This window comes from Pinus tabuliformis, chromosome 4_1, assembly GCF_031772625.1.
Source record: "Pinus tabuliformis cultivar Carrire ecotype Pingquan chromosome 4_1, CPIR1, whole genome shotgun sequence".
Classification (NCBI taxonomy): domain Eukaryota; kingdom Viridiplantae; phylum Streptophyta; class Pinopsida; order Pinales; family Pinaceae; genus Pinus; species Pinus tabuliformis.
The window spans coordinates 536,157,239-536,229,327 of NC_142303.1; the positions used below are offsets into that span (position 1 = coordinate 536,157,239).

The following is a 72,089-nucleotide window of genomic DNA, read 5'->3' on the forward strand; positions in this document are numbered from 1 at the left end:
TTGTTACAGACCATGGAAAACATTTTATGAACCACTTGATGTCTGAGCTTACTGCCAAGTTGGTCCTTCAACATGATAGCTTAACTCCCTATTACCCACAACCTAATTGGCAAGTAGAAGCTATTGACAAGGTTTTGAAAATAGTGCTACACGCATGATAGGGATTCACATAATGAATTGACATCTCATTGGGATTCACACCCTTTCAGTTGGTGTATGGTCTAAAAGCACTCCTTCCCATTGAATGCGAGATTCCATCTTTGAAGCTTGTCATCGAGCTTATCCCCGCCACTTCCGTAGAAGAAGAGAATTTTTCACATCTAGCACACTCAGATGAAACCTGACAAAATGCTGTAATGGCCAATGATGCCCTCAAAGCACAATTTGACAAGAATGTTAAACCTTGTACCTTCTCTAAAAGTTACCTAGTCCTTTTGTATGATCAAGAAGTCGATAAGTTAGGGCTTGGGAAGCTTGAGACGATGTGGCTAGGCCCATATATAGTCAAATGTGTACTTGTGAAAGGGGCTTATGAGCTCATTGATTTTGATGGAATCCCTTTGGAAAAACCCATAAATTTGTTGTACCTTAAAAAATACTATGCCTAGACTACCTTTGCATAATCACGATGTACATACTATATATTTTTGTTGTGTACTTGTAGTATGTTTCCCTCGAATTTTCCTACCATCTCTGTTAATATTGGATTATATTTGATTTGCATATGTTGGCATTCCTTTAGCCATATGTTGGTTATACTGATGGTGCTAGCCATAGTACTCAGAATCTTTCCTCTGCGGCATGGGCTATTTATGCTCCAAATGGTGAGTTAGTGAGTTTACAAGGGATTTGTATCGGTCGTTCAGCCAATAACATTGTTGAGTATAATGCAGTGATAAAATTTTTGTTTGATGTTATTTCACATGGCATTCACTATTTGATGGTTAGAATTGATTCACAACTCGTAGTATTACATCTGAACAACATCTATTTAGTAAGAAGTCCAACTATGGTTCACATGTTTTTGAGGGTTTGGATTCTAGAACGACATTTTGATTACATTCAATATCAACATATTCCTAGAAGTATAAACACATTAAATGATGCATTAACCAATTATGTTTGAGACAAAAATTTGCAACACATGTAAAAATTTCAATCAACATCATATATTGAAAAAGAAATAGAGCAAATAGGAAACATCGATAGATAACTATATATATAGAGTTTGGTTTTACAAAAGTTGTCTTCGAGACACATATGGACACACAACCTATACTATCAAAATACATGCAGAAAAAACATGGCTATAAGGCCTCCTAGTAGACAAGTCCTGATGATGATCATGATGATAGATAATCACGTGGACAACCTTGCACAATAGCCGACCGATGCACTCTAGTACTCCAATAATGTATCACTATAAGCGCATGGGGATCTCATTGACCCTGGTCTCTAGAACACTATGGGTCAAACCCTCAAGATGGCGCTCAAACTCGGCAAGATTCTCGGCTATGTTGAGATCCTACATCTCCTCCTATGCCCTTGGCACAACTACAACTCCTATTAGTGCAAGTTGTGTCTCTCCCTGTCGCTGAAGATATGAAGATCCTACGAGTCATATTTGTCCAATGTCTGCATGTGAAATAAATAGTTAGTCTCTAATACATTAAAAAACTTAAAAAATTGTAAAATCCCAAAATTCAAAACAATATTCAAAATGACATTGTTTTACCTATATCACCCAATTGTTTGCCTTTAGGTTGAATGTGCTCTAGGTCTCCTTGGAGATCAACTCTGGCATATGGATAGTCTGCAATAATTGATCCAGGTGGATATTGGTGGCCACACACCTATTCCACTTGGACCACCACCATTGTTTCTTTCAAGTTTTCAGTTTCCTTAATTGTAGCAAAGTTTATTATTTTTGTTAGTTTTTCGAATCCTGAACTTCTAGATCCGTTCTAAGGCCCGAAACAATGTTTTTTTAGAAAACCCACAAACATGAAAATTTGATAGACATTTGTAGTCAAAATTTGTAGTCCTTGGATATATATTTCTAATGAGGTATCGTGCACATAAAACAAATATCGTATGCCAAAGTTACAACCCTGGGAAGTTGATGTACCAACTTACACCAACGAGGCCCATAGTTTTGGCGCTTCATCTCCTAGGGTTAGGTTTTTGGATGTTTAGGGTTTTCCATTGTTTCTCAACAATAAATAGGCCTTTGAGCCTCATTGTAACACATTTTAGAGGCATGTAGCTCCGACATCTCTTGTCAGAGATAAGCTACCATCGTCCAAGCTAGTTTATTTCCATTATGTATGTAAGCATATTTTAGTTCTTTGCTATTAATGAAATTAAGTTTTATTTTCTACTGCATCTCTATGTTTATGTTTATGTTTGTATTTGTATTCTGTTGCATTCTTGTGTAAGTATAGATCAGTGGTATCAAAGCAATCTTCTATTTTTATTTTTTCTTTGCGTGCATGTTCCCAATGAGGTCAAGGCATAAGGAGTTAGGGCTCAAACTGGTTGAACCTTTGCAAGACCATACTCACAAACACCGCAAACCTCCCATGGCGGAAGAAAAGAAAGATGAGGGAGCAAGAGATCCTTTCAAAATATTACTCGAGGAAGCCCTCAAGTGGCAGAGGAATGCGATGATGGGTAACTTTTCCCATATCCTTCAGTGACTACTCACATGTGACACATCTTCATCCAGAAGCCTCTCTGGAGGTGCCACTCCCTTTAAGGTACAAGTCAAATTTGTCATTCCCATATTTGAAGGTGAGGTAGATGTAGACGTCGTAGATATATGGTTAAATCTATTGGAAAGATATTTTTAGGTTCACGAATTTTCCAATCGGGAAAATATTACTTTTTCACTCCTCAAAGCCACCCCTCATGTCAAGGACTGGTGGGAAACCTACTGTGAACAGAAGGACGAGAGGGAATCCTCACTATTTCCAACCACACACACATGGAATTATTTTGATACCCCATCAAGGAACAATATTACCCTATCGAGAGTTATGAAGATAAATACATAAAGTGGACCATGCTGCGGCAGGGAAGGGACCAAGATGTGTCAGAGTTCACAAATATTTTTCATACCCTTGGCACGAAGTTTGGTATCAAGGATTTTGAGCGGAATTTTGTACTCAAGTATCGCGATTGTATATACAAGTACATCTCGAATGAGATGGATTTCCTAGACATCTACTTGCTTGGCACCACTTATCAATACGTTGTCAAGATCGAGTGAAAATTTAAACAAAAGAAGTGAGACTTTAGATCTGTCAGTCCGAAGCAAGGGAAAGGTGCCCCCAAATTGTAGAACAAAGGACAAATCCATGGTGGGGCAGCCCAAGACAACTCGTAGAAGCTGCAATCAAATAACAACACCACAAAGAAGAAAAGGAAACAGGGAAATGGTGTGAGTTCCATAAGAGCCCCACTCATAACACAGGTGAGTGTCGAGCCAAGAAGTCACTCGTGGCTAAGACAAAAGGTTCCGAATCATATGTATGTTCCGACTCTAATTAAGAACTTAAAAATGGGAATGACAAAGGGAAGTAAATTATTGATGCAAAGCCTTGTGCCACTGTTGTCACCACCAAGATCCATAATATTGAGCCCGAAGATGTAGAGGAAGGGCAGTGACTCTTCCACTCACAGATGTGGGTGAAGGGTTCTCCACTAGAGTTCATTATTGACAACGAAAGCCAAAAGAACCTCATATCAGTAGAGGTCGTGAAGCAGTTGGGCCTACTGACCACACCACACCCGCAATCGTACAGCATTGGGTGGCTTCACCAAGGACAAGATCTTCGCTTCAACCACCAGTGTCACCTTCCCTACAACTCAAGCCCTTCATATATAGGTACCGTGTGATGTTTCTCCTCTTGAAGTTTGTGATGTATCATTAGGCCAACCATACTTGTGGAATTTTCATGCTATGTATGAGTCTAGGCCTCGCACTGTTATTATTTCTTTGGGAAATAAGTTATAGAAGATACCAGAGGTACCACCGCCTACTGCCATCTCTTTGATCTCTTTGAAGCAATGCAATAAGATCAATTCTCTGACTGAGAAATTCATCTTCCTTATGATTTTCCCTGAAGACAAGAAGAATATTGTGCCCACATCCGTTACCTCCAAACAGGGTTCTGCATGGAAACAACAAATGGATAAGGTTATGGAGGAGTACAGGCACATCTTCACCTCACCCACAAGGGTACCCCTACATTATTAGGTCAAGCACTCCAGTGATATGACCCCGGGTGTGCCTCTACCCAATGGGACTATCTATCAATGCTATGTTCTTCTGAACGATGAAATCAAGAGGCAGATTCAAGAGTTGTTGTAAAGAGTGCACATCAGGCCAACTTCATCACCTTGTGGGAGCCTGATCGTGTTGGTGCATGAGAAGGAAAAGACCTGGAGACTCTATATTGACCATCAAGTGTTGAATAAGATAATTTTCCAGAATAGGTATCCAATCCCACAGATTTTTGACCTTCTGGACCAGCTCAAGGGGACCAAATATTTCAGCAAGATTGACTTGAAGTCCGATTATCACCAAGTGCCAATCGAACCCTCCAATGTGTGGAAGACTGCCTTCAAATCTATGGAGAGCCTTTTCAAATGGCTCGTCACACCTTTTCGGTTAATGAATGCCCCCATAACCTTCATGAGGTTGATAGATGACATCTTGTGACCCTTAACTAACTCATTCATGGGAGTGTATTTGGATGAAATTCAATCTTCAGCTAAATTTGGGAAGAGCACCTCCACCACATTCACAGGTCCTCCAAACCCTGCGACAACACAAATTGTGTGTCAATTTGGAGAAATTCACTTTTGGTATGGCCTAGGTTCAATATTTTTGGTACATCATTGATGAGTGTGGTGTGCATGTGGACTCAGCCAAGATACAATTTATTCGAGATTGGCTAGCCACAACCACTCTAACAGAGCTCTGCAACTTTCTAGGTCTTGTCAATTTCTAGCGCAAACTCATATTGGGGTTCTCTCATATCACTTGGCCTTTGAGTCAAGTCACCAAGGGTGGAGTGATATAAAATTTATTTTGTTCTGAATCCCAACAGAAGGTGTTTTCTAAGTTGAAGCATTGCCTCTACTCCGCATTGACGCTCACATTACCAAACCTGCAACAACCCTTTGTGATTGAGACAGATGCCTCTGACTATGATATTGGTGCAGTTCTTACTTAGTAGGAGAATCTAGTGGCATATCATAGTGAGACACCTTCATACAGAATCTGGAAGTATCCCACCTATGACAAAGAGATGTATTCCACTGTGCAGGCCTAGCAAAAATGGAAGCATTACATTATGCGGATGGAAAAAACCATCCACACAGACCATTGACCCCTGCAGTTCATACAAATACAAGGAAAGCTGCATAACGATCACCATCATAAATGGTCCACATATATAAAAAAGTTCCATTTGAACATTGGGTACAAGAAGGGAAGCACCAATTATGTTGCAAACTGCCTTAGTCAACCGCTAGTCATGGCGCTGACCACTGTGCTCAACACTTGTGGACATGAGACTTTGAAAGAGCCACATATTTACACAAGTGATCCAAAATTCAACACCAAATATCTGATGATCTTGCAAGGTAAGAAAGTTCTAAACTTTCACCTCTAGGACGTGCTATTATGCCACCTAGGACACTTATGTGTTCCTTCAAGTGAGCGTTCCAAGATGATTTTGGATGTGCACTACAGTCGCGTCGCTAGAAATTTTTGGATAGAAAAGACAGTGGCAGTGTTGCAGAAGTATTTTCATTGGAAAAACCTTCAACAAGATGTAGGGAAGTACATCAGATCCTGCATTGCATGCGCCATTTCCAATCCTACAAACAAGAAGCAAGGCCTGTATACTCCTTTGCCTACTCCTAGCTGACCCTGGGAATCCATCTCCATGGATTACATGTCGAGCCTTCTTCTAACATGCATGACAATGACTATGTTTTTGTGTTTGTCGACAGATTCTCCAAGATGGCCATTATGCTGGCCTGCAAGAAGAGTATCACATCAGAAGACATTGCCAAAATCTTCTTTGAATGAGTGTGGGTACACTTTGGGATCCCAAAATCCATTATCTCAGATTGGGACAATAGATTCCTAAGTGTATTCTAGTGAATCCTTTGTTCATTGTTAGATACCAAGCTCACTAAGTCCACGACCTTCCACCCCCAAATTGATGGCCAAACATAGGTCATCCAAAGGATGATCGTGCATATCCCACGCATGTGTAACTTGAAGCATCCATGCACATGGGTTGAAATCCTCCCCTATGCACAATGCAGCTACAACATAGCTCTCCAAAACTCAACTGGCCACAACCGCTTTTAGGTGGGACTGGGATTCCAACCACTATGTCCCATTGAGGTTTCCATACCACTCGCATCTACTCAGGTAGTTTCAACTCATGTCATTCCGAAGCCAACAAAGCTAAATTATAGCTTCATTGAGCATATTCAACATGTCTTCCAACATTTCCATGACATATTAGATAGATAAAATTCTAAGTACAGACAACATCATGACCAACATTGTGTGCCACACAAGTTTTAGGTGGGTGACAAAGTTTGGTTACATTTGTCGAAGAAGCGCTTCTCTAGGGCCTACTGAAAGCTTCTCCCTCTTTGATATGGGCCTTACACCATCACTAAGGCTGTAGGGGACAATGTTTTCGATCTCAACATTCCACCATTCCTTGGCCTACACTCAGTATTCAACATGGAATAGTTACGGCCATACTTTCCCCCATTGCTCGACACATCAGACATCGTTGAGAATTTGACACCAACATAGATCAACCCAAGTTGCATTGAACAAGCCACAATTGATAGGATCATGCACACACAAATCAAGAACACTTGCCAGCCGAAGATCCAAATGTAGTGGGTTGTCAAAGCTAGCCAACTCTTGCACCAAGGCAAGTGGCTAACCAAGGACCAAGTTCAGCAGAAGTTTCCCCATCTCATGGAGGCACTCAACGCAATGGGGACCATTGCTTCCTAAAGGGGGAGGACGGATCTGTTGAAAAGTGTGCAACAAGAAATGCTTTTTGAGAATGAAACAAGATGATGGAACTTAGTGAAAAGAGTCGCCTTCACTAAGTGGGCCCGCAGGCAAATTATGGCGCAAGTTCTATTTTTGGATCCCAGCAGGGATGATCATAGCAGGAGTGACCACAACAGGGATGATCACAGCAGGAGTGACCACAACAGGGATGATCACAGTAGGAGTGACCATAGCAGGATTGATCACAGCAGGAGTGATCAAAGTCTATTTTTAGACTGGCTGTCCAAAATAGAAAAGTCAATATTATTGTCTCATAATAATATTTGGGCTATAAACTTGATCTTATTCTCTTGGAGCACTTCAGTTTGAGCTACATATGTGGAACATGCAGCTGTCAGAAGGAATTATGCTTTCTTTGTGGTTCAGTTGAGTTGTTGCATGCATGACTTTAGTTAGAACTCAATCAGTTGAGTTTGGTGGAGTTGATTGTAGAGTTAATGAAGTTGTGTTCAGTTTGACTTGGTTAAACTAGTTGTAATTAGTCTAATTGCAAATAGACTAATGATGAATTGTTAAACTAACTATTAAATCATAATGCAACTATGGAATACATTAGTTAACTCAGTTGCATGTCAGTGCATGTTCAGTTCAAGAGGGACAAGTGTTAGAGGATCAGATTGCTATCAGTTGTGACTATAGTTGTGCATGATGATTTGCACAATCAAAGGGATTGAGTATGCCAATGAATTGGCCAATACCAAGTATTATAGCCTCTGCTCACGTCTTTCCCAGTGTGAGTGATTCTTTGGAGGTTAAATACGAGTTTGGTAAACCATTCTCATTCATTCTCTTGCAGGTATTGTGCAGTGGAGGCAGGCAAGCAGCGGGGGAGATTTGGAGATCAGATCTGAGCTGTATTGTGTGTAACAGGTGGAGATAGTACTGAGTACTTGTGAGGAGTATTGTACTATGTATTGTTACATGATTCAATCAATATAATATACAGATAGTTGGGGTTTTTAGCGAGATTCTTTCCCTGAGAAAATACTGTGTTGATATGTGTGATTGATGCTTCTATGTACGCCTGTGAATGTTTCTGCTTCTGTAAATTGATGATCAACGTAGAGGAGGTTATGTATTATGCATGTTCCGCTTATAAGTGTATAATCAGGATAATCTCTGTGAATATGTGTCATATTATTCAAAATTTCTACATGGTATCGGAGCTGCTTGATTTGTAGAAGAGATTTTTACACGATATCAAATGAGGATTGATCATTGAATCTATTATTCAGAAAGTGTTTACATTTTATTTCTTTAGGCAGAGTTTGTAATCGGGCCAGGTAGCCTCTGGATTCATCCTTCTTTTGGAAGGTGAGATATCCGGTGAATGCCCAGATAGTCAATCTCTGTACAAGAAATACTTTGTTCTCACGAATTCTAGATCGAAAGTGGTTGAGTTTTTGAGCTGGTGGAATTCGAATTTAATTCCAAAGCAAGAAATAAAACTCAGAAACATTAAGTGTGAGAATGGAGACAATATGCCCAGGTATCTCACGAAGTTCACCCAATGCCGGGATGAGCTGGGAAGTGTGGGGGTGACTGTCGAATGAGGATGGTGAGTCTAGCACTCCTTGACCTTCCTAAGAGTTGGCATAGCTACCAGGACTCGGTGAATGGAAGGGAGAAATTGCCAGGATGGGAGAGATTTTGGTCGGATCTTGTGCAAGAGGAGATTAGACGGCGCACCAGAGACAATTCTTCATCTATGCATGATGAGGAGAATTGTGCCTTAGTGAGTAAGGCGAAGAAGGGGAAGGGGAAGGTTTATCTTTCCGATTCTAGTTCTTCCAATGATGGGAAGAAGGTTGACAAGTCAAAGGTGAGATGCTTTCGTTGTCATGAGTTGGGTCATTATGCTACTAATTGCCCAAAGAATAAGTCCAAGAAGGGATTCGGGGAAGGATCTGAAGGTGAGGCACTTGCTTCACAATTTGAGTTGGATTTCACACTCTTCGCATGCATGGTTTCATCCATGGTGGGAAGTGGTTGGTTTCTTGACAGTGGAGCTTCTTTCCACATGACCAGTGACAAAAGTCTGTTCAGTACTTTGGAGGAGAAATATCTCCAGATACTCATAGGGATTGGTAATGATGTGAAGTATAGTGTCTCAGGTGTAGGCACAGTTATTTTTCAGAGGGAGCATGGAGCTCACCTTACCTTGACCGATGTCAAGTATGTACCAGGACTGAAGAGAAACTTGGTGTCGATCGTAATGTTGGAAGACAGAGGCTATGATGTGGTCTTCAGTAAGGGAAAGGTTTTCCTTAGACACATCATCACTAGACAAGTGAAGCAGATTGGTTCACGGGTCAAGAACCTGTGTGCTCTTGAGGTTCAAGATGCATGCAAAGCCTTGAGCAGCGAGGCAACTAATGGAGACTTGGTGGTTGAGAGGGAGCGTATATTACCTCTCAACATGCAGAGCTAGAAGAAGTCTCAGATGATTGTGGAGGAGCCACGATTGGTGCAGCAGATTCAGGAGGTTGTGGAGTAGCCACAACAAGGGAAGCCGAGTGGAGATTAATTAGAGACATCTACTCATGCAGAGACCTCCAGTAGGGGGAAACTTCGAACCAGGTGGGCTGAGGGATCGCATGCAGCCATACCTCCAGGTAGGAGGTGCAGTGATGTGGATTGATCGTCCCAAGGAGGAGGGGTAGGATCCTTGAGGTACCTAACCTCTTGGATGAGACCTTGCTACGGGAGCCCTGATGTGGAGTAGCAGGAACTGATTGATTGGGTAGAGACAGATGCGGATGGAGCGGCAGAGAGAGCGACAGTGCTGGGGATCCCAGGACAACGCATAGCTAACAGGCTGCAGCAATGCGAGAGGCACAAGTGTTTTGCACAGTGCTAGGTGGCACAGAGAGGTGTACAATGGTGTGAGATGCATGGAGATGTTGCAGTAGCGCAGATGTCAGAGAGGGAGAACTTGTCAGCAACAGGTATAGCTTCAGCATCAGAGGGTGTTTCTATCCCAATAGGGAGGTTAGTTGGGAGGTGCAGAGCGGATGCAATGCTGGGAGATAGAACTAGCAGTAGCACAGATGCAGTCAGAGATCAAAGTGATAGAGGCTAGAGCAGTCAGATACTGAAGAGCACAAAGATGCAGAGTTTTCAGTTGACAGAGGCAATAGCAGTCAGAGACTTTGATGACAGAGCAAGTGGACCGGCCAGATGTGTTGCATGGAGAACATTCTAGAGTTACAGGATCGGGTTTGAGAGGAAGCCTTTCTTGTTGAGAGGGAGTGTTGAAAAGTGTGCAACAAGAAATGCTTGTTGAGAATGCAACAAGATGATGGAGCTTAGTGAAAAGAGTCGCCTTCACTAAGTGGGCCCGTAGGCAAATTATGGCACAAGTTCTATTTTTGGATCCCAGCAGGGATGATCATAACAGGAGTGACCACAACAGGGATGATCACAACAGGAGTGACCACAACAAGGATGATCACAGTAGGAGTGACGACAGCAGGAGTGATCACAGCAGGAGTGATCAAAGTCTATTTTTAGACTGGCTGTCCAAAATAGAAAAGTCAAATATTATTGTCTCATAATAATATTTGGACTATAAACTTGATCTTATTCTCTTGGAGCACTTCAGTTTGAGCTACAGATGTGGAAAATGCAGCTGTCAGAAGGAAGTATGCTTTCTTTGTGGGTCAATTGAGTTGTTGCATGCATGACTTCAGTTAGAACTCAATCAGTTGAGTTTGGTGGAGTTGAGTGTAGAGTTAATGAAGTTGTGTTCAGTTTGACTTGGTTAAACTAGTTGTAATTAGTCTAACTGAAAATAGACTAATGATGAGTTGTTAAACTAATTATTAACTCATAATGCAACTATGGAATACATTAGTTAACTCAGTTGCATGTCAGTGCATGTTTAGTTCAACAAGGACAGGTGTTAGAGGATCAGATTGCTATCAGTTGTGACTATAGTTGTGCATGATGATTTGCACAATCAAAGGGATTGAGTATGCCAATGAATTGGCCAATACCAAGTATTATAGCCTCTGCTCACGTCTTTCCCAGTGTGAGTGATTCTTTGGAGGTTAAATACGAGTTTGGTAAACCATTCTCATTCATTCTCTTGCAGGTATTATGCAGTGGAGGCAGGCAAGCAGCGGGGGAGATTTGGAGAGCAGATCTGAGCTGTATTGTGTGTAACAGGTGGAGATAGTACTGAGTCCTTGTGAGGAGTATTGTACTATGTATTGTTACATGATTCAATCAATATAATATATAGATAGTTGGGGTTTTTAGCGAGATTCTTTCCCCGGGAAAATATTGTGTTGATATGTGTGATTGATGCTTCTATGTACGCCTGTGAATGTTTCTGCTTCTGTAAATTGATGATCAACGTAGAGGAGGTTATGTATTATGCATGTTCCGCTTATAAGTGTATAATCAGGATAATCTCTGTGAATATGTGTCATATTATTCAAAATTTCTATAGGATCTAGATGGATATTGGTTGCCACCGCCTATTCCACTTGGACCCCCACCATTGTTTCTTTTAGTTTTTCAGTTTCTTTAATTGTAGCACAATTTACTATTTTTGGCAGTTTTTTAGGTCCTGAACTTCCATAACCATTTTGAGGCCCTAAATGACATCTTTTGGGAAAATGGTCAAATATTTTGCATTCGAAAGTTGTAGTTCTCAGATATATATTTTTAATGAGGTATCATGCGTGTCAAACAAAGATTGTATGCCAAACTTACGACCCTAGGAAGTTGATGTACCAACTTACCCCAACAGGGCCCACAATTTTGGCGCTTCATCTCCTAGGGTTAGGTTTTCGGATGTTTATGGTTTTCCATTGTTTCTTAATAATAAATAGGCCTTTGAGCCTCATTGTGACACAGTTCAAAGGCATGTATTCTCCACATCTCTTCTCAGAGATAAGGTACCTTCGCCTGAGATTGTTTATTTCCATTCTGTGTGTAAGCATATTTTAGTTATTTGATATTAATGAAATGAAGTTTTATTTCTGTTGCATATCTATGTTTATGTTTGTATATGTATTATTTTGTGTTCTTGTATAAGTCTATATCAATCATAATGAGCTACACCCACATCCTTCGAAATATAGTGGGATTGAAACTCATCGAAGACACACCTGCATGACATGACATGAGATCTACCCATTACCTCAATCATGGAACTCTAGGACCTAGAAGATCAAGATCAATTCACTGAGGCTGGAGTAGTAGCATCCTCTCTAGAGAAAATGATATCAGAATGGGACCATATCCAAAGTTCTTCAATCGCCCATCCTTTTCCCTATTGAGTTGTTCCTTCATATTTTCCAACACCCCCTCACTCGAGTTAAACATGGTGGGTTCTATGCATTCCAATGCATATTGAATTTGGGACTTGGTAGCCAAATGAAAATTGAAACTTCAAGCCAACAGAGAAATGATGAAAAAAGAGGCAGCTATATCACATCCTTAATCTCCATCTTCCCATCCTTTGTTGGCTGAGAACGGGGTCTACAGTGAACATCTATGTAATACTTTATAGTTTCACCACCTCTTCTCATCCTAGATAATGATATGGGAGCTCCTCTTTGAGATAAAACTATAAGAAAATAGATTTCCTCTACCTCTATCCTGAGAGTATGTGCTCTAATCTTGAAGCAATTTCCTTGAATATCCCATGTCCTGACCATATATTCCAATAACTCAAGCTGAGGTCTCATGCCTAGAAGCCAAAAAAACTTAAGGAATCTACAATTCCTTAAGGCTTGTATTGTTGTTGGGTCATTGGTAGCATCCAAATATTGGGACCATGTTCTATTTCTCTTCAACTTAAAACCACTTTTGACCTAGTGAATTCATGCAAAATCATAAGAAAAATACTTGGAATTAGTCTTGTGCAAAATTTTTGAGAGAAATCTAGCTAAAAAAAATTTACATTTTTCTTCAATTGCTCCCATCGCACCTACCCTTTAGTGGATAGAGCGCCCCAACGTACTTTTACTTCTTAGAATTTGCACTAGGTTGCTCTTGCTAGTGTCAACTAGGCAAACCCAGTGTACCTTTCGATACAAAGAGGGTGTATTGGGCCTAGGGAAAAAAATTAGAACCTAAAATGTTGAGAAATTTCAAAAATTTGCATGAAATGAAAAATTAAAACCATGAAAAAGGATAGAAAGGACAAATCTCCTACCTAGAACTGACGGCACTCGAAATCGCCCACCAAATTGGCTGCAATCACCTGCTGAAGTTTGAGGGTAAAAATCACTCAAAGCTCACCCATAAGAGGTAAAATGAAAATGGTAAAAATGAATTTACTTTTTGCCTATCTATGGTCAATTTAATTATTATTTTATTATATTTTTAGTATTTTGACCTAATTTTACCATCTAACATATATTTTTTAATCTTTTTTTGGTGTTCTGAGCAGGTTAAAAGATAATTAAAGGACCTTATGTGAATTTTAATACAGGTCATTTTGATGAAAGAGCATACTTTTATCACTTTTTCTGGCTATGTTAACTTATGAAAAAGGAACCCTGTGGAGTCCTCTTTCAAATCCTTTCAGACTCCCTAAACATGAAAAGATTGTCAAGCACTTGTCTTTTCAAACTCATTAAAGTAAATGAAAAGACGTCTTCCCAGTATAATTTTAACCCTTTTTGGGAATGGGATAGGCTATTTATGAAAAAGAAATACTTTAGTTTTACATGACTAAAAGGATTTCCTCAGTATCATTTTATGCCTTTTTAGACTCAAGGGACTAAATCTATGAAAATGACCCTTTGGAGTTTTCTTTTTTGCCTCTTTTCCGAACTCTCTAAACATGAAAAAGAAGTTGAGTTACACCTTCGCTAGACTCGTATAATCAATAAATATTGTTGGAATCATCAAGCATGACGAGTCTGAACCACTCTTTCTTAAGGTTCGTTAAATATACTTGGAAGAATTCATGTGAAGGATGAACTTATAGATTAGGCATATGTTATCCTCCTCAAGCTTGTCAAAAATAAAGTGGAACTGAACAAAAATGGCTGTGGAAATTGGGAAAATAGGGTACTTAACGTATTAATGGAAGCAAGTCAGTCTTGAACATGACACTCTTTCACTTCATCTTCGTCACTGTTGGGTTGGGAAATCTACTTTCCTCTTTTGCTAATCACAACATATCAAAAGCATTCATAGTTAGGTTTTGGTCAATTCTGCCAACTACATAACGTGTCACCGATATGTTGAAGAGAAGTCCTTTATTTTCTAATTGGTATAATACTCTTAAGCCTTCATTCTTGTCTTTCATTCCTGAGCCAACTCTACATCAACATCATTCTATCTCAAAACTTGATACCTGTTTAATGTTGTTGATGGGGGATACATCAAGACCCTCCTACAATGGGTTGCTTCCTCTCAACATTAGCTCATTATCCAGGAAGTTTATTTAGAAACTCCCTTTGGTACCTTGGAGGTTGCATACATCCATGGAATTGTTCCTCTCTCTCAGCAATAGGTTTTCGTCATCATCCTTTGACCAAAAGATTCTATGTGGTGTTTGAATTCAACTCATCTATTGACATCATATATTATTGTACTATAGTACCTTGAGAGACATTAACATCACTAGTGGTTACTCTCGGATCTGTTAACGACTTACATCATTGGTTAGTAATAAAATTTTGTTTACCATATTTGACTCCAACTCATTTATTTGCATGGTTAGACTCGTACTATTGTGTGATGAGATAGAAGACCCTAGATCTAGTTCCATCCATCTGGGTTGTGATTTTAGGATTTATACAAGATTACAATATATGATGGATATGATCATCTAAATAGTCATCTAAGCATGGGTCCGCTCTCCATAATCAGCGGACGAGACTTCTTGGTCATTGTACATGTAATATTGGATTATATGTTGAGCATGGGTATGCCTCCCTCAACAATGATATCATGATGATAATATGTATTGTAATAGATCATTATCTCGACCGATTTTTTGTTGATTTGAACTTGTCACAAGGTAACTCACTTCAGCCCTCAGCCACTTCTTCTAAATTTGTACTTTAGGGGGCAATATGTTACAAGCCATTTTGTCACATCTGTTCAATAGGAATGAAAACTGGATCAATCAACATCCCTGAACACTTTATCATAATCCCTTTGCAAATCCCTAAGTAGCATCTCTACAAAGAGTTTCTGGGTCTACCTGCTAAAAAACATTATTTTATCCCCAATGCACTCTGCCTGCCTATCCACCTGTAATGGTTACAAGTTTCATAACTGAGAACCTACATTGATCAGTGCAGGTTGCTCTACCTTGCAGGTGCGATGATTCTACAATTTCAGGAAAATTAAAAAAATATTTTCAAATCTTCTCCTTCTAGAAGCTTCTAAGGTGTTTTTAACCATTTACCATGGATACAGATCTCAAATTCCTATCTGATCCTACTCTACTGGTATTATATCTTATCCTTAGAGCTTATCTTCCCTCATATATAGATCTCAAGCCTAGATTGGTAAATCCTAAACTACCACTTTCACCCTATAAATTTACTTCCTCCCATAGAGTCTGGGTTGGCTTTTGAAGATTATTAGTGCCCTCTTCCTGCTGCTTTGAGCTTAAGGAATCTATCCATTTATGCATTAGGGTTGAGTGTGAATATTTTCTTTGTGGCAAGGAAGGACAAGGAAATTGGGGAGACATCTACAAAGTCAGCTTATATAGATGGTTGTAACTGTCTCCTTTATTTATTAATATAAAAAGCACTATATTTTCCTATACTTGTGCCTTGTTGATGCTTATGTATTTTAATGCCATTTTGACTCATTTATTAGAGATATTGGATTATGCTATGTGCATATTGTAGTTCTCTTGCTTGTTTTAGTCATTTTTGTAGGTTCCATTTATAGTGTGTGGAGCTAGAGTTGGAGCTTACAAGAAAGGAGAAGAGGAGAGATTACAACAGATTCTAAGCAGGTCTCTTTTCCATATTCTAATCTTTCTAAGGAAAAAAATATATCCTTTTCGCCTTTGTTTTTCTAGATCAGACCACTAGATCTAGGGGTTTCTTTTTTGTCCGCAAAAGTGAATTTTCCATAGAACACCTATCTAGTTTGGAGAGTGAGATCACTAAGATTTTTCCTTTGTGCTTTAGTGCAGAATAATATTTTAGGGAGAAAATGATGGTAATCGTGTTATGAGTTGATTATATCTATATATATATATATATATATATATATATATATATATATATATATATATATATATATATATATATATATAGATATATATGGGATGCTTGCTGAAGGTAAAGGGCCCAAGATGAACCATATTTCAGTGAGCCAAAGTATATATTCTCTTATGGATTTTAGATGCCAAGTTTAAGCTTATTGCGGGATGAGTTTCTCTGTCAAAATGGGTTGAGTTCCACTCTATTTCAATTTTTGAGTCCCCTTTCTATTCTCCAATTCTAGTTATTCTTATCAACGATTCGATTTTTCCATTGTTTGTGGGTTGAAATCCTTCATGTACACTTTTGGTCAAGTATATCTTATGGAGGGATGAGTTTATTGTGTTTTATGAGTTGAGATGAGTGTGTCACCAGTATTGGAGGTTAATAATAGACTTCGAAGGGTCATGGGTATTCTCTTGCTAGACGTGGGAATATCGGTCCCAACGTTTCATGATAACCAAGCTTGCTGAGTATTTATATGGGTATATTGTATTGTTGTAGTAGCTTATAAAGACATAATGTTGATGGATTCATCCTTCTGGAGTATATACTGCTAATATTACACAAAGACCAAGCTTATACTAAAGGTTTCCTAGTTGAAGCTATATATATCAAGTGTAGAAATTCCCACTGTAGATTAACAGATTATGCAATATACTAAAACACAATACAAGATCTACTTCTACAACACTTTGCGGAAGCTTACTCAAATTGAGAAAGATCAAGATAACACATATAACTGAGAATGAGAAATCAATCACACATAACACAGAAGAAATAACCCGGGGAAAGCCTCAGCCTAAAACCACAATCTCTGTATTATCATACAAGTGGAAATCTTGTTCAAGTTACAAAAAGAATCAGCTCTCAAGCTATCCTGCTCTCTCTGCAATCAAACAATACTTCTCATAGATAGTCAAAGGCTCTCACAACCTTCTCCTCTGCCCTCCAAGCCTCCTATTTCCTTGCGCAGCTTTTCCTGGGGTCCAGTGCTTCCACTTGTTTGAATTACCACCTCACACTGTTCACTTGGCTCAGAAATAACTACACAAACCAGAAGAAGATAATTCCTTCTGCATGGATGAGTTTCCTATATAAGAAAAATCCTCCAACTGATAGTACATTGTCCCTTCCTCTAATCTCAACTGGGTCTCTGACTGAACTGACATGCATGAGTTATTTATGAGAGAATATTCAGTTATCTGAAGTGCGGCAGTTACATGCATGCATGCATTAACTAACTGAACTCACAATTAATTCCACAAACTGTTGGAACTAATCTAACTAAACTTAACTCAGATAACTGAGTTAAATAATTACAACTCAAAGTACAACTCATCCTGATCTCCTTAATTAAGGGATAACTTCCTCAATCAAAGGGATAATTGTTGCATGTCCTCACATCGACTTCATGTTTGATTTCCTACAACTAATTAACTCGGGATGAATTAATTAATTATTTTACAAACAGTTGCTAAGATCAAATTTGAATTTTACTTCTCAGTTTTAGTTTAGGGACTAACTAAAATTGGAATCCATCCCGAAATGCTATTTATAACAATGCTATTTTTAGCATTTCCATTTTTCATTCCTTGTTGCTATGTCCAACATTGGCACCCGAATTGCTATTTATAGTAGTGCTATTTTTAGCACTTCTATTTTTAGCATTTCTTGTTGCCATTTTCAACATCAAGTTCCTTTGTCTCATTTTCCAAGCTTTGTAAAATTTGATATGTATTTAATAATGGTATGAATATTGTTAAACTATGTTGTGCGAATCTAGGTTGTCTTTTAATAGAGGAGAAGTAGTTTTATATGCTGCCATAAATGTGTACCATTGGTGTTAACCATTCTAGAATTTTATTTTACTATTCACTATTGTTTGGGACCCTTATCTACAGAATATTTGATATTGTGTTCCTCTATTTGGGAATAAAAATATTAAAGAACACATTCAGTAGTTCGTGTTCCAACCATTAGTTAGAATGCTAAGGTCAATCAAATTAAATAAACTCAAAAAAATTGTGGGTATTTCCAAGATATTATGGGTGAGTCATCATGAGTATCTTACATTATCCTTTGAAATATTATTTACTATGAGACTCAAATTTTGGAATTGTTGTATGTACTTTATCACTGTAACTTTTTGTTCAATATTTACCATTTGAATAGAGAATCTATTTTTCTTAATATACCCATAGTCTACTTATCAATTCCTCTAAAAATATGGACCAAGATATAACAAAATAATTTTTCCTTTCACAAAGCCATTGATACCATACATGTTGGTTTTTTTCTAAAAACAAGGATGCAATATTTACCTTTTGTAAGGATGCCACTTAGTATTGATAAAAGTATTTCTCCATCTGCGATATCCATGTTACATGATCATTACCATCAAACTTCCTCATATTGGTTTTAGAATATAGTAATTCCTTGGTGTTGAATTCAAGCTTTGATGATGTGGATCTTGGATTGAAAATTCATGATTATGGTTTTATGACTCAATATTTATTCTCTGTAATTGTTATAGCATACTCCTCATATGAGATTGATTCTTAATACCAACGTCTCCTTATGTTCATGATTTGCATGTGTCTCCACATCCTTCTTATGGAGATATTTTAATCAAATGTTTTGTACCTCTTTTGTTTCTTCATTGATGGATTTTTTTCATTTCTTCCTTATTTTATTTCGTATTCTTTTTTATTTCTCTTTTAATTTTTTCTTCAAAACCTGGTAAATCTACCTTTTTTCAACATACTACTCTCTATTTCATTAACATTCTTCTCTAATTGAGATAACCAAAATTCTAAGTCTTCACTTTCTTCATGAGTCAAGGATGAGCCTCTAGTAGATTTAATTGGTGTAATAGCTTTCTTTGGAGTTATGTTGGAAAATAATAATAGTACACCTCTTTATCACAACTTCCAGTCACCAAAAAAATGGGATCTTCTACTCAACAATTAGGGCACTTATAACTTATGTACCTCAATTTCGAGAACATTTTAACGGATGAAGTTTTTCCTAATACATTAGAGGAAATTTGATTTTAAAAGGTTAACATTAAATTTCCATGTCATAATATGTAATCCAATCAAAATCCTCTAAAATTCAAATGAAATATAGGTGTGACTAGGCACTGGCAATTTTTTTATTAATATAATTTATCTATCTTAAGCGTAAGTGGTCCCCAAGTGAACCAAAACTACATTAAATGTTAAAAATAAATTTAATATCTTATTCTATACAAGTTATAGTATTGATAATATTTTTAATGACGTGTAACTAATTTGAATTTTAAATTTACTTTTTTAATTTAAATTTTCTTAAATCTTGTGTAAACAAATTAATTTAAGTATAAAATATATATATTATTATTTTGAAAAAAATGCATTTATTTGGTTAATTTAAATTTACCTTAAATTTAAATTTTAAATTCACTTTTTTTAATTTAAATTTTATTAAATCTTGTGTTAATAAATTAATTTAAATATGATATGTATGTTTATTTAATTTTAATGACGTGTAACTAATTTAAATTTAAAATTTATTTTTTAATTTAAATTTAATTTAAATTTAAAATTTATTTTTTTAATATAAATTTTATTAAATCTTGCACTAATAAATTAATTTAAAGATAAATTATATATTTTTATTTTGATAAGCGTCACGTTTATTTGGGTACTTTTGATAAAAGTAAAATAATAAAAGTGATATATTAAAAAATTGTCTACATGGCATTATTTGATTAATTCCTTAATTTTTTCTCAGGTGGCTATTTTGAGTTCAAATTTCCTCTAATGTATATATGAAATTTGATTCCCTGTAGCTCTAGAACCTTGGTTTATAATAATTTGATATGTCCTTTCAACAGTTCCACAAGTCTGAATATAATTTTATGTGTTGAGTGAAAGTTATGGTAATTTTCTAGCATGACACAAAAGGACTAGGAAGATGACATGGTGGCTAATATAGAGCCACCACATTGAAGGTGATGTGGAGACAGAGAGACCAAGATCTAAAAGTTTGGAAAATTGGGGTTTATGTGTTTTTTGAATCTAGATGTTCTAGCTATGACACAAAGAGATATCACAACCTTGTTTTGCCAAACTGGTTCCTGCTAGTATTAAACGGTTCCATGAGTTGATTCCTCCACTTTTTCCACTATGAATGCATAGAGATAGATGAAAAATAATATGATGATCCAATCCAAATAAAATGTAGTCCCAGAAAGTGAAATTCTTGATCAAAACGGTCACAAATGTAATTTGAGAACATGTTCCAAGTTGGCCTCCCTCGATAGAATTTTTGATGCCACTGTCATCGCTGCCATTGCTCTTGGTCCAAGTAAAGAGCTCCTACATGTAGTTTAGTGTCATCATCCCAAATATTATTAAGGTGGAAATATGGTTACATTTGTGCCACCCATATTGCTGGGTTAGAGCCATAAAATTTGTACCTGTTGATCTTGGGTGTCTGGTGGCTCGAATATTGGTGACCTACATGGAAATGAATGTGATGGATGGATTCTCCTTTTGTGTGTGCATAAGCATTGTTTTCTTCCCCCATGGGTTTGTGAGACATACTTAGGGCTTGTAATACTATTTTTGTGATTATGTTGTTAAAGGACTCCTGGAAGTCAATGATTTTTTTCTTGAGGGGTTTGAATTTCTCAACAACCATAACTTGAGACCTAGTACCATGCATACACTAGCCTTGGTCAAATTTTTAGCTTGCTTAAGAGTAGTATGGTTGGAAAGAGGGAAAGATTAGGAGTCTAGTGATGTGGGTCACTTGAAGTCATGTCAGGAAAAAATTGGGACTGCATGAAAATTAGAGGTCTTACAGATGAATGGTACCACTCTGATCAACTCATCGTCCTGAATCTTATGGGATAGGTCTCTTGCAAGAATCCCGTGAATGCCACAAGTTTTTTTATTTTATTTTTTTTACTCTGAAAGGATTTTTACTCCCAGTCGATTAATACTGCAGTGGACGAATCCAAAATTCTTGATACTTCCAAATATCCTGTGAAAATCAGGGCTAGACTGTAGTAGCAAAAACCCCAAGGTATCAGCACTACAAAATTTTCTTTGAAAATTTCATCTTAACTATAGCTGCCAAAACCCACACTGCATAAAGTGTTTAATCTGTGCTGTGAAAACCCCAATTGCTGAATCTAATCTGTACGACAGTGGCAGGAACCTAATTGTTGGATATGATTTGTATAATAGAGGTCGAACCCCAACTACTATATCTGATCTAAAAGAAAAGGTAGGAGGGAAACCTTTAAATAGTTGAGGGAACTATGGTCACAAAGGAGTGTCAAGTGCTACAAATCATGATATACATAAGGGTCCAACAGTAGCACTTTATCCAATCTTTCAGAGCACCAACTACGGAGGATCGACTGTACCCTTAGCCATACTACCCAACTACCCTTTTGTATGTCCGAGTAATCTCCCCGAATGTTTTTCTCAGTGTACTATAGTAGAAAGACATTTGATGGCTTGTCTAAGGTTAGGTTTGAGGTTATCCTAAGGGGGTCTTCCGATATACCCGAGGGTACATGGAAGTGCAATCTATGCACGGTTCTATCTAATGCCCTAATACTTGAAGGGGTAACCACATGGGTTACAAGGGAATCCAACTAGAGTGACCACCTCTTGTAGTTCCTGCATGCATGCCTCCCTAAATCTGCGGGTTTATGTGCTCAACGACAGATCCACTATTTTAAAGACATCAAAAAACGTCTAGCCCAAAAAAAATCTACCAAAATTGGAGGTACAACTGGCCTTGGAAAGTGCTCTGATACCACTTGTTATGCACTTGACCTACGAGAATAACAAAATTCTAGGAATATGAAACAATATTGCCATAAACAAATAAATATCACATGAATTGAGACAAACTGCGAAGATATTTTATTATTCAGAAGCATAATACAATGTTCACTTGCCTCTTTGAGGGGGAAACCTCCAACAGAGAAAAACTCAATTACAATAAAACTTGATGATTCTTCCCTTGTTATCTAAGACTATTTATAGCTTTATGACATCCAAAACCCTAACTACTAGTGGTCCCTTGCATAATACGGGTTAACCACTTTATTTATTAACTATGGCCCGTTTATAAATAATTGTGGCCCATTTCCTATAACGCAAGTCAACCACTTACACATATTATTAACGTGGATAATCACTTATGAGGTTTATTAACTCAACTAACTAACTATGACTCTCACAAGGCCCCTTAGGATTATTACATAAATAAAGGTGTTAGGGTTGGAACATAACATAAACTATAGACCCTTCTGATGAGGGCCTAACTCCAAGGAGAAAGAGAGCCAAACTCATGACACACCCAATGTTGTGGTAGTATATGCACTTATAACATTAGAAACAATTAAGCTAACCCTTGAGGCTATGTTGATGTAGAAATATTATAGGTAAAAACATGAATCTTTGATAGGTCGATGGACACTGAAAATAGAATTTAGATCAAAATTAATAAATTTTCTTTTCACCATGCTAGTGCAAGAATGCTTGTTAATTTTAAAACTTGATACATAAGTTGACACCAAGTGAACTCATTTATGCAATGTTCATATCATATTTGACTCTAAGTGTAGTGTTACTGTAATTTTTTTGTGTTAGCCAATGTTAATGGTTGAAACGTTTGGAGCCTAATTGTAAGGCATTCAATATAGATCATGTTTGTTCGACAAGTGCAAACATGGATAGTTGGCACAACAGTTGGTTCAATATCGCATGTTGAGTGGCATCAGTTTGGTCATCCCATACAAATTTAGGGTTTTCTCACCAAGTGCCAAATATGGCATGATTGGCATGTCATGTTGCAACATGACCATTGTAATATGGAAAAGCATGGTCACATGACATGGGTCACATGTGTGCATGATGAGAAAGTGGAGTGCAAGGCAGGTCCAATATGGGAAAGATAGTTCAGTCATTTGATGGCCAAGTGGACGCATAATTTTGGGAGAGCACACGTCAATTCGATGGATGATGGAAGATTTAGGAAAGTCAGCATGCATGACAAGTCGACCATGGATGCATCACATGGTTTGGAACAAAATTTGAGGCTTCCACCATGCATGGGCAAGAAATTGGGAAGTCGACTTGAGTAGTTAGAGAGTTGTGACATTTTGTTAGATGGAGGCACACAAGCGCACACACGTACACATAAACCAAAGGAGGAAAGAAAATGGAACAAGAAAAAGACCACACAACAACACAACCTAGTTATACTCAAACAAATTCATTTTTAAAAATTTAACTTAAAATATAAGTTATGTGAGTGTTAAGTATATAAAAAAGTGTAAAGAAGTCATTGAATCTAGAGAACTTTTAGGTCTAACAATTTCTTTGCACTTTATTCCCAGATTTATGAATCTGTCACTGTGCTTATCACTTGCCTAATTATAAAGCTTACTTTTAACAATGAATTTATACACATATGTAGTGAACTTTATGCTTATCATTAATTGTTACATGAATTATTGTGGCTATACAAATATACATTCAAATGTATGCATATTATTTAGTTATTATATGTTGTATTGAATGTTTAGCTATAGTGTTTTTGGTTGTTGATAACATTTTATTTCATTTTGGTAATGAAATACCTCGATTTTTTAATCAATTTAGCATTAGAATTTTGTAAAATGGATGTGCCTTTGATAGGATTTACAAACCATTTTAATAATGATATGGCCTTGATTCTTGATTTAAACTAATGTTTAAGGAAAATACACTGGATTAGCTTTGGAAGGTTGAGTTATGTCATTATTATCCTAAGGATGTTTTTACTTTTGATAATAAAGAAATATTACTTCATATCTAAACTGATTCATTCAAAGAGGTGTCATCAAGACATGACAATACTTATATAGACAAACTATTATATATCTTAATATTTACATTACAAATAGTGATAGTGTTAGACAAATTTGAAACTTGATGATTCATAACTTTAGAGCATTGCTCTCTCCTTAAGAAAAAACAATCATGATTCTCATTTAAATCTTTGAACGCAAACCTTTTGAATTCACATCACATTAAGTTTCCAATCAAGAGTTCAGAATTCAGATTAGGATTTTCAAAGCAAAATACAAATAATCACTTATTTTGACACATCTGAATAAGTTATATGCGTTCTTCTCAAAATCAAAACCGTACATTCACCATCAAATACACCTTTTTCTTATTTTCATTAGAGAATTTTGAGGTCTAAAATGGGCCTAAAAAATGTACAAACAAAATTAAATTTATAAGAACCAATAGGATTCAAGATGATGATGCGAACCATGGGGGATGATTCACCATTTTTGGAGTAAAAATGTAAAAAGATTAAAAAATAAACGAATTATTTTTCCACCCATATTTTCAATTTATCTCCCTATGATTTTACTCAAATTTTAAGCAGGAGCACTCGTTGGATGTCGAATTTAATTCCTCATCCAATGAGTACCCATGTTGCATACTTTCGATGGACCCTGCTACATGAGAAACGTGATTGCAAACACATGTTTTCATGTATTTTTCATTTTTTGTGTAGTAAGGTCCCTCGAAAGTATGCAACATAGGTATTCGTTGGATGAAGAATTAAATTTTCCATCTAACGAGTGCTCTCGCTCAAAATTTGAGTAAAATTGTAGGGAGATAAGTTGAAAATATGAGTTGAAAAACTAGATTTCTTTTTTCCCTCTAAATTTTGATGATGAAATCTAATCTTATTTTATTGTTTCCATTATTATTTACAATATTTCTTAAGAGATCCAGTTTAGATTTCAAAATTTCTCTGATGTATATCATTTTAAGATGATTTGAAATTTTAGTTCTACCAAATAAAATAACCACAACCATCCATTCCAAAATTTAATGGTTAAACATCATTGACGAATAACCCTATACTATTACCCATGATAATTAAAAAAATAAATATTAGCTTGATACCAAAATTCTAAAAAATTAATATCACTATTAAATAGTCTTCTCCAAACCCATACATATATGAGGAATAACCCTATAATGTTACCCATAATAATTAAAAAAATAAATATTAGCTTGGTACCAAAATTCTAAAAAATTAATGTCACTATTAAATAGTCTTCTCCAAACCCATACATATATTCCACTACTGCAACCTACAAAAATTGTTAGTTTCGGTTTTAAATTGGCAACCTTCAAAAAAAAAGTTAGTGTTGGTTATAGATTCCATACATATTCATGCATATAAATTAGTTGAATGGTATTTAGGCAAATCATGTATAGAATATATGCAAAGTGGCAATTTTTACATGCCTATACAATTTATCATTCGAGCACTGTTTACCAACCGGGAATGTGATAATTAAAAGAAAAGCCTAATAGAAAGAAGTTTATCTGTTTTACATTTCTGTATATATATACATATATAAATAATTGGGTAACATATATGGGTTGCATAATTCTCGGTCAGATTAAAAGCAGATTAAAAAATCTGAAAAACCTTCAAAACACTGACTCTCAATGTGTAAACATTTAATACCTCAAAACTGTCATTTTAACCATTTTTGCGTTTTGTAATTTTAAACAAAAGTCACCGGAAAATATACCGAGAAAGGGTTAAAAATAGGAAGTTCATGTAAGGTGTGTATGCATAATAGTTGGTCATGTAGAATCCTTACCCTCACATTTATGGTGGGAATGCTCTGCATTTTTATTCAGAGGAAAAAATAGAACAATTTTTTATTAAAAATGAAAGAAAATTTTACATTTGCTTGGATTATATTCAATTTATTAGCATGGTTCAAGAATAAGTCTGGAAGATCAAAATCAAATCCAAAATACAAAATAGAGCAGCTCTCAGAGAACAGAACAGCGATCAAAACTAAAATAAAATACAAAAATAGACATCGAAACATAGAACAGGGCAAAGAAAAAGCAAAAAATGCTGTGACCACCTTTATGCCTTGTTTACACTGGCTCTTCAATGCCTTTAACAAAGAAGAAAGGAAAGCTGAACATCTGTTTACTTCGCTTGGTTCGAAAGGTACTCCTCACAACAAGGATATCCATTTCTTATCCCTCTCTGATTGCAAAGATATTAGCTAGGAGGGACCAAAGTAAAGGTAGGGGTGCCAGCAAATCAATGCAGAGCCTGCCAGAATTCTATCAATGGTGGGTGATAGGGAACAAATAAAATGATTTGTGGCTCGCCCTTCATTGGGAAATGAGCCAATTCTGAACGGAGGGGGAGGGATATAGATGATTAACCAAGTTGTTTAATAAAGAAGAAAGAAAAAAAATTATTCAAACCCAAATTTCTGCATATCCGTGAAAGATGAGTATGGGAAGCAAAGCCACAACATAATACATAGAGATAGGAAAATGTGAAAACTATAAGTTAGGAAGTTGTCCAAGGCTCTCCAGCACTGTGATTCATGTTAAAATTGCGAGAGTCCTTAGTGATGTGTGGGAATTTTTCTTTGCTCCGTTTGTGGGTCGTGTAACAGGGGATTTTCCTTGGTCTGTACACCGATGAATGACTCAAATATTCTCCACAGTACAAGTGTTCAGGATATACGAATATGTCAAACATTTCACATTTTAATGAAAATGTTTTTTTTTTTTTTTAAATCTCTAAAGTTAATAATCGGAATAGCTATTAAAATTACAAATCTATCAAATTAGCTATTAAAATTACAAAATCCATCACATTTGAAGGGTATGTCAAATTTGAAATTCCTACACTGCTTAAAACTGGCTTCAGTTCAAGGAATCATGTCATATCAGATCCATGCAACTGACATAATGCTAAGATATCAGCAACGGGATAGTTAATATTCACCGAAAATACATGCTACTGAAATAATTTGTGCTATAAACACACACGGGATAACAGAATATTTTTCCAACAATTTGTCTATCAAAAAAGATTGAAATTTTAATTACAAATTTATCAGAAAAATAAAATTAAAGATCAAATTCATTACAAGTATCAAACAAATAAAATAATTTACATATCATATGTGATACATTAAGAGTCGTCCGCTTAATTCAATAAAATACCCCATTTCCAAAATTCTCAAACCTACCCGGCCTATCAAAGTCCTTCCAAATTCCACATAACAATAAGGACTTTAAAAGTTAATAATGGAGTTGAAAAGATTTTTCGCCTTTTGATCAATTTCTCTCGAAGTTTAGTTGAAAATTTTGAAATTACCAAATTTTTAAGTTACATAATTCAAAAAGCCTAAACTTTTTAAAAATCCGAACTCAATTTTTACATCTAAAACCCTGCTTTGAACAATTTAGAATTGAAATTCACAACATTCTAATAATAATCATCCAAAATGTCAAAAACTTAAATAAAAGGTAGTCTCCTCCCTTTCCAACAGTGACCAAGCGTATCACACTAAGGAAAACGCATTGTATACTTCAAAGTTCAAACAAAACATCGTTATCCTTATTATGCATCACAACAATACAAATATTCTCCGATTGTCTGACAAAGACATTCGCCACAATTACCAACGATATGGCAATTTGGCGGAAGTCTATCCCCTACGGGCACGTTCTCACCGGTGGAATTAGATGTATCTGCCATTCAATTATTGATCGAAATTAGCATAAATCCATTATTCCTAAATTTTAAAAATCTACACAACTTGTCCTGCAAAGATACATGAATGATCAATCCTTATCCTTACAAGGTTCAGAAGCAACTGCAGTCATCATCAAAAGGAACAGGAACACGATCAGGGCCACTCCCCGCCAAGAATTCCACAGCCGAGGGCTGTAAGAGACGACCCTTTTTCCCTGCAACGCGAGATGTTGTGGAGTCCTGGCACTCTGCAAGATAAATCTCCAAAGAATGGCGCCGAGTAAGAGGGAGCCCTTGGTCAAAATCTCCGCGGTGGATTCATTATCAAATGTGCTTGCGTTGCAAAATAAACCCCAAAGCAAAGGCGATGCGCATAGGTTTATTGTTAAGTCTTTGTATAGTGTCACGAACATCGCCCCACCAACAAAGATTAATGTTCCCAATAAATTTGCCATGATTGCTGGGTAATTAGAACTCAAATTACAATTCTGTGAAATTTTCAATCCACTACCTCAGTTAATCAGACAAATCATATTCCTCGAGTACCCTTCGAGCTCTTCCTTTTCTATTTCTAAGCGTTGGTGCAAAATTTTCAATCAACTACCTCCGATTACTGAAGCAGTTTGGACTGGTACATTCTGTCATAAAAACAGAACTGCTGTAGAGTGGCCGCCCTTTATTCAGGTTGATGGCGAATCTGGATGAGCCATATTCCTTGCTTGCATTGTAAGTTTGTCTTTTTTCTGTTTCTATTAAGAGAATCGGTGCGATTTTGAAATGATATTCCCGGGTTGCTCTATTATTTTTTCCTTTTTCTTTTTGGTGGAAGAGTCGGTTGAATTATTATGAAAGGCCATTGTTTTTATTTTGAAATTTTTAATATCACTTTTATGGTTATGATAATGTTGATGACTAACATCTATTAACCATTATAGTTTTTATATCAATATACTTTTAAAACCAATGGCGTTTTATTAATTTAAAAGGTTAAGAACGCTAGACAAATATTTTTGAAAAATATATTGATGGTAAGGATAAGATGAATAATGGAAGAGGAATTGTTTTTTAATTTCAATTTTTTTTAATGTTGTAAAGGTGACACATTTTTTCATTTAGGGGTTTTATGCATTTTATCAATTTTTTCATTAAGAAATTTATAAGAATTTGTTCTTATTTTAAGAATGTTTATTTTTTTTTTTAAAGATAGTTAAGACATATATTTTTTTGTTTTAGACATTGGGATTGATTACCTCCTTATAATAAATTAATTTAATTTTTCTCTCTAATTCTTTATCACTCCAAAATTTCTCCTTAAATTTTGATGTAATATTTTTAATATTATTCTTATTTTGCAAAACCCTCTCCTTCTTTATCCCTAAATGGTATAGCCAAGAATGGGTATCCTTATACCATCTTGTCTAAAGTGGGGGTTTTGGCTAGAGCTAGAAACAATTTAGGAAACCTCTTGGCTTGCATGTTGTTTAACTACTTCTTGTACATAAGATACATGGTCATAGAAATCCTTTCAATGGGGCCTGAAAGCTTGCTTCAATCAAGGGGATATGATAGGGAGTATTTCCTTTAATATTGAGATTGTAGGTATAAACTTATTTTGGATTATTTCTATCTTAGCCCATGATGCTCTAGAGATATTGAAACCACAAACCTCACACCCATATAGAATAACATAAGTGACAAGAGTCTCAAAGAGGAGTTTTTTCAATATCCATATCCAAAAATCTACTAACTTACAATTGTTTTGAAGCCTATAATAAGCTTTCCATCCTCCATGTATCATTTTCTCAATGCTATAATTCTAGTTGAGCTTGTGATGGATATCGATTCCTAGATTTTTGCATGAAGGAACTTCCTATTTCTGAATTTAATTATCATTACTCTAGTTTTTTAGCTACCCATATTGATGTTGGAATCTTGTAGGATTCTTAGTTGTTTGCAAAGATTGTAAGGGATCCTTTCCTAGAGAAAAATATCATCAATACAGAGGACAAGAATTATGATGATACCACTGAGTGTGGGGTCAAAGAATTATGATTATACCACTGAGTGTGGGGTCAACACAACCCGATATTGAAATTATTTTTTTCCAACCAACCATCAATGGTCCTAAACTTGGTATTAACATTGTCATATTTCCTTGTCACATCAACCCTCAACTTAAGAGAAACCATTATCTCTCCTAGTCTCTTCCACAAATTTTTATCATAGTAATGGTGTTAAAATATTTTCTAAGGTAAAAAAAACAACATAGGAAATGAGTTTTATTATTCTAAAATTCTTTTATAATGATCATGAGAGTAACATGGTCATTCATAATTGAATGATATCTCCTAAATCTAGCTTGACCTTTAACTCTTTTACCATGGCTTTCTAGTCATAGGCATCTTCTTTTTCAAAATAATTTCATATCGATTAGTTGAAATGTGTTCAATCATAACATTCCTATAATTAGAGGGAATGCTTTTATCTATGCTTTTAAAAATACACACAATGAGGCTCTATCTCTAAGATTTAGTGAAGTGTTGCTTCACTTCCAAATTGAACATATTGTTTATATGAGAGATGAGGATAGACCCTTTCATTTTAAAATTTTCAACTTCTTAGCTTCAATTTCCTTAGCTTTCCCATTAGCTAGCAGCTTAACCCAAAAGCCAATGCTAACCAAAGAAAAGGTATCATTCTAGATAAGGGCATTCAAAATGGTGTCTATGGTGTTAGGGGATTTATAAAGATGTTAAGGAAGGAATTATATTTGTCCAAGGGAATACAATTATTTTCTTTAGTTTTATGAATTAGATTTTTCATTTGAAACATCCTAAGATCATATTTAGATAGATGCAGTATCTACTCTTGCTTTCTATTTATATAATTTACCTTTTCTTCCATTTGATAAGAGCTTTTCATGTGTTTTCCTTATCAAGCTTTAAAGATTCATTAGGGGCATCCCTAATTTTTTTTTTTTTTTTTTAATTTTAGAAGCATTATCATATCAAGTTGTTATGTGGAATTATCCCTATTGCGAACAAGAGCGATATCCCTAGACTTCAAAGAAACCTAGTAAGAAACAACTAGGAATTGTTTCCTTTCTCTAGACTATGACTAACTGAAAAATATACTATGATAGAGGCCACGTACCGTTTAAATGAAATTATTGATGAAGCCCCCTTCAAAGATTTTGATCATTCGCTCCTTGATGCTTTAGAGATCCTCCCGTCACTCCCTGCAACTTCTCCATGATGTCTTGAAGGAGATCTGCAGAGACAAAAACAAACAAGAAATCAAAGCATCCAATATATAACATAAGAGATAAAAGGACTAATTAACCAAATGTGTATCATAAACTGATCAATATGCAATCACAATCTATGTAGGTGATTAAGGAATCCTACAAATTATATCCTCTAAGATGTAGTTGAGAAAGAATGATTTCCTTTATATTAATAAAATGGAGAATAACCTTACAACCATGTAGCCTTGATGTTGCAAGTCCCTTCACACAATATCCAACCCTCTCCTTGAATGAATAGCCTTCCAACTTTATTCCTGCAGCATAAGCCTACTTCCAAGAGTCCTCAATTTTCAAGCCTGTGTTAGCTTTATAGGCCAAGAGTGGGAAGTTTGGGATCCATTTTCCAAGGGATGAGATCCACTAATGGTTTGATAGGGATTCCACAAAGAGAGGGAGTTGCTCCATGATGGGAGGGATCAAGATTGAATAGGCAACCATTTGAGGCTTGTTCGTTGGGATAGTTGTTATCAACAATGCTTCTAGATTTCACTTTTTATTTTACATGTGTTAAGTCATGTGTCGCAGGTCACAGTGTAAGACAATGCATACTTATGCATAGTTCCTAATGGAATCCTCTGTGTATGCACATAAATTGACTAGAGGGTTGAGCACGAAACCAAAAACAGGGTTTTGTACCATAAGATCCAGGAATTCCAATTTCTTTGAGATAATTTCGATTCTAACTTTGCAGGGGAATGGTTTGGGACACATTTGTGGATAGCGAAAAATCCAGGCAAATAACAAAATGACGTGTAACACAAGTATCGATAGTTCTATTATTCCTTTTGTATGCCACTTCAATAAAGAACTAGTTAATAAAAACAAAGGAAATTGTAGCATAATTATGATAAAGGTTTTGGATTAATTTAAGAGTTAAGAATCCATTTTAAATCATTTAAGAAGAGATTATTTCTTAATTTTAAATAAAATATTTATTATTTTTAACAAAATTATATTTATAATTAATAAAATAAAATTTAAATAATTATTTAAACCCCAGAGATATATATATATATATTCAAATGATTATAGTATATCTTGCAGAGAAAAAAATAATAAAATTTATTAATTTAAAAAAAATTGTTTGTTCAAGATATTTTATATACATTAAAAATTCAAAATTAAATTTTGACATGGCTTAGGGTTGATGATCGTCTAAAATATAAGAGTAACATGATGGAAAAAACATCGTAAATACATGTAATGAACTGGAATGCATAAAATTAAAAATAAAAATACTGACCTTTTCTTCCGAAGGTTTTCCTACACCAACAAATATGAAAACGAACTAGATTAAGGTTGAATTAAACCCAACATTGACAAGCGGTTCGAATTTTGAGTTACAAGACAGATTACATCATAGAGAGAGAGAGATTAATTTTTAGAATTTCATATTTCCTTCCATTTCCACCTTAACTTCATAAGATGCCGTTTTGTTTTATGCTACGTTACCAGGAGTATTCCTAATCTATTAAGTTATTCCACGGAGAGGTATCGGAGGATGGAACAACCCAAAACTCGGTGGAGACCGGTCGACCAATCGAATGGAATAAGTAAAGTTTTAGATTTTTGACATGGGCGGTCTAGAGGTCAAATAAAATTTCTAGAAGAGGAAAAGTATGTTATAGCTTTAATGATTTTGATTCTTAAAACAACTCTATTGAAAACTTTTTATGGATATTTAGTAGATTTTAAGTTCTAGTTTAATATACATCGTTTTATAGCAATATCTATACTTTTCTATAGGTTATGTATAGTATGGGTTATATATAGAGAAGAGGAAAGATAGATAAATAAATAAATAATATAATAGAATAAATTAGGATATATTTATGAAAGACAAAATGTATGTGGTTTATTTAATAGGGGTAACATCTATTTAAAAGTGGTCACATTTTTTATTATATTATTAGGAAACTCTTTAATATTTTTATAATTTTCTTTTTGTTTTACTATATCTTTACAATGACTAAAAGACAACTTATAATGGAGTTATTATGAATTTAAATAGAGGACATTACATGAGAATGACATTTTTAAAATAATGAGTTATTAAGAGTCATCTAAGACATTTTTCTGGCACATGGTTCATCAACCATCTCACATGTCGAGATCTCACATCCCACCTCAAGCTAGCATACAAGTACATGGTTCATCAACCATTTCACATGTCTAAATTTCACATCCCCTCAAGCTAGCATACAAGTACACGTGCTACCGTCATGCTTATTCAAGTGGTCTATTCCACAACTTGGGACATCATGTACTATTGCACTACATGTATGCCTAAACAATAGGTTATACAAGAACCTCTAGGAATGCATCTTGCCTATGGTTAGGCTTTACAACTTGGACTAAACACTTTATGCTGTTCATGCATTACTAGGACTCGCCATAAAACAAATATAGTTTTGATGTTTATTTTGTTAATTTTATTACGTGCTTATGACTTTTTAAATCTGAGCTATATGAGATGTATGATAAATTAATTTACAATATTAATAATTGTTTTAATATAACTTTAATAATGTTACAATTCTGCCTATTTGGGGTAGCTCAATTGACAATGGTCATTGAAATGAAGTCTCACCGAACCAGAAGTCTTGGGTTCAAATCTTGTGTTGGGTTCAAATCTTGTGCTATGCCCCCGGATCAAAATGAGAAGTTGTTCATAATGAAGATATATTCCTACCAAGCTTACAAAAAAATAATGTTACAAAATTGAATTAAAAGAAATTAATGTTGCAAGTAACATCATGGTTAATTTGAAGTAATTGAAATATATTTTTATTGCTTTTGAAATATTTTTCAATTTATAATTATCATGCTTTTAAAACTATTTAAAATATAGTTTTCATGTTTACTATAAAAAAGAAATAATATATAGGTTCAACATATATACATTTTAATAAACAAGAAAAACTATCTGATATTTGTAAAAACATCATTTTTTAATTAAATTGAAAAGAAAAAATTGCAAAACTATCTTTCAAATAAATTTCAATCCTCTATTCTTGATAAGTACTAAAATTATTGTGTAAATATTCCATAGAGATTAATTTTTTATTATTTAATTAATAACTAGATTAAAAATTTGGAAATTCTATTCCAAAATAAATAAAAAAACATAATAAATACACTTTAAAAAAATCCACAAACTATATACATTTAATTTAAATTTTAATGTGATAACAATTTTATATATATATATATATATATATATATATATATATATATATATATAAAATATATATATAATAATAATAATAATAATAATAAATCCATAAACTATATCCATTTAATTTAAATTTTAATGTGATAACAATTATATATATATAAATATATATAACTATATAAAATAGGTTCTTTATACAAGTAAATTAAAAAAAATTATATATAAATACAAAATTTTTCCTTATATTATAAATTACAACCCAACAAAACAAATATAATATATATAAAGTAAATTAAGAAAACTTAAATATAAATACATTTTTTTCTATTCTTAATATTTTAAATTACAATTTAACAAAAAGATATATTAAATTACAACTCACAAAATATATATATATATATAAAATTTTAAAATAGATTTTCATAATTGGAATTTAATTAATCATATTAATATAGTAGAATTTAATTTTTATATATTATTTTAAAATATTTTTAATAATAATTATATATCAAAAATTGAGATTTATTTTAAAAATAATTATTTTTTAATTAAATCAATTAAATAAAAATAAATAACTATATAAATAAGTATTTATGAAATGAGTTATTTTTTTTTCCTAAACATGTGATATTGATAAGTCGTGATATTGTCCTATATTATTATAACCAAATTTATTTCCAGGTTAAAATTTTCTATCATAATCTCAAAATAAACTTACATAATTAAAAATATTATGAAATATTTTTCAAAATATATATGTTTAACTCACACATTAATTCTTTTAATTAATAATAATAATACTAATATAAAATAAAAATTTAATTTAATTAATTTTTATGATTTTCTAAAAAATGTAATATATCACAATATTACCAACTATTTAATTTATATAACTACACTAATAATTAATAAAATACATATTAAATTTATTTATTATTTATATCCTTAACCTTAAAACACAATAAAAATTAATATAAAAAATTTAGCTTCTAACTACTAATAAATTCACTTTTTTGATTTTATAAAATGGGTTTATCAATTCCAGATGCATTGGTCTCTTCGCAACGTAGTAAGTATCACCAAAAACAACCCGGACAAAAATCTCGCAGAACGCGGTAAATTTTAGAACTGGCCCGGTTTTCCTGCAGCAAATGAAAAAAGGAAAATATGAGCTACTTTACTGTGATTGAATTGTAGCTTTATGTTCAAAAATCTCGCAGAATGCGGTAAGCTTTAGAACTGGCCCGCTCTTCCTGCATCAAATGAAATAAGAAAATACGAACCTTACTGTGATTGAATTTTTGCGTTATGTTCTTCAATATGTAGTGTACAGTTACTACTCCAAAATCTGGTGTAAATGACACTATGTTCAGTGTGGCTGCGGCTGCTTTACCAGGTGTGGCATTTGTTGATGAAGAGCAATTTTTGAAAGCATATATGTCCCCGCACACCAGACTGGCTTCTCGTAGAATGTTAACTATACCTCGCAACTGCTGCTCCTCGTGTCTGCCATGATTGCTGTGTAAACAAATTACAGTTAGGTTTCAGTCTGCCTTTTATTTATGCAACACAATTAATCTTGCGTGACGCCTTTCCATGGAATGACGCCACCTCTACATTTTCTTTATTTTTCTTTCCTCTCTCCATCGATAATGATGGGCGTCCATTGTTTTTTCATTTATTTTTCTTTATTGTGTGCAATGATAATCCCTTCTTTACTCTTATTCTTATTATTCATACTTGTCTTCGTTTATACTCCCCCTTTATCAATTATTTCCCTCTACTTTTATTCTTATTTCCCTCTGGAATAATATTCCCTCTCTTCTATTCTTATTTGTCTGGATGATATTCCCTCTCCTTTTACTTTTTCTTTTATTTGTTCGAAAGAAAATGCCCGAAGTTCTATGGGAAAAAGTGGTGCGATCGAATCAAATTGTGACTTTTAATGACTTGGGTTGAGAGTTGTCGGTTAGTATTCTCGACTTTAAATAAAGGGAAGGAATCCAATAAAGGGATTGGATTGTGTGTCCATGATAGAGAGCTAATATATTTACATTCGAATAAAGTAGAGTGAAGGGAAAATCTTAAAAAGAAAGGATAGAATCAAATAAAGGCGTGGGTTACGTGGTTGGACGATGGGAAGCAAATATATGATTAAGATGAAAAATCTAGATGATTAAGATGTATGCGGAAAAGAGTGGATACGATTTCTTTTATAACGTATTATTTAAATTCATTTACTTTTGGTATCTATGAAGTTGTTGTTGAAAGTGAGCTGGTAGATTTTTTATTTTCTGGTTAAATATGAATTTCAAAAAATTATATATTTTATTTTTATTTTTTATTTTTTTAATATTTATATATTAAAAATTAAAATTAATAAATATATATATCTATATCTATATATAGATACTATTTTTTCAATTATAATACATCTCATATATAAATTATTAATTTATATATATTATGTGACCACATTTCCTCAACATTACTTTATGAAACACCTTTAAATTCAATAAATTAATGCAATACATACGCTACCCACACTCAACTCATTAATAGAAGTGTTGAGGAAGATTTAAATTCAAGAAATTAGTGCAATCCATACGCTACTCACCCTCGTAAATAGAGGTGTGGAGGATTATCTTTCTTTATTGTGTGGAATGATAATCCCTCCTTTACTCTTATTCTTATTCATACTTGTCTTGGTTAATACTCCATCTTTTCCTTTATCATTTATTTCCCTCTGGAATAATATTCCCTCTCCTTTTATTCTTAGTTGTCTGGCATGATATTCCCTCTCCTTTTACTTTTTCTTTTATTTGTTCGAAAGAAAATGCCCGAAGTTCTATGGGAAAAAGAGTGGGTGTGATCGAATCAAATCGTGACTTTTAATGACTTGGGTTAAGAGTTGTCGGTTAGTATTCTCTACTTTAAATAAATAAAGGGACGGAATCCAATAAAGGGATTGGATTGTATGTCCATGATAGAGAGCTAATGTATATTTACATTCGAATAAAGTAGAGTGAAGGGAAAATCTCAAAAAGAAAGGATAGAATCAAATAAAGGCGTGGATTACGTGGTTGGACGATAGGAAGCAAATATATGGTATTTTTAAGATTTTAAGGTGAAAAATCTAGATGATTAAGATGTATGCGGAAAAGAGTGGATACGATTTCTTTTATAATGTATTATTTAAATTCATTTACTTTTGGTATCTATGAAGTTGTTGAAAGTGAGCTGGAAGATTTTCTATTTTCTGTTTAAATATGAATTTCAAAAAAATATATATTTTATTTTTATTTTTTAATATTTATATATTAAAAATTAAAATTAATAAATATATATATCTATATATCTATTATTTTTTCAATTATAATACATCTCATATATAAATTATTTATATATATTATGTGACCACATTTCCTCAATATTACTTTATGAAACACCTTTAAATTCAATAAATTAATGCAATACATACCAATACATACGCTACCCACACTCATTAATAGGAGTGTTGAGGAAGATTTAAATTGAAGAAATTAGTGCAATCCATACGCTACTCACCCTCGTAAATAGAAGTGTGGAGGAAGATTTGCAGGGTTATAGATTTACAACCTTATATTTAAAAGACGGTGGGACACGTGTAACCATTGTTGTTATCATGACATACTTACCTTCGTAAATGTTGGCCTTTACTATATGCCCATTCTAAAGCAGAGTAGTTATAAAGTGGTAACAACCTTTGGGAGTAGCGTTGCCAAATCATACAAGAATGGTGTGGTGGATGAATTATAGGAATTTAAAGCTGTCCAATCTTAAAGGAGAGTTTTGTTACCATTTTGTTCGTAATAGTCTCTAAAGCTTAAGACAAAAATTCATCATATGCATTACTTTAATAATGAAATAAGTGATATGTGGATGTAAATTGAGCATTCTTTCAATGTCAATGCCTAAAACCATCATTACTTTGGAAAAATACTAAGCTCAACATTCTCTAAAAATTCAAGGCAAGTTTCAACGTAAAACTCTGTTAGAGGCTTGAGTTGAAGTTTTGGTAAGAGCACATTTTATTTTCTAATTTCCATCCTCTACGACCCTATTTATGATAGAGATAGAATAAGTTTGATAAATGCACAAATATCGAGAATTAGAGGAGTTTTTATTAGGAATAAGATTATATAACAATAAAATTAACATTAATGTAAAAATAAAATATAGAATGACAATATAACAAAAATAGTAATATATGTGGTTCACCCAATATGGGCTATGTCTACAAAGAAATAGTTAGTCCTTCATTTTATTCTATCCAACAAAATGAAATAATACAACTTGCAACACATCCATTGCAACCTACTCTTCACTCTCTTAAGTCTCCTCTCTAAATTACAATTTTCTCTTAATAATACACAACTGCAATACAATGCCCTCACAAGAGGAGGGTGTTCTTCTAGGACAAAAACCCCTAGCATAAATTCTACCATCAAATTTGCGACCTAATGATGAATGGAGCAAATTGACTAGGAAATAACAATGTTTTACAAAGCATTTTTTCCCAAAAGATTCTCTTTAGGGGCTACACTAAAAAGAATTGTTATCATCCTCATGGACCCCTTGGCAATAATAATGGTGGGGCAACAACCCCTCCCCCCATTAGGAACTAGGACTCAGACATGGCTAAAAACAAGATCTATGAATAAGGAAGATAATCAGACTCCACAACCAACAATTCCATAAGCTAAGGTAGTGCATAACTACAGTAGTGTAGCCATCATATGTCATGAAAATCACAATATACATTGACACATAATCTTCAATGCTAAGGAAGGACATGCTTTTTCCCACATTTTAATGTTCTTTCTTTCTTTTTGTATTTCATTTACATTCAAAAAAATCCATGAATGTTAAAGTGTGGTAGCATTCGACCTATGCATTCAACCATTATTACTTACTCTTATTAGGGAAAGTTATATATATATATATATATATATATACATATATCTGTGTGTGTGTAGATATTTCTAAAGGCTTTATTGGTTTAAGCATATGTTATTGACCAAGCACAAAGATAGTTTCCAAAGACATCTTCATGAAAAAAACCAAGATAAAAATATAACTGTCACATTTGATGATGAAAATTTGGTAGTAATTCCTTCTTAAAAGTATCTTGGTTTTGAATTTGATTATAGTTATCATTGGAACTCATGTGAATAAACTTGTAGTAGGGTCATGAAGGTCCTCTATTTTATGTAGAATAATGCAGAAAAGTTCATCTACCCAAGTAACCGACCAACCACGGTAAACATGTGACGAGAAGTTACTATGATATGATTCAACCTCCTAAGTCACATTAAGGAAGTGGAACCAACATAAACACAACATATATACATTCAACATCAATAACATGACTCTTAAGAACCATCCCAACATTTATGATAACCATTCTCTAGTTCCCATTGAGGTTTTAGACCACTTGACCCCAGACGCTCCCATTCTATGGGCCTGATAGCATCCAAGATGCTTTGGACGCTCTCATGACAAGGCATGCCAACATCCAGGGACTATTTTTCTCAGTGTTGTGCTAGCATCCATGATATTTGAACCACTTTTTTAGGCCTAGAGCCCAGGTCACTTCCCAGAATTGAATGACACCTTCAGAATAGAAAGATAACAAGGAAACAATGATGCAAATGCAAATACTTGAACAAGCCCTTAACTAGACCCCTACTAGTCATCACAAGAATTTTGTCAAACATATCACAAATATGTAATCTACATGTGTAAAAAACAAATTTAAGCATAGGGGTCTCATACTCAATTGAGAACTGCTACGAAGCATTGATGACCCAACACATTAGTTGTAGTTTAATCCATTAGGTCATAGATACATTATCCATCCATTTACAAGTAAAAACATGATGAGAGTCATCCATAATTTATTGATTTAAGCATATGTTTTTGACTAAGCACAAATATAATTTACAAAACACCTTCATGAAAAAAACCAAGATAAGAATATAGCCATTGCATTTAATGGTGAAAAATTGGCAGTATTTCCTTCTTAAAAGTATCTTGGTGTTGAATTTGATTGTAGTTCTCACATGAACTCATGTTGATAAACTTGTAGTAGGGTCATGAAGGTCCTCTATTTTATGTAGAATAATGCAAAAAAGTTCATCTATGGAGGTGGAAATTTAAAAAATTCACTCTTTAGAGCATCAATGAAAAATGATATTCTATGATTTTTTATTTGAACTCTAGGCCTCTCCAAGGAATCCTCAAATGAATTTGAAAGAGTTTCTAAGAAGTTTATGGGGGAAGAACCAAGAGATGGGGTATAAAACCTCATGCATTGATCCCATCAGTAGTCGGCTATTTGGGTGTTCAACATAGATCTTGGCGACCACTATAAAGGATAAAGGTTCGACTCCTCACCAATCTGATGAAAAATGTAGGCGACATCTAAAATTTCTTTACTTTGTGCGCATCCTAGAGACAGTGAATGACCCCGAACTGTTTGGGGAATGTTTGACATATATTAATTTGAATTGTGGGTTATAAGAAGGGTCTTTGTATTCATTTTTTGAGCTATATATTTTACCTTCATCATGCCTTGCAGCAAGAAGGTACTCAAAGTGAGTAAAAAAAGTGGTTCCAGATTTTGGAAAGAAGAGCTTCCCCATCATCATGAAGAACTGAGCTACCTATAAGGGAGGAATTTCAACTCCATTGAATACTAAGAGCCCTCCCATTGCCATAAATGGAACTTGGATTATAAGAAGAGGATAGGAGGATAAGGGGGGGGGGGGGTGGGGACAAAAGTCCTCTTAATTGATTTTAAAATTAATATAGGTAAGCCAGGGACTTATGAATGCGAGTGTCGTGCACTTAAGAAAGCACGAAGAAGAAAGATAAAAAGGAATAAATAATCTAACCCAACCAAATAGGTGGATAGATTCCTAGGCATACTTAATAGACCATCGAAGGGGCTGCTATCATTGTGGTATCAAAGCATTACCATATAAATATTACAACAAGCAGATGTTGCAGTGAACGAGGAGGAGAATACACTGGACCAAAAGGTAATAAATTATCTGTTTAATTTTATATTGACTGAAAATTTAATGTTTGAAAGGATAGGACATAAAAGACAAGAGACAGTAAAAGGAAGTTTCCTAAGAGGAGGAATGCAGTACTAGATTCTATAAAGGAATGATTCTCGGAGAAAACATTAAGAGAACTAATCAGAAGAGGAACTGGAATATAGGAAGGAATTCCAGTACAACACAGAGTTGGGAGGAGTGTAAGAGAACCCAACTAAGGAAGAGATATTGAGAAGAAACATTGGCAGGTAAATGGTTTGTTATTTCATCTAAATTTTGGCAAGCTATTAATTACAGAAAGCATCAGATGGGGGTGGCATGACTATAGCCAACAAAGAGCTATAAAGAATTTGCAAAGTCCTCAAGGAAGTGGCAAAGAACCCTTATAGCAAGAGAGGCTGCTAAAAAAAGAAGAGACTTGTTTGTGGTTGGAAAGTGAAGGGGACAATGGAGGTCCTCAAGAGAAGAGAAAAAAAGGAGTTCTCAAGATGTGAGCAAGGTGTAGCAGAATCTAGAGAAGAGAAAGTACTTCTCAAGAGCTTCCAGAGGAGGGAACCAAGGGACACCAATGGCCAAGTGGAAGTGAGGTGTTTAGGTAACAAGAAATGGAGAAGGAATGTTATAAGGGCTTGTTTTCAGCTCACGGTGGGAAGTGAAAGCTCGGGAGAAGGAAAAAAATAGATGGCTACTGATGGCCATAATCAGGGTTTAAATAAAATCCAAAACAGAGGAGAAAAGGATGCCAATAAGAATGGCATGCAGAAGAAATTAAGCCAAGAAGAAATTAATAAGGAGATAACTCAGCTGAAAGAGAGGCTCAAATATTTAGAGATGATGTTGGAATGAGAAGACCAGAGACAAATATTGGACTTCCAGAGGAGGTTGAAGTTTCTTTCCAGATAGAATGGTTTCAAGAAGAATATCTCTGAGAGGTCAGGGAATGAATTGAAGCACCTATTAAAGGCTTCAATAAGAGAGGAAGAGCTCATAGAATTTGAGCTTATGATTGGAGCAATTCACACTTGTAAACCAATGAGAGGTGACATCTTCATTGAGGAAGATAATGAGAGACTATCTAAGAGTACTGTGAGCTGCGTACAAACTCCAAAATAAAAAATGAAGTTTCCAATGAAGGGTGTTGATGAAACGATAGAGGAAGGTCGGTAAAGAGAGCTAGTGGCAAAATAACTAGAGGTGGCTAGATGGCATTTCGTATTTAAAGTAGGTGAGATTTATATAAATGCAGAGTAAAAGAATGGACAAAATGTCCAAAAAAATAGAAGAGGGTGTAAGGCTTTCCTCTCAAAACTAGATGCAAGCTGGGAAAGAATGTTGTAAATAGTTACCAAAGATAGCCATTGCGACAGATGAGGATAATAATTTCTAAGGGAGATAACAAACCTCAAAAGATATTATGCAATGGAGTGGAGATGATAATGAGGTTGAGAAGATGAGACTAACTGAAGGTATCATGGGCTATAGGATAAGTCCAATTCTACAAAAGATTCTAGAAACATCAGCGGAGGCCCAAGAGCCTCACTCTTTTAAAACTGATCATTTGTTTTTATGTGTGGATTAGAAGGAGAGACAACCATCACAAGTTGTCATACAGGATGAGGAGAATCTAGGAGGAAATAACAAAGAATTCATTGAGAACCATGACCAACAGATAAAATGAGGAGCAATGAGTTTTGCAGAAAATGGATAACCACTTGAAGTTTCCATAAAGATTGCGGAAGAAGGCTTGGTTTTTCAAACCACTCAACAAGAACATAATTCAATTTTTTTTGAAATGGAGGAAACATTATTGCCTCAGAAGGATCACGAAAAGAATACCTTGCCACATGAAGGAGAAGTGTTGATGGAAGTGACTAAAGAGTTTGAGAAGTATTATGGTTTTGAAATTAACAATTGGTGTGTGAATGTAGTTATTGAGTAGGAAAACCTAGTTGGGAAGATGGATGAAGGGAATTATTTAATAAAAGTTTAGACAAATTTTTTAGAAGCAGAGGTCAGGAGTGATAAATTTCTCTCCTGCAATATATGGAGAGACTATGATGGATGAAAATAAGGACAAGTATACAAGTAAAGATGTTGTTGTTGAACTGAACAAGATTGAATTGGATTGGAAAGTCCTTCAAGAGGAAGCTGATGAAGATGAAGGGAAATATTGTAATGAGTTTCTAATTAAAGGTGACAAGGATACTTTAAAGTTGTCGGTGGAGCTGAAATAGTTGGACGAGAAGTTGATGAATCAAATGATTAACATCCAAAATGTAAAACTTTAGCTGGAAGAAGATGGAAGTAGGACCAAGATAGAAGATGAAGTCAATAGGATGAGAATGATAATGAAAAAAGTACCCACATAAGTGTACAAAAAAAAGGACAACAACCAACAAGGACAAGTAGCTGACTGTGCAAGATTTTCCTAGCAAAGTAAGAATAAGATTACATAACTATGTGTGGGATCCTGATAGACTAAAAGCAAAGTTACAACAATAAGGCAGTTGTGCATATGAAAAATAACAACATTTTGTTTTGGATCCTGAAGGATTTAACCATTTGTCTAGGAGGTCAAATTTTTTCCACCTAAGGAATTTGATGCAAGAGCATCAATGTCAGTGGTACCATTCTATTTAAGACCCCAAAATGGGACATGCAAATTTTTGAATTCTTATTTTCTCTCTTATTTAAAATATTTGTAATAGACCAACTATCTTGATTCTAGAGGAATCTGGATCATTTGATTGTTAGGATATTTTGAGTAGTTGATATCTAGGCCAACTAGGGATTTGTAAATATCGACAAGAGTCTATCTTAAGTGGTAGATAGTCTTATGACAAATGTTCAATTTCGTTTTATTGTGTAGATATTTTCATTATAGAATTATACATGTAAGAAATGTATAGGAATAGGTAAGATGGAGGAGAGTAGATGGAGAAGTGAGCGTTGTCACTTCCTTTCCAAATATTTTCTACTAATGGAATTGATATGATTGTTTTGTTTCATGCCTTGTCTGAAATGTGCAATACGCATTGTCAAAGTGCACATGTCTTCAGTTTCTGGTTGAATTGATGTTAAAGGAGAAGATAAGATCCTGAATGTGAGGAGAGATGGGAGAGAGCTTGATTTTTTTGGAGCAATTGGTTAGTGAACCATTGGACCTCTATATTTGCCACTATTCTGAGTAATAGGAGGTATGCAGAAATTTTTTCTCTATGACTATAATTCCCTATTTTTATGCATATTGAAATGAGTGGTAATGCACAAGGCTCACAAACTATGCCGGCTAATTATTAAGTAGGGAAGTGTTGGGTTTTTGCGATGATCTTATTGTTAATATGAAAATACTTTTGTAAAATTCCTTTTGGAGTTGTTGATGTCAAGATCGAACGCTGGGTGAAGATCCTTAGATGAGCATCATTAGGTAAACGATCAACTTCAGCACTGTCTCTACCTTGTTTCTATTTCCAGCAACCACCACAATAGAGAGGCACATTTGTTCTCTTCAAGTTCCACATCACGCCTCCAATATGGGTGTTGGGCACTCGCATGCACACCCAGGTGTGACCATGACGGGCCACCATGAGCCGGGTAGAAGGGTGTTGGAGGGATCCATCCATTCTCCAGATCTTATGGCAGTGGCATGGGCCCATTCAACAACCGAGATCCTTTCACACCACCAAGATGCATGAACAATATGTCCTAGAGATCGTGCGGAGCTGGCCACATGTCGGAAGCATGGGCCTATCACACGACCTCATGACTTTGGATTTCTGCCCACTACCTGGCGCGAAATGTTATCGTGCGTACTTTCACACATCAGTTTTGGGCTCTCACCACACCGCACCATCCTCCTCCACTCCCCATCGTTGTGTTATTCCTACATAGATTCCTACAACACATCACCCTCCACGTTCCATGCCATGTCAACCTCCATATCATCACACTCTGCCCCCTCACCACCCTCCACGTGTCCTAGTCCTACCACTCTCCGCTTTGCACCACGTTATGAGATGGTAGGGACATCCGATATCTTACGACTGCAAAGGAATTTGCACTAGGAAGATGCACAGTGAATAGATAAACTAGGTGATACAAGATGGGCATGTGGAAACCCTCCATCAATCCTGCACGACCTCAAAACCTTTCATGGCTTGTAATACTGCTACACGAGAGTGCGACACGTGTCCTCTGGGACATGATAATTGGTTCACACACCCTACGCCAGTTGTACCTCACATCCTTTCAATGTAATATGAAGTCATCACCCAAGTAGGATGAGGTGGCTATCATGGATGATATGCTAACTATAAAGGCGCAACGAAGGTAAAGGGTGACTCATTTATATAACATCTGTACAATCCACGAGCCTCAAATATAGTTAAGGCCAACAGGATTTGAGCTTAAGCTCTGCAAATTCAGATTTAGGTTCAAGCATGCCAGAAAATATTCCCTCCATGGTGCTTTGGAATATTGTTTTAGGATAGCTATGCGGCATTTAATACCTTCTCCCGGTAAATGAAAGAACTCTTAAGTCGTTTCAATAAATATTGCCATAGGAAAGTCTAAATCACATGAAAGATTACATTATGAGGATAGGATCAAGCTGGAAGTACCGTGCACCTTTAATAATTTCACGTTTAAGAACAAGCCCCAAAGTATACTGTCATCAGCTGAAGTGTCTTTTTGATAAAGTCATCATAGCCCTGGGGTAGCACATCCCCTCCACATCACTGAGACACGAGGCACTCCACTTATGGCCTCCAAATTCTTATATTGATTTGCGCCATGGCCTTTTATGCTCTCGATGGGAATTTTACCAATATTAAAGGTGAGGAATTCGAAGGGGATATGTTTTCATCTCTAGAGTCGAGTCAAAATCTGAAGAAAATGGAAGTAGAACTCTCTCGACCGAAAGAGTGCATCCGAAGACTGTAATTTGATTCGTACCTATAGAAAAGGATAATGCTGACAAATTATCAACCAAAAGAGCTAAAGAAATGATATGAGAAGAAGTTATTAGACTAATTAGTAAAAAATGGGAGTAGTTGGAACTAATGCAATACAAGATCAAGATGCTCAAGCGATCTCACAAAGAGATAGAGACACTTAAAAAACATGCTGAAGCGAGCTCGCACAAAGTCAGAGCAATAACTAATTTCTTGAATCAAATGACTGAAGAGGAGGTCAGGAAGGAAAAGCTCGATCGCTCCCACTTGGACATAATAGCAGCTCATTTAGAAAGGAAGCACATGATGATGGCATAGTTGGAGAAGAAAGCCAACATCATGGCTCATGAGGTGAAAAATTTAAAGAGAAGTAGTAAGGATTATGTAAGAAGAGTTTGCCACCATTCTTCGATGAACAAGGAGACCTATTTTCTAAGGAAAATTTCCTTGATATTCTACATCTCTACAAGGATAGGCGAAGTAATACTGAATATAGGGAGCACATTCCGCAGGAGGAGATACTTGTAGATCTTTACAAGACAAACTTTGAACTCATGTCCACGTTGAAGAGAATCTTCAAGGATCAAGGAAAAGTCAACTATGAACCCATCATAGATATGGAAATGGCCATAACCAAGGCCTGGCTAGGGGACATCCCAATCAAGTGAGATTAGGATGGCATCTGTGAGATACACTGACTGGTTGTATATGCAAAGTCTACAACAAGATGAGAAGAAAATTCTATGTTAGTAAGCAAGAAAGGCAACACTTTCGTCCATCCTAGGCCATCCAAGCCAATGTAGCTACTCGACTTAAGCATCACCGAGAGTAAGAAGGAATGCTACACCCAACAAGGAGAGAGAAGGTTGAAATCAAATCCAAATATAGAGGGGCCCACTCTACAATAAGCAAAACTCCAAAAGAAGCTTCTAAAAGAAGTTAGTTACAATACAATTGGCAATTTTGTAAAAAGTTGAGTGGTTTTCCATATACCACTAGTAGTTTAGGGTAGGGCCAAGCTCTTGTAGTGCCTATATATAGGCCTCATTTTGAAAGATAAATGGGGGGAAAAAAATTGGTTGAAGGGGAAACTTTGCCAAAAATTTTGGTGAATTGTTGGGAAGTCTTAAAGCAATTTTGGGGAAGAATTATGAAGTAACTCTTGGGTTGTATCTCTACTGTCATCATGTATGTGCTCATGTCACCTTTATTTTGAATTGTTGATTTTTTAGTAGCTTGGGAGGTACTCCAAGCCCTAGGGTTCGGGGTTTGGAGGGTGAAGTTCCACAAAATTCATTTTTGGGCTTAAAACCCAAGTTGGGGTTTTGCACCCATCAATGTTTGGGACAAAAACATGGAGAAATTTAGACATGTGATGGATGGAGATGATAGGGGATGGAGAGGAGAATCCAACGCTTCAAGAATCATCGAAATCTGAGATGTCCTTAATGAGTTATGAATTTTTGAAGATCGTGATGAGTTTTGGATAGCCAAGTCATGTAGGCTTGAGACAAATTTTTACAAAAGATATGTCTCTTCAAACATTTGTGGAGCCCTATTGTTTGGTATAAATAAGAGGTGATGTGAACTCATTTTTCATCCAATGAGAAACATTTCATAGAGAGATCATCTCCTGTGGTAGCTGCAGCACAAAAGGGAGAAGGTCGAGAAGCACAAGGGCAGTTTTGAGGTATTTTTTTTGGGTTGGAGAAGGTTGAGGTGTAGCAGAGGCTGGTTAAGTGAATTATGGGTAGTGTGGTACACATTTTAGAGTGGCTACTCCTTGTTTTTGGAGGGTTGCAGGCTATGTGGGACAATAGAGGCACCACAAGCCTGCTATAAGCTTGCTGGAGGGTCCGTAAGGCCTATTACCTAGTGAAGAGGCAAGGGAACAGGGAAGCGTGGGAGGTAGAAATCAAAAGAAGGTAAGCCACAGAGGAAAAGGTGGCTATAGGGAAAGTTAAAGAGGGTTGTCATAGGCTGTGATGATGTCGTAACTAGATTGACATTCTATAGTAGGTGTACCAACGCATGAGAACAACTATGTGGATGATTTCATGTTGAATTTGTTGCAAGTGGATCAGTGCTATTGTGTGGACTGTTCTAGCCTGTGGGAGCCATGTGGAGGTCTTGACCTGGTGGTTAGAAGCCCCTCCTAGAAGCATATTTCACAGTGATTATATTAGGTGCCATTGGACTGGCGGAGGGAAACGTGTTGGTGACCCAAAGTAGCCCTTGACAAAAAGTCATAAAGAGAGTTTGATATATGAAGGTTGGGTGAATTTGATAAGCTTAATGTGAAATATATTGATGGACTAGTGGATTGCTATATTGGTAGATTGGAGATCAGGTATTGGCCAACCTAGAAGAGAAGATTGGATCAACCCGTTTTCATTGTAGCAGAAGCAACTTCCAGGAGTGATAGATGGTATCCCTCCTAGAGACTCTATGTGTTGTCCTTTGATGGATTGAGGGGAATATAGAGAGAAGAACAGAAGCAAAGGACTGACATGATGAGATATGACATAAAGGTTGCAGCGATATTGTCATTGTATCTTGTATTCTTGTACTTGTGGATAATTGAGGGCCATTATCCCTTGTATGGGAGCCTTATACAATTGTATTGTATGTTGATTAATATAATGAAGTTGGGTTGAAATTTGTAAAAAATTGTTTATAATTGTGCATGTGTGATTTATTGCTATTTATATTATGTTGTGCAAAGTAGCTTTGTTGAGATTCTTGGTTTGGTAGCGTCATATATTTTAAGATTCTATCCTAGACACTAGGGTCGGGGAAATTCAACATGAAGTTTGCTACTAATATGAACCAATTTTATGGAATTTCCATGGCATTTTGAGTTATGAACCTAATTCTTATGTGAATTGTAAATAAATTGTTTTAAGATCTTGGTTGAAATGAATTCTGGAATCACTATGATGGTTTTGTTTCATTTTTTTCAAGATCTATCAAGCTAGCTTGAAGATTATCTTGGATTTCGTTATATTTCTTGCAAGTGTTTTAAAGGAAAAAGTAAATTTCAGAATTATATGTTTTGTAATAGTTGAATTCTTAATTTCTTAGTCATCCACCAGGGATTATTATGCTTAAAGGAATCCTTAATTACTTATTTAAGCTAGGAAAAACTTGATTCTCCCTTTTCATCCACCTTTTAATTTTTTTAAATTTTCATGTCAAACATAAGGGTTATGAATTCTCCTATCCAAAATTAGCGAAATGCGGCTCAAAAAAATATCTAATGTAATGGTGTTTTTCCCCTAACCTTGATCCAAAACCACTCCTAAATTAACAACAACTTTAAAAAAAATTTCCTAAAGATTTTAAGATTTAGTATGTGCGCCACGCGACCATGAAAAACTTTAAAAAATAATCTACGTGAATGATTTTTGTATTACATATAGCTCAATTATGTTCATTCTCTAATCATAATTAATAATTGAAACAAGGACATAATATATGTCCATATGAGGGTTTAACATAATTATTGTGATCAAAATTCGACATTTATTTATTTTCTTGTTACACTTAAAGGGGAAAATGATATGCATGTGACTTAAATGCACAACATGGAATTTTCTGATTAATTATTAAGTCTAAATTTCATAGTCATATATAATTTTCAAAGAACAATTAATGCATGGTTTTCCTATTTGTTATAATGTCATATTACATTAATTGTTGTTTTTTCAAGAAACAAAATATAACAATGTTATGATAATGCCAAGCACAATTTTTATTACTTGAAGTAGGATGACCAAAATTTAAACCCGAAATATAAATTCTCCTATTTTCCAAACAACAAATAGAGTCCATTTAGATGTTGCCACACTCTACACCACATCGCTACATGTTATGCCTTTGGGGATCCAATGTAACAACCCTGGGTTAAAGTTCATGTAATAAAGGTTAATAAACATAAAATATGACCAAGGTCATGGGATACATATTCCAAGCTAAATGTTGGGAAAAGCACTATAGTGGGATCACTTTATGTTTATTAATTGCTAAGGAAATTAGGAAAGGAATTGGCAAAGACAAAGAGGCATTAATTGGAATTTTATTTATGAAATAAAGGAAAATAGGAGAAAAGGAAGGTGAAAAGAAACATATTTTCATGAGAGGGAAATTAGGAGGAAAATCAAGTAAAATGGAAAAGCTAGAGGCCTCAATGATAAAAAGGATTTTGAGGATCAGTTCACATCCTTTTGTCAATTTTTTTTGGAATTAGTTTGAAATAGAGAGAGAAAACACCAAGAGGAGAAAGCAAGAAAGAAAGCAAATGAAGGAAAAGGGAAAGCAAGGGAAAGCAAGGAAAAGCAAGGAAAAGCAAAGGAAGCAAGGAGAAGGTTGGGATCAACAACATCAGTAGGAAGATTTTGCAGGTAATAGGTTTCATGTGTGATTTCCTAGATGATATGGGAATGCATGGTATATTAATTGGTTTATTTGTTTCATTTGTTGTCATTGACATGGGTTTATTCGGGTTTGACAGTGGTTTTAGCCTTCTTATTGCCATTTCCTGGATAGCCATGGTGTGATGGGATCAATTTCTTGGTTGAGCTTTGGATTGTCAGAATATTTTGACACTGGGTGAGGTGCTCTTAGGAAAATTCCCAAGGGTTGGGGGCCGAGATGGTTTTCTTCGGGAAACCCTTGACAAGTGGGTGGAGACAGGTGAATTCTCCAACGTATGGTGAAGGAATTCGGAGGCATCCAACCTTGTTTTGGTTTGGTGATCTCTTGACCAGTTTTGGCAGATCATGATAGTTTGAGGGTGGAGGTGGTTTAACCTATGGATTCCCTTGGTTGTTTATTTCTTTTTCTATCCCGTGAGATCCCACATTCATGCTTGGAATATGGCATGGGGGTGATTGGCTGAAAGAAAGATTTAGTTAACCTCAATCTATGGTCGGGTGGTACATGGAAGTCCCTAACTTGGTTGGCTTTTGCATAAGTAATAAGAGCTATTTTCCTATTGTGTTTTATGAGAAATTGTACTTGCTATTATGTGTCTTGATGGTTGTTTTTTCATGGTTAATATTCTAGTTATTTGTTGGTTATAAGCATAGTTTATGATGTGCTCTAGCTATGGCTCCTATTATGCTTTGATAAGTTAATGAATGGTTGATGAATGCATGGACTAACAAATGTTGTTGCAACTACTTGAGAGGGAATTGGATATTCTTGGTGATTTCTAGCTAAAGTACAGATATTTACACTCATATATGAACTCATGACTTGTAGCTTACATGTTTACCATGTGTTTGATGAAATGCCTAGTATTTTCTGGTCTGTCTAGGTTAATTTTTTTACTCATGTTTGTATGTTTAGCATTTTCACTATGCCATTTATGATTTTGGAAATTCTCAAGTAGTTTTGGGAAGTGGTCTTGAGGTTGGCCTAGAAAATTGTCTCGGATCTCGAGACCGCACACACTTCATAGAGAAATTTAGGTCATAACCACTCGAAGCTAGGCTTATGAATGTAGTTATAGCCTCATAACCGCATGTAAGTAGTTTCAAGGGTGCGACTAGGAGTCTAGGTCAGTGAAGCAAAGCTCCAACTCAAGGATTGACCACCTGGGGTATTTCTTCAACTCTTGGGTGATATGTAGTCCTTGTAGGATGTTAGTTTGTGGTTTGTAAGTCTCAGTTGTAGGCCCCACTTCCTTAACTATAACTAGGAGTTCAGGTCATGTCATAGTGGCACTTTGCTTCACATTTACTTGTAGGGCTTGTAGAAGTGGGTAAATGTGGGAGGGGTGTGTCACAACCAACATCTCTTGGCATCATTTCCTCGAATGATTCAACTTCAGTCCCTATGTGAAATGACATTTTCTCGACCTATGTGGTGGAAAAAGGATGGGACTTTCCTTTTAGTTGTGCATTCCACCTAACAAATCAACTTTCTAATTCCCTCACCACCCTTTCTTCCACTCTAGTCTCTTCTCACCTTCATTCCTATGTGCCTCGCTTATGACCATTTGTTATCCTCATGCAATATACTACAATGAACAAACTTGTTCTTTCCTTTGTATGCATCGTATCCACTGTGGCCTGTACTAGTCACGTTTTGATCATCTTACCATCTTCACCTCACACTATTACATTTTGGCTTCATCAAGAAGGCACACTCGGAGCAGTTTCGACTAGGTCCTTATAATGCCTATTTCCAATCTCAAACACCTTATGTGCACTTCCAATCAATGAACTAGGATCCTGTTTATTAGGCTCTCGGGACACTCGACCACTAGAGTATTACCTATGTCATTGCCTACAATAATTACACAATTACCTTTATCCAATCACATGATTACCTTTCTCCAAAATTGACCATAAAAATGCCACGCCCATGAAGTCCATGCACAAATACATCGGATCACTAAGTCCTAGATTTAAACCATGATAGGTGACTCAAGAAAACATTTACGACACTAGGACTCCAATATTCTCCACTGCTGCGAATCTAATTCTGCAACACATCATGAATGGATAGGGTCAACCCCATAATCAACCAAACCAAACTAAATAGCTTTTGGCCTAGGTGGCAGCACGATACGCCCAACTGGCCCTACCGAGGGTGCTAGACGATATGCCCGAAAACTACCTCAAGTTGTTACCATGTTTCAGTGGTGAGAGGAAAGGGAATGTTGAGGAACATATAATTGCATTTCAGGATTTTACAGATAACTTCATGGTGGAAGATGAAGATTTCTTCATGAGACTCTTTGTGTAGGCCCTCAAGGGAGACGTACAAAAATGGTTCTATACCCTCCCCCCAAACTCATTGCATTCATAGGAAAATTTGGAAATGTTTTTTTGAGCGTAATGGGGTGAGAAAAAGGACTTTCAATATTACTTCACATAATTCTCGTAAGTGAAGAAGATATCATTTGAAAGTGTAGAGAACTTCAGGAAGAGATTAAACAAGATCTACAACAAAATCCCAAACGAAATAAAGCCTACCCCCATTTCTTCCATGGTTAACTAAGCGGCGGTTTTCAAGCCAAACTTCTCTGTTATGTTTAGTGAGAGACGACCTTGAAAATTATTGGACATGCAATCAAACGTAGCCGAGATAGAAGGGAATCTAGCTGTGACATGAAAACTTAGAAGGTTAGAGATAATCGATGACAACTATGACCCAGCAAGAGAGAAGGGAGGAAATCAAGATAAAGGTAAGAAGAAGATCAAGGAGGAACCTGACCAACCTACCTATCATGAAGATCCATCCAAAGAAATAATTGAGGAAATGAGCCAATTAATCAGGAACTTATCAAATGAATTTGGAAATCTTAAGACTTAAGGGCCGAGAAAAAATCCTAACCAACCCCCTTGTAACCTGCCCTTTTTTCTGTAAACCTTCCACCCACAACAAGTAAACAGGAATAGGAGAAAAAATAACAACCTATACAACATCCTGTTAGGAGAGATATCATTCTACAAACTAATGAATATTTTGAAGAGTATACATAGGAAGAAGAAATAAATTGAGTAGGATACCCTAGTCAAACTTTATACATTCCTGAGAATGACTTCGCATATTCCATCACGACACCTGAAAGCCATATCCCATATGATTTCAAAGTGTATGAAGACTATGGAGTTTCACCTTCTCAATATCAAACAATAACAAACTCCATTATGGAAAATATCAGAAGAACCCATGACATGGAACCTAGAGTAGGATAACTTGTTGCTAGGAATCAATAGAATAAATCAGATAATCCTGTGATATCGCTATCTGATCCTCAACATACACAAACCAACATCCACCCACCCCCCCAAGCCTTTAATCAGAATAACAGAAATCCCATTAAATAAAAGAAAGAACACTCCAGAACAAAACCTATCCTCCACACGAGAGGAAGAGGCACCTAAGGATTCCTTACCTTAGCCACCCTAGTGTCAACTGATCAAGGAGGAAAAAAGCAGCAAACCCCCTCCTTTCAATATTGAACAAGAACTAAGCAAGATAAAATTCCATGTCCCTCTATTGGAATTGGCACATAACCCATCCTACTAGCAATTAACAAAAAAAATTATGGTCCCCACTAGACAGATCACCCACAACAACATTCTTAACATTCATTAAGATATTTCGCATGTGGATTGTGGCCCTCATGTAGAGGAACAAGATGAAAATAGTCCTCCTTTTTACATTACCTTGAATGTGCATCATAAGTTGCTACATAATTGCATGTTGGACTCAAGGGTGTTCCACAACCTCAAGACCAAATCGATTATGGTAGAATTGGGCCAGGATATCATCACACTATATCAAGATCTCTAATATTTCATTTCCATAAGGGTAAATTTCCTTGGCTTTATCAAGGACCTAGTATTTTCCCTTACCCAAATACTAAATAAGAGCTTGGTCATGGACATATTTGTAGTTGACATCCCAACCTCCTATGGTATGCTCCTTTCCAAATCATGGGCTAGGAAATTAGGGGGAACACTTCAAATGGACCTATTGTATGCCACCATACCAATTTGTGGAGGAAAATAACATAGGCTCTACAAAGAGGCCAAACCCATCTATGTTATTAGCGATGCTAAGAAGTCAAAGAACATACATGTTTATGCCCCAAAAGAATCAATAGGATACTGCAACTTATCGATCACCCCTGAACCTGCTATAGAGGCAACAACTAATCATATGATGCAATACTCGACATACAAACCTAATCATGTGTGGAAACTATTCTTTGACAGGGCATGGTCCCCGGAAAGTACAAGTGTTGGAGTTATTTTGATACCACCCACAGAGTAGAATATCTCACTCTCCTATAAACTAGAATTTGATGCTACTAATAATGTCGTTGAGTATGAAGCATTAATTTTAGGATTATAAACAACCCGTAAAATGGGAATAAATAATCTTGTAGCTTTTGGGGACTCAGACTTAGTAGCCTTACAAGTGAGAAACATCTATACCATAAAACACCCTTGAATGAGGTCATACCGAAATGTGGTTTGGGATACCATTAAGAATTATTTTGATGATTTTAACATTATATTTGTACAAAGGGAAGAAAATAATCCCACATATTCCGTAGCAGTCATTGATAGTTCCTTCCAACCTCCCCCAGAGCTAAGATTAAAGTACGAGTTCGAAATGTGTTACCGACCTTCGGTCCCTAACAAGATCAAACATTGACAAGTTTTTGAAGATGATCAACAGTTGAAGAGATTCCTAGAACACGTGGAGGAGTTTTTGGTAATAAACATTGATTCAAATGAAGAACCACCCAAGGATGAAAAAAGTGAATACTTAGACCGCAGCGATCCCAATGAATTCCTGAATCAAGTTGGAGGTTATGAAGTGATCCAACTGAAGGAAAACTTCATCCCGAAAGGGTTGGCTCTCCTCAAGAATTTTTTTAACTACAATGACATACCAACTAGGCTGGTATGTAAGCCAGTAGATGAGAACGTGGACGAACATAACCTTGGTATAGAAGAAATCCCTCAGAAGGTAAAACTCGCTAAGTCTTTACAACCTGACAACAAAAAGAGGTATGTTGAGTTTTTTAAACAATTTAAAAATGTTTCCGCATGGAGTTATGAAGATTTGAAAACCTATGACACTTCCATTATTCAACATAGGATACCATTGAAAGAGAATAATAAGTCGTTTGTGTAGAAACTCAAGAGATTTAATCCTACTATATTTCCAACAACGGAAAATGAGATCAAAATATTGCTGGATGGAAAGATCATAGTTCCACTGAGATATTCTCAGTGGGTGGGCAGCCTAGTACCTTCCCGAAAGAAGAATGGAGATACCAGACTCTATGTGGATCTCAGGAAACTAAACTGATATTTGTTGAAAGAAAATTATCCTCTTCTAAATATGGATCTGAATTGCTACAAAAAGTGATAGGAGCATCTGAAATATCAATGATGGATGGGTTCTTGGGTTACAAATAGCTAGTGATGCATCTTGATGACAAATATAATACAACATTCACAACACAATGGGGTACATTTATGTATGATCAAATGCCTTTTGGGTTGATTAATGCAGGATCTACCTTCCAAATACCTATTGATATTTCATTTTTAGGAGAAAGGGATTAGTTCATAGTTATCTATCTAGCTGACATGATTGTTTTATCAAAATCAGAGGAAGACCATCTGGAACACTTGATACAAACCTTCCTCAAATGTAAGAAATTTGGCCTCTCATTAAATCCTAAGATGTCATTCTTTGCATTGTAAGAAGGGAAATTGTTGGGGCATATTTTCTCAAAATAAGGTGTCAGAATCAACCTATAGCGGGTGGAAGCTATTTAAAAGATTGGCCTGCCATAGGACATAACAAAATTTGAATCCTTCTTGGGTAAGATTAACTTCTTACATAGATTTATTGCAAGCATTTTGGCATTATGGTGTGCATAGTTCCAACTAGTTTATTTTGGCATTGGTTCATGATGGTAGCTAGCTCATGTTGGCATTGATGTCAACCCTATGTAGACTAGTTGATGTATTGATGCCTTCCTTGTAGCATGGTTGCAGCTAGTTGAGTTGGCATTGAGTTGATTATGTTGGCATTGATGTCAACCGTATAATGTCACACTCATGATGGTAAGATGATGGCGTTGGTGGATGATGTAGATATACATGTGACGGATATGGTGGCTAAAGTGTCATTCATGTTGTTGAGTTGGCACACTAGTTGAGTTGGTAGCTAGGTATTCACGCTTATGCTCATGGAGATAACTTGTGGTAGTGATGGTACGGCCTCATGATGATGATGCATAGCTGTTATAGGTATATTCATTGGTGTTGCATCTTGTGCAAGTGTGAGAGGAGAGAAAAGGAATGGTTGGCAGACAAGTCAACCTTTGTTTGTTGGCCTTTTAGGTCATCTTGGCAATAGCACTTGGGAGACAAGTTCGATCCATTTGTAGAGGTGTTACTGAGATTAGTAGTGGTTTGGAGACATGTACAGGAGGTGATGAAGGTCACCAAACAAGTGGCAAAGGTTCCGGGCTGAGGTTTCATGTTTTTCCTTCGGTTTTTTCCTAGGCGCACCCATGAAAGCCGGTGAGTGCAGTTGAAAGACTCCAACCATTGGAAGATGAACTTATGGGTGTGGTTGCAACCCATATTGACTAGACTTCTCCATGTGGTTGATATTTTTCAGGGAAATTTATTTGGATTACTCACAAAAATTGGATTTAATTTGGCATGGTAATTCCAAAATGCTTCTAGATTAATTTGCAAAGGTTGGGAATGGTTTGAAAAGGTCCTGAAATGATGTGAACACCTTTAGTTCATAAGTAGTGGTGATAATGGATTGATTTTATCAAAATTTTCCACTCTTGATCCCAACCCAAAGATGCTCCCAACACATTTTATATACCATTTTGGAGTTGAGTATTGGTTGATGAAGTTAGTATGTGAGTGAGAAGGATGCAAAATAGTAGAGGAATGATTCAGACCTAGTGTAGAGCATAGATGCTTCAATATATCAGTTCTAATGGCAGTAGTATGAGTATAATTTGTTGAAGCATAGTATTGATACAAAGTTTTCAGATTGCAGACCAAATATGTAGAGAGTTGGAGCAAAGTTTATAGATATGGTTGGAAAGCTTGGTCTAGCTCAAAGTTTGTAACTTTCACATTTGTTTTGTAGGTGTTGCTAATGTATTTGGAAGATAGTCATCGTGTCTTATTCTGCTGATTGCATCATGTAGAAATCATATTTTGGTGCGAGGGTTTGATTTTATGATTAAATGTGAAGTTTTCTTCTTATTGTCAGTGATATTATTTTGTTTTTGTTGGATACATTGTGGCCACTATGTTGTTGAAGTGGAGAGCATATTTGTGGTGTTATTTTGATTTGATGAGATTGTCTTGCTGCTGGAGATCGTATTGAAAAGTTGAATGAAGTTGATTAGAAAGTATTGGGATCTAGTATGAAAATAGATGAGACGGGGTCCACATAGAGTAGAGGAGCAGTGAATTCATGGGTGTGGAGAAATGATTGTGAATTTTTAGGGAAAGGAACAATTTCTCCATCCAATCGGAGTTGGATAGTCCAATCAGAGTTGGGTGAGGATTGTTGATCATGGTGGCTTTCATCATATGGTAGTCTATAGATCCATGTGATAACATAGTTTTCTAAGTTGATCAGTAGATTTAAGTCTCCTGGATGATGGGAGTTATCTGATTGTATTAGAGATCAAGTCTCCTAGCTGATGGGAGTCAACAATCTATGTAAAAGACACATTTTTATTAATAGAAGATTCAGAGTAGCACAACAACAACAAGGGTGGTTTTTCTCCCAGTGAAGGGTTTTCCACTTGATATCTTGTGTCTCATGTGTTGATGCTTTCTTGTGTTATTGTGCATGGTTATGTTGTTCATATGGTTTATTTGCTACTTATGATTTATGCATAGATATGAAATTTTTCACCGAGTTTCTACTAATTAAATGTGTATGATTCAGTAAATAAGCTCTAATTGGTAAAATTATTGAGAATATCACACTACTGACCCCCCCCCGCTCAGTAGTGCTCAAAGGTTTCCAACAATTGGTATCATAGCGGGGCTCTTGGTTGCAACTTGATTGCTAGAGAGTATATTTGGGATTTGTTGGAGAAACAATTGATTTTTTTTCCAAAATGTCTTCTCAAGAAATGGATGTCCTTACTATTATAAATTTCAAGGTATGGACCAAAAACGTTAAATCTTAGTTTTTGTCTTATGGATCTAACATTTGGAGATTAGTATGTGAAGTTTGTGGCAAGGATCTAATTGCAGATGTATTTTTGCAGTGGGATGAGCAAGCTAGATGCATAATCTACAAGAATATTCATGATGATGATTTGAAGAGGCTAGTAGGTTTGAAATATGCCAAGGAAATGTGGGACATGCTAGAATCCATTTTTGGAGATGGTTCAAACAACAATATGGAGAATGAGAAGAACAACAAGAAAAATAAGAACAAGAAGAAGGGCCTACAAAATCTAAAATTTCAGCCACAAGAGTCTCATCCTCCTAATGCAAATGATTCAACTGATGATGAGAAGAAACCAGAAAATCCTAAACCCAAAGGTATAAATATTAATGATTTTCTATTAAGTTATAAAACTAAGGATTCAGATTTCGATCATGCTGAAGTTACTAGTGAAGATGGGAATGATATCAAGGGTCTTAGAGCTAAGATTTGTAGACTAATAGATACATGCAAGGATTAAGAAAAACTATTGCAGATATGTGATGATAAGGAGGCCAAAATCAAGGAGGAGATTGTCAGCTTAAAGATTAAGTTGGAATAATCATAAAGAGTTGAGGAAGGTGTGATAAATCAATACAAAGAGAAGGAAGATGAGTGTGCAAGATTAGAAGATGAAGTGATGTCTTTGATAAAGCAACAGAAGATGGATAAGAGCACCATGGCCTTAGATAATTTTCTTGAGATCCAAATATCACCATTGGATAAATCTGGCCCCGTATTTCAAAAGGGTTAGTCTAGTTTGCATGGAGGTAAAAAAACAAAGAAGAACCCAAGAATTCTATAGCAAAAAATACCAACAACAAGAGTGGGAACTAAGGAAACAAGAAGTAGAACCAATAATAGCATAAAAGAAAACCTCTAGAATAACCTACATTTAGAAGATCGTTTTCTCCAAGAGTGGATCATGACAAATTTGTAAAATTTCAAAGGAAACAAATTCCTTTTCTTCCTTTCATGCATAAGATATAATGTTACAAATTTCACATATTTGGGCATATTTTAGCTGATTGCAAGAGCAGAATATATAGACCTAATCATCAGAGCTTGTAGATGTTTCAACGGCCAAGGAGATTGGCCAACAAGTATAATCATAGTTTTTATGGTTGTTGTTACTCATGCAACATGTTTGGCCATAAGGCATATGATTGAAGATCTAACCAATGGAGGATAAGCATATTTCATGCAAGGTATAGATCTGTTATGAGTAGTAGGAAAATTGATCCTCTTGCTTCATATCTTGGCAATGTGGAGTGTTACACATGTCATAACTTTGGCCATGTGGCAAGAGATTGTTTGTTGGCTCGTTATTCAAGGAAAAATCGACAAAAGTAGAAAAACAAAATGGACCTAGCAGAAAACTAGTGAAGGAAGAAAAGAAGTAGCCAAAGACCATGTGGAGAAAGAAGGAGCAACAACTCTTCAAGTAGAAGAGATTCCCCTTCCGTAGTCCATGATTATTGATGCATATCCATAGAGGAATGCAGATTTCATGAGGGGTGTATAACCTCAAGGGGAGCATATGTTTGAAGTATGGTAGTTTGATGAGTACGAGTTATTGAAACAACACTTAATGAGTTCATGTGAGGCTTATGCACATTCAAGTCATTAGGATCAACCTGCATATTGGAGGTATATTGAGCTCAGGGGGAGCTATGCATGGTATGAGGTTTGCATGAGTTATTTGATATTTTTCTTCATAATTTTCACTAAGTTATTTTTATATTTTTTACATATGTTTTCTAAGTGAAATTAGTACATTTTTCAGCCATATATATGATTTTGTTTTCATTGATAAGTTGGTTGAAAAGATAGTACAAACATGCATAAAAGGAGTTCATTGGAACAGGGTGCATAGAGATGACATGAGACATGGACCAACCATGTATGAGCTATTTACAACCACGTATTCCTTATTGGTTCATCATTTTATGTTGGTTGAGGGTCCAGTCATTAGCAGTGCGAATCATTATGATGATAAGAATGTTATAGAGGATTATTATGAGTCATTTTGTAGCCACATGTATGGACTAATGATGTTGTAATAACCATGTTATGTCATATTATTTCCATTGGTCCATATGAGATGATTATAGCAATTATGTATTTCATTGATATATCTACATAAATGCTCATGGAGGCATGAATTTATGTTGTACTATCATTGGGTCTTTTAATCATGAGTCATGAGGTCATGCTATAGTCATGTATGAGTTCTTATATTTTTGCTACAACCATGTATGTACAGTGTTATATGTCATATATTCAATGTAATGTGGAGTCTTGATCCATATGGGGCTTCTTTCTTGGCAAGGAAACAATGTCCGCAATGGAAGCAATTCATTGTAGGTTTTGATGATGGAGATGGCATATGTTCCAGGGGAGCATTATTTGTTCCTATTCACTTCAGTCATCCATTGTTGGCATTATGGTCTGCTTGGAGGTGGTTATGATGTGCCTCATGTTATGTTACGTTTGTTGGGTTTTGAACTCATTATATGGGAAGAGAGGTTGATGATGACCATTGATATTGTTGCTATGTGGTTGTTATGGAGAGTTGGGTTGTTGTCTCATGTGCATAATGTTGCATATTGATGCTTGTGTGGTTGCTACTATACAATTGTTATTGCTACTAGAGCAGTTTGGTTGGACATGCTGCTTTGTATGTTGATTGGTTATATGTGCTACTTGCTATTGATATGAGAGGCATGGTTGTTGGTTGATATGCGTTATTTTTTTATCCATGTGGAGGTTAGATGCTTCATAATTTGTACTTGTATTCTTGTTTCCTTATCAGATGGAGTTGACCCTTTGTCATTGATGTCAAAGGGGGAGTGATAGAGGATGATGGTATGGAGTTTGTGTGTGGTTTCCATCAACGCAAAAGGATGATATTGTTGGCATTATGGTGTGCATGGTTCTAGCTAGCTGATGTTGACATTGGTTCATGATGGAAACTAGCTCACGTTGGCATTGATGTCAACCCTATGTAGACTAGTTGACATATTGATGCCTTCCTTGTAGCATGGTTACAACTAGTTGAGTTGACATTGATTTTATTATGTTGGCATTGATGTCAATAATATGATGTCACACTCATGATGGTTAGATGATGAGATTGGTGGATGATGCAGATCTACATGTGATGGAGATGGTGGCTCAAGTGTCATTCATATTGTTGATTTGGCACACTAATTAAGTTGGCAGTTAGGTCTTCATGCTTATTCTCATGGAGATAACTTGTGGCAGTGATGGTCTAGACTCATAATGATGAAGATGATGATGCAAAGGTGTTACAGGTCAGTTTAGTGGTGTTGCAACTTGTGCAAGTGTCAGAGGAGAGCAAAGGACTTGTTAGCAGACAAGTCAACATTTGTTTGTCGGCATTTTAGGTAATCATGGAAGTAGCAATTAGGAGACACGTTTGATCCATTTACATAGGTGTTATCGAGCTTAGAAATGATCCGGAGGCATGAACAGGAGGTGATGAAGGTGACCAAATAGGTGGAAAAGGTCCTGGGCTAAGGTTTTCCTAAAGTTTTGCCCCAGTTGCACCCATGTAAGCCTATGAGTGATGTTGAAAGGCTCCAACTATTGGAATACAAGCTTGTGGGTGTGGTTGAAACCCATATTAGCTAGAGTTGTCCATGCGTTTGAGCTTTTTCATTGAAATTTATCTAGATTCCTCTCGCAAATTAGATCTAATTTGGCATGGAAATTCTAAGAGGCTTCTAGATTAATTTGTGAAGGTTGGGAATGGTTTGAAAAAGTCCTCAAATGATGTGAGCACCTTTAGTGCACAAGTAGTGGTGATAGTGGATTGATTTCGTCAACTTTGTGCACTCTTAATCCCAACCCAAAGATGAATTTCACCCAACACATTTTATATACCATTTTGGAGCTATGTATTGGTTGATAAAGTTAGTATGTGAGTGATAAGGCTTCGAAATAGTAGAGGAATGCTTCAGACCGAGTGTGGAGCATAGACATTTCAGTATATGAGTTCTAATGGAAATGGTATGAGAATAATTTGCCAAAGCATAGTATTGATGTAGAGTTTTCAGATTGCAGACTAGTGATGTAGAGAGTTGGAGTAGAGTTTCTTGATATGGTTGGAGAGCTTGATATAGCTCCAAGTTCGTAAATTTCAATTTTTTTTTGTAGGTGCTACTGATGTATTTGGAAGATAGCCATTGTGTCTTATTTTGTTGATTGCATTATGCAGAAATCATATTTTGTGGTGAGGGTTTGATGTTATGGATGAATGTGAAGTTTGTTTTTTATTTTTGGTGATATTATTATATTTTTGTTGGATACATTATGGCCACTATTTTTTGGAGTGGAGATCATATTTGTGGTTTTATTTTGATTTGATGAGATTATCTTGCTGCTAGATATCATATTGCATAGCTAAATTGAGTAGAAATTCTTGGGATCTAGCATGAAAATAGATGAAACAAGGCCCACATAGAGTAAAGGAGCAATGACTTCATGTGTGTGGAGCAGTGATTGCCAGGTTTCAGTGAAAGGAACAATTTCTCCATCCAATCAGAGTTGGATAGTCTAATTAGAGTTGGGCGAGGATCGTTGATCGTGGTGGATTTCAGCGGATGGTAGTCCATAGCTCCGTGAGAGAACATAGTCTTCTAAGATGTTAGTAGAATCAAGTCTCCTGGTTGATGGGAGTCAGCTTATTGTATTTGAGGTCGAGTCTCCTAGATGATGGGAGTAAACAATCTATGTAAAAGACACATTTTTCTTAATAGAAGATTCATAGCAGTGCAACAATAGCAAGGGTGGTTTTTTTCCTTATGAAGGGTTTTCCACCAGATATCTTGTGTCTCATATGTTGATGTTTTCTTGTGTTCTTGTTCATGGTTATTTTACTCATATGGTTTACTTGCTTCTTATCATTTATGCATAGATTTGCAATTATTTACTAATTTGCTACTAAAGAAGTGTGTATGATTTAGTAAAGAAGTTTTAATTGGTAAAATTGTTAATAAGATCACACTACTAATTCACCCCACCCCCTCGTAGTAGCGCTCAAAGGTTTCCAACAAAAAATTGTGGAACTCTTGAGATACATTACCAATATGCTTAGGAAATATAGTGAAGTCAGGTGGACTCCAAAAGAATGAGAACCATTTGAGAAAATCAAGACATCCATCATGGAAGCCCTAGTTCTAGCTAGCCCTAATTTTTCTGAAGCGCTTCAATTTTTTTCATTTTAATCTGAATACACCATAGAAACGACCTTTATGCAAAACAATGAAGGAGGGTATGAGAAGCATATAGCCTTCTTCAATCATTCCTTAGGAGATGTGTAATTAAAATACACTATTTTGAAGAAGCAAGCATTCACTATGGTAAAGCCTTACAAGGAATTTCAGGAATATTGGTTACACTCCAAGGTGATAATATATGTATAGTCTGCAGCAGTAAAGGAGATCCTTATTGAACCTGATAGTGATGGTAAACACTACAAATGGATAGAAAAAATGCAATAATATGGTGTGGAAATCAAGCGCACTAAGCTAGTCAAAGGTCAAGGACTAGCCAATCTACTGATAAAGGAAAACCATGTCGCGCTAGAAACTTGTGATAACAAGGATCTTTGCAACAACTACGGAGAGGAGAATCCACAAGAAGCTCCTTCTTGAGATGAAGAGAATCCACAATAACATATTCATACTAGAGGAGAGAATCCACAAGAACCTCTATTTCTAGTAGGAAGGAATCCACAAGAATCCTTCCCACCAGATGAAAGGAATCCACAAGAACCCTTCCTAAAAAACCTTTCAAAATTCCAAGTATCTCCCTCATATCAGCACATAATCTTCCTTTTACAGAATCTAGAATGCCAACCTGAGCTACCAAAGGTCAAATGCAGATATTTAAAAATGAAAGCAATCAAATACTGCATTTGGTTGATGGATTGTTCTGAAGGATCCTGCAAGGATTCTACTCACTTGTGTGACTGAAGAACAAGCGTAAAAAATCATATCATAATTCCATCGAGGAATGTGTGGATGACATCAATCATGGAAGGTCACAACTTATAAAATGTTGAGAGAGGGATACTATTGGCCCTCCCTATTCAAGGATATGAATGTTGTTATTCGAGCTTGTCCGAAATGTCAGTTCTTTGTAGGAAAATAGAAACTTAAGTCTTCGCCACTGAATTCAATCAAAATCCAAGCTCCTTTCTAGTAGTGGGGATTGGATTTCACTGAGAGATACATTTGAACTCTAGCGATAAATATAAATAAATTATCATGGACATTGACTACTTCACCAAGTGGGTGGAAGCCATCCCAACCCACAAAGTTGATGAGAATGTGGTTATATTCTTCTTAGAGAATAATATCCTTTCAAGATTTGGATCTCCCAAGAATATCGTCACATACAACACTCAAGATTTCAATTCCTTTAAGATGGTAAAGTTTCGTCAAGATTACAACATAAAATTATTGCACTCCACGACTTAATACCCATAGGGAAACAGGCTAGTAGAGTCAACTAACAAGAATATGGTGAATATTATCATGAGGATGTTGAATCATAACAAGAAGAATTGGGACGCGAGTCTCAAATATGTTGTATAGGTAGACAGAGTCAACACCAAAAGAGTTACTGACACATCTTTGTACTAGCTAGTGTATGTGATGGATGTAGATTTTCTTGTGAACCTTCGACTTCCAGTATTGAAATTGTTGCAACAAGAAACATCAGGTCTTCACCCAATACATAGAAGGATCTATTAGATGATAGAGGTACAACAATAGAGAGAGGAAGAAATGGAAAAAGTTGAATTTCATCAATAGAATGTAAAGAATGCATTTCACAAGAAGGCAAAGGAATGAGAACTATACGTTGGTGATCTTGTGCTAAAATGGGACTAACTTAGAACCAATAAAGGAAAACATAGAAAGTTTGATAATTTGTGGATTGGACCATTTCGAGCACAAGAAGTATTTGATAACAAAACCTATCTGCTAGAGACACTGAATGGAGACCATCTTGAGAGTCTTGTGAATGGAAGATTCCTCAAGGAGTTCCTCACTTAATTTTTCATAAAAAAATAAAATCCTTATGCCTCAATGCTTTAAGTTTGGTATCACCTTCACAATAATGCATTAGAAGAAATAGGCCAAGTCTTAATAAGGCACTAGAACTATGTTGTTCTCAACATACCACAAGGGCTTGTTGTCCCCCATGGAGTCAATTTTGGTGTCAATATTGAATTCTTGATAAAGATTCTCAAATGAGCATCATCAACTGGATGGTCAACTTCAGCACTATCTCCACCCTATTTCCAGCAGTAGCAGCCACCAAGATAGAGAGGTGCAGTTTTCCTCCTCAGGTTCCTTGTCATGCATCCAATCTAGGCATTGGGTGCAGGTAGGTACACCCAAGCATGAGCACAATGGGCCACCATGGGTTGGGTTGTACGATAGAAGGGAATTGGAAGAACTCATGCACTCTCCAGATCTGACGATAGTGGTATGGGCCCATTCAACAATTGAGATCCATCCACGCCACGAATATGCATGAATATTATCGCCTAGAGGTTATGTAGAGTGGGCCACGTGTTGGTAGAATAGACCTCTTGCGCAACCTCACGACTTTGGATTTCCACCCTTTACTTGACATGAAATGATGTTGCGTGCTTTGTTGTTACCTCACTTCTTTCCGATGTAATGTGAAGTCATCACCCAAGTCAGCCGAGGTGGCTATCACACTTGACATGCTAGCTATAACGGCACAATGAAGGTCAATGCTGACTTATTTATACATTAATTATACAAGCCACAAGCTCAAGAACAATTAAGGCCAACAGGATCTGAGCATAAGCTTTCTAAATTCAGATTAAGGTTCAAGTATGCTAGAAATTATTCCCTCCAAGGTACTTTGCATTGTTGTTTCGAACCAGCTATGACACATTTAAGATCTTCTCCCAGGAAATGAAATAACGCTTAAGTTCTTTCAATAAATCTTGCAATAGGAAACTCTAAAGCACATAAAGGATTACTTTCTGAGGATAGGATCAAACTGGAAGTACCATGTAGCTTTAAGAATTGCACCATCTAAACACAAGTCCCAAAGTATACTCTCATCAGTAGAAGTGTCACTGTGAGACAATCATCATAGCCTTGGGGTAACACCTTTCCCTTGCATCATTGAGACATGAGGCACTCCACTTCTGGCCTCCAAATTCTGAAATTGGTTCATGCCATCACATTTTCTGCTCTCAACAAGAATTGTACCAAAGCTAAATGTCAGGAATTCGAAGGGGCTCAGTCGTCATCTCTAGAGATGAGGAAAAATATGAAGAAAATGGAAGTATAACTTTATCAAGTGAAAGAGTGCATCAAAAGGCTGGAAGTTCATTCGTACCTATAGGCAATCAATAATGCTGAAAAATTCTATGCTAAAAGAGCTAAAGAAATGATCTAGGAAGAAGTTATTAGACTAATTAGTAAAAAATGGGAACAGTTGGAACTGATGCAAGATGATATCAAGATGGTCAAGACAAATCACAAAGAGATAGAGATGCTCAAAGGACAGATTGGAGCAACCTCGAGAAAAGTCAGAGTAATAACCAATTTCTTGAATCAATTGTATAAAGAGGAGGTCAAGAAGACAAAGTTCAGTCACTCCCACTTGGCCATCAGAGCATCTCATTTAGAAAGGAAGCACAAGATGACAGTGCATTTCGAGGAAAAGGCCAATGTCATGGCTTAAGAGGTGAAAAACATTAAAGAGAAGTGCGAAGGATTATATAAGAAGATTCTATCACCATTCTTCGATGAAGAAGGATACCTCTTTCATAAGGAATTTGTCTTGGATAGTTTATGTCTTTCCAAGGATAGTCGAAGTAATACTGAATATGAGGAGCACATTCTGCACAAGGAGATACTTGCATATCTTTACAAGACAAACTTTTAAATCCTTCCCACGTTGAATAAATTCTTCAAGGATCAAGGTAAAATCAACTATGAACCCATATAATATACGGAAATTTCCATAATCGAGGCTTGGTTGTGGATCGTCCCAATCGAGGAAGAGTGATGTTACATGTGTGAGATATATTGACTAGCTATATATGAAAAGGCTACAACAAGACTAGATGAAAGTTCTACATCAACAAGCAAGGAAGGCAATGCTTTTATCCATCCTAAGCCATCCAAGACAATGTAGCCACTCGACTAAGTCAGCACCAAGAGTAATAAGGAATGTTACACCCAATAAGGAGAGAGTAGGATGAAATAAAATCCAAATATAGAGGGGCCCACTCTACAACTAGCAAAGCTCCAAAAAAATCTTCTAAAAGAAGTTAGTTACAAAAAAAATGGCAATTTTATAAAAGCATGAGTGGTTTTCCATATACCACTAGTAGTTTAGGGTAGGTCCAAGATCTTGGAGTGCCTATATATAAGCCACATTTTAAAAGGTAAATGGGTGGAAAAATCTTGGTTGAAGAGGAAACTCTACCAAAATTTTTGGTGAATTGCGGGAAGTCTTTAAACAATTTTGGGGAAGAATTATGAAGTAGCTCTTGGGGTGTATGTATTTTCTCATCATATATGTGCTCATGTCACCGTTATTTTGAAGTTTGCTAATAATATGAAGTAAGTTTATGAAATTTTCATGGCATTTTGAATTATGAACCTGATCTGTTGTGTGAATTATATAGAATTGTTTTAAGATTTTGGTTCAAATGAAATTTGGCATCAGTATGATGGTTTGTTTCAATTTTTCAAGATCTATCAAGTTAACTTGAAAATTATTTTGGCTTTCTTGATATTTCTTGTAAGGGTTTTAAAGGAACAAGTAAATTTCAGAATTATATGTTTTCTAATTGCTGAATTCTTAATTTCTCAGCCATCAACTGGGGTTTGTTGGGCACAAAGGAATTATTAATTTCTCCTTTAAGTTTGGAAAATGTTGATTATTCATTCTCATCTGCCTTTTATTTTTTTTAAATTTCATGTCAAACCCAAGAGTTATAAATGCTCCTACCCAAAATCAACGGAAATGCGGCTCAATGAAAGATTTAATGTAATGGTGTTTTTCCCCCAATCTTGATGCCAAACCACTCTCAAATTAAAAATGACTTTAAAACAAATTTCCTAAAGATTTGAAGATTTACAGTATGCACCACATGCCCATGAAAAACGTTCAAAAATAATCTATGTGAATGATTTTTGTATTACATATAGTTCAATTATGTTCGTTGTCTAATCATAATTAATCGTTGAAAGAAGAAAAAAATATACATTCATATGGGGGTTTAATGTAATGAATGTGATGAAAATTTGACATGTTATTTCTTTTCTTATGACACTTAAAGGGGAAAATGAGATGCATGTGACTTAAATGTGTAACATGGGTTTTTCTGATTAATTCTTAAGTCTGAATTTCACAATCATATATAATTTTTAGAGAATAATTAATGCATGGTTTGCCTATTTGTTGTAATGTCATCTTACATTACCTGTTTCTTTTTCTGTTACTTGTTCAAGGAACAAAATATACCAACGTTATGACTCATGAGAATGCCAAGCACAAATGTTATTACTAGAAGTGGGATCAAAATTTAAACTTGAATTTGAATTCTCCAATTAGTCAAACAACAAATAGAGCCCATTTATATTTTCCGAGTCTCTGCCCCACAACACAACATGGTGTGACTCTGGGGACCTAACAAGAGTCTCAAATCCAAAGTTTGGAAGAGTTTTGCTTGGAGTGAGAGCAACAATGAGGGTGAAAGGAAAAATCCTTTGATTTTGAGATGTTGACTTTAAACAAATAGTGGGAAAATTATCTAAGAAATTGAACATAGAAAATTTGTGGTCAGTCCTCCAGTTCAAGTAGCATAGGATGAGACCAATCTCAACCCCGACCTATTGATGAGCCAGTCAGCTAGTCAAACGTGAGGATAATCAGAAGCATAGCATTATTAAATTCACAGAGGTGGCTAGCAGTTGGGGGTCGGCCACTAACCCATCCTTTTTGTTACACAGGATTTTGCAAACAAAGTTCGACCCAACCTCTTGCATTAATCCTGATTGTAGTCGGTTGTTGGGCTGTTTGGCATAGATCTTAGTGACCGAGATAAAGGATAGAGCTTTGACTCCCAACCAATATCATGACAGTGTAGGCGAAATCTAAAATTACTTTATGTTGTGTGTGTCCTGGAGACAAGGAATGACCTTAACCTGCTTGGGGAATGTTTAACATATATTAATTCAAATTGTGGATTATAAGAAGGGTTTGAGCTAGTTATTTTACCTTTGTCATGCCTTTTGGAAAGAAGATGCTCAAAGGGAGAAAAAATTCCAGTTTTGGGAAAGAAGAGTTGCCACCATCCTCGCGAAGAACTAAGCTACCCATAAAGGAGGCGTTTTGACTCCATAGAAAAATAAGAGCTCTATCTCTTCCATAAAAGGAACTTGGATTATAAGAAGAGGATAGGAGGATAAAGGAGGGGATGAAAGTAATTTTAATTTATTTGAAAATTAATATGGGTAAGTTAGGGACTTATGAATGCAAGTCTCATGCACTTAAGAAAGCGCAAAGGAGTAAGATAAAAATGAGTAAATAATCTGACCCATTCGAGTAGGTGGATAGAGCCCTAAGTAGAGCATACTTAGCAGGTCACCAAAGGGGTCTGTTATCACATAAAATATTATGTCTATTACATCAAGTTTTTTCATGTCACTTATGGAATTGAACTTGGGTGGGGAGGGTCTGATTCATTCCTCCCAACCACTTGAGATAACACCAATATAATTATATTATAATTAGCAGATCACCAAAGGGGTATGTTATCACATAACATATTATGTCTATTACATCAAGTTTTGTCATGTCACTTATGGAATTGAACTTGGGTGGGGAGGGTCTGATTCATTCCTCCCAACCACTCGAGATAACACCAATATAATTATATTATAATTTATTTGTTAAAATAATTACTAATAATTCATTCCAAAAAAAATATACATATCACATTAAAATATATTTAAATAATAATGATTCATATTTGAAACATATGATTAGTAAACATATAAAAAAATCTAATAAATTCTCTCTCACACACATATAATTAAATATCTACTTGTATAAATTAAAATAATCATATTTTCATATTTCAATTTAATTAGTGAACCCCCAATGGGGGTGGGAAAATGGACGACAATCGTGCCTCGGTATCTCCCCATGAGGCATGCGACGGTTAATTTCTCAGCTCCAGGGTCATAATGAGACGGGACGTCTCACCTCCGAATCCTCTAGAATTGATTATGAAGGATATTATGTGCTGCAATTGAAACAACATGGGTGTTGTATTTTGGGTGATGAGAAGTGCTTTTAAGGTGGCAGGTTCACTTGTTGATGGCCATGCATGCTTCTAAGGGCCACGGGCTACTTGGAGTAGTGGATAGGTCTCTCCTCGGGGACTTCATACAATGAATCTCTGACATATCACATGTGTTCATGGCATACTAAACAATACTCCTAATTTGACTACATATTAAAAAATACCTCTAAAAATCACATTATTTAACCCCCTACCAATGCAAACCCAATACACCTTCCCAATTTAAAAAACTCATACTTTCACTATATATTGTACGTATCCATTTTTTCATTAACATTTTTTGTACCCCTTATACTTTTTCATTAACTTTGAGATCCATTTTTTGTACCTACCAATATAAAAACCCTTTACCCCCTATATATCCCCCAATATATTATTTCACTTTTCCCTCAATATATATCCCCCAATATGAAACCACATCTTATGGTATTTCTCCCCCAGT

The 72,089-nt window shown here is 35.7% G+C and overlaps 1 protein-coding gene across 2 annotated transcripts; it reads right to left on the reverse strand.

Moving 5' to 3' along the window:
- Nucleotides 1-27,484: 27,484 nt before the first annotated feature.
- On the reverse strand, nt 27,485-34,198 carry LOC149176949 (uncharacterized). Of its 2 annotated transcripts, XR_016258085.1 has the most exons (3): nt 31,102-34,198; nt 28,055-28,196; nt 27,485-27,944 (listed from the first exon to the last, which is right to left on the reverse strand). XR_016258085.1 is itself a non-coding variant. In XM_089420026.1 (2 exons), exons 1-2 carry the CDS (start codon nt 28,401-28,403, stop codon nt 27,814-27,816), a joined length of 480 nt encoding a protein of 159 aa, XP_089276152.1. In that variant the 5' UTR covers nt 28,404-31,095; the 3' UTR covers nt 27,536-27,813. The 2 variants fall into 2 exon arrangements, 1 of the variants encoding a protein (XP_089276152.1); XM_089420026.1 differs by lacking the exon at nt 31,102-34,198 and having other exon boundaries at nt 27,536-27,944; nt 28,055-31,095.
- Between the last annotated feature and the right edge of the window lie 37,891 nt (nt 34,199-72,089).

Excerpts from the sequence above, each read along its gene's own strand:
- LOC149176949 (XM_089420026.1), bottom strand. The coding sequence starts at position 28,403 with ATGGCAAATTTATTGGGAACATTAATCTTTGTTGGTGGGGCGATGTTC. Across the intron at positions 27,945-28,054 it reads TGCAGTTGCTTCTGAACCTT|ATACATCTAATTCCACCGGT; the intron begins GTAAGGATAAGG and ends ATTGAATGGCAG.